This window comes from Ambystoma mexicanum, chromosome 13, assembly GCF_040938575.1.
Source record: "Ambystoma mexicanum isolate Mex_15411 chromosome 13, UKY_AmexF1_1, whole genome shotgun sequence".
NCBI lineage: Eukaryota > Metazoa > Chordata > Amphibia > Caudata > Ambystomatidae > Ambystoma > Ambystoma mexicanum.
In genome coordinates this window covers 233,199,997-233,272,085 of record NC_090938.1, presented here as the reverse complement: position 1 = coordinate 233,272,085, position 72,089 = coordinate 233,199,997, and the positions used below count along the sequence as shown (strand labels likewise).

The 72,089-nt window shown below is 46.8% G+C and overlaps 1 protein-coding gene across 1 annotated transcript; it reads right to left on the bottom strand.

Moving 5' to 3' along the window:
• Positions 1 to 23,768: 23,768 nt before the first annotated feature.
• Positions 23,769 to 59,635, bottom strand: RABIF (RAB interacting factor). Its single transcript, XM_069633690.1, has 2 exons — positions 59,456 to 59,635; positions 23,769 to 24,154 (listed from the first exon to the last, which is right to left on the bottom strand). The coding sequence occupies exons 1-2, from the start codon at positions 59,564 to 59,566 to the stop codon at positions 23,909 to 23,911; spliced, it is 357 nt and encodes a 118-aa protein (XP_069489791.1). The 5' UTR covers positions 59,567 to 59,635; the 3' UTR covers positions 23,769 to 23,908.
• Positions 59,636 to 72,089: the final 12,454 nt, after the last annotated feature.

Sequence of the window (72,089 nt, the reverse complement as noted above, 5' to 3'; positions counted from 1 at the left end):
TTTATCTCACTCCCAGAACTATCGGAGGCCCTCGGAATAGGCACACTATCTACCTTCCAATATATACAAATAAAGGGTGTTCTGACGAGACCGATGTGGAAGCCCAAACTGATGAGATCTCACGCCCTTTGAGAAGATACTAGACTCAAGAACAGAAATGAAAGGCCTGATATCAGCTATGTATAAAGAACTAATAGGAGGAGGAGGAGGAACCACAGAATCATTGAAAGGCAAATGGGAAAAAGATTTTGGTCAACAGATCACCCCGGACCTATGGGCAACGATATGCCAAGCTGCTACACAAACATCCATTTCAAACCAATATAAACTTGGCAATATGATCCTGACAGATTATCCAAAATGTTACAAACAAGCAGCCCGAAATGTTGCCGAGGATGTGGGGAAAATGCTGATTACTGGCATATGTGGTGGGGGTGTAGCCGAATAAAAGTTTTCTGGAACGAAGTCCTGGGCTGGAGCAAAGAGATTGATGGCATCAGAGTAGCTGACCCTCACCTCATATTGTTTGGCCTCGAGAAAGATGAGGACGAATGGATCAGAGTAAGAGTACTGGCCCCACAACTATTACTAGCAGCTCGAGAAACACTCGTTATGAAATGGAAATCTGCGTCAGTCCCCACCAAACGTGAATGGATCAATGTTGCCACTAATATATGTATAATGGAGCACATAACAGCGTCATTACATGGCAGATCATCACAGGCTGAGGCCCTATGGATGGACTTTAAGAACAAATACCTCTCCAGTGTACTCTTTCGTGGCACAACCAACACTCACGTAGACGACGAGCAGGAATCGACTTGAACAATGTGCCTTGGTTTTATCCTCATGTACGCTTGCTCTAGAAGTGACCCCTAAGACACACATAGTCTGTGATCTTCAGTCAATATACGCTGCAAGGACTAAGCTAAGAACTGCATGACCGACAGGGGGGAGGGAGTGAGGGGTGGGAAAGTCATGTTCTCCTACATGACCCAACTCAGAACATTGCATCTTGAAATATATGTATCGAACATACTGAATCGTTGGGGCTTGTTTGTAACCCTAAGTGTTGAAATATTTTTTGTAGCATGACTCAAATTTGTAAACTTAATAAAAACAAATTTACAAAAAAAAAAGTCTTTTATTTCAGGATAATATTTCATTTGACTGGCTTGCACTGCATCTACATACAAATACACTCCAACAGGCTCCCTCCTTCCTAGTAACCTATAACATCTCCTTAATATAAATTAGTGCAAATTGGTCCAGATAAAATAACTTGAAAACGGTTTTGGAAAATGCTCTTCTGCAATGAGGTGTGTGTGCGCAAGTAGGAACTGTGTGGCTTCATGCAACAATGTTTTTCAAATGTGCAGCATAGCAGCAGTTTGAGGCAAGCTGCAAAATATGAAATATGCGCTGCTAAAGAACACCTTTGATTTTGGCAGGAAGAAGAGGTTACATTTATAGTTTAGCTCAAGGGGAAAAATACTGGGCAGGACGGACGAAGTGGTATGATCTAGTCGAGGGGAAGGATTCCTTTTCAGTGGAAGTCATAAAAGGAACTGTGAGCGAGTGTGTTGGCAAACGTGCAGGAACCTGTTTGTAGACAGACAAAGAGCTTTCCGAAAGCTGAGCTGAGACGGGCTGAGGCAAGCTGAGGTCCTATCCAAAAGGACGGTGATTTGCAGCAAGCTGGCAGGCTGACAGAAACTTGAGTGGAGGGCTGCTCACTGGGTTATCTGCGTGAACCCGGATTCCTTCCCAAGTTGGACCAGAAGTATCACCTTCTGATCTAGGTAATATACACTAAACTTGAGATGCGAGCAGAAGGTTTGGCCAGGAGTAAGCGGATTGTTTTCATGTGTAATGTTTATTAATGTGTGAAGCAAACACGATTTCAAATGTTCATGAAGGAGGTTTCATTGCTGTTGTGACTTTTTTAAAAAAATCTTCATATCTCATTTTTATCAGTGGTCTGATCGCTCTTTATTTTTTCATGATTTTTATCGTCTTTTGAAAAATTATACTTTAGTTTTATTTTGTTTTAAGACCACCTTTTTTTAAAGAGGTCTTTATCTTTTTTTATCTGACCACCATCTTTGATTATGTAGATTTTTAAACATTTGTTTTACTGGTGATCCAATTATATATATATTTTTAAAGCATAATTAAATCATCAACATTTTCAGACATTTAACACATCTGCGTCATTTAATCAAATGTAAAATCAATTAAAATGAACATAAATAAAAATAAAAACTGCTTGTGATGAAATAAGATTTTATGTAAATATGTCCCGTAGCAAAGTATCCTGTGGTAGCAGTAATATAATAGTCTATGCATGTTACGCTCACCTGGTCTCCGTGGGGGCGTTGGGGCACGGTTGGAGCCCTCCCTTGACCTGGCTCCTCGAAATCACCTTCCCCTTCAGAGAGTGGTTGGACCTGCGGATCAGGAGATGGGTGTTGCCCCTGCGTGAAGAGGAGAGGCAATGAGAATGGAGTGGGGATATGGTGACTTCCCACAGCCCTTTCGTGCCAGAATACGGTTTGCAAGCACTTTCCCATAGACGCTCACCTGTAGTTTTGTGATGTTGAGCTATCCGTCATGCTTTACCTAGCAGTGGCGCGTAGAGCGGACCAAGTTACTTCACTGGCCCGTGGGAGTTTTGATCCAGACCAGCTGTGACCAACCACGTATAAGGTAAGTCTTTAGTATGATTATAGTTCCATTAGAATGTTTGTATTCCGTCTAATAGTATTTCTTGTAATGTCTCATTCCATTTCCTTAGGTACGGGGAAGAGAATCTGGATCGAAGAGAGCCCGGAAGACCTTAGAGGCTGATGGAGTTTCAAATTGACAGGTAAGTTGGTCTTTATAAGGGAGCTTTAGTCTCTTGTATAATGCGGCCGAGTGAATGCTTATGAGTTCTAACCTGTTTGTTCTTATTTTCCTCGTAGGTGCAGGCCGACGATGAAGAATGGTGTTCGGGTCCTCGATGAAGATCCGCGGTTGCAGGAGGGCGTCTCCGACTCCGACCGTGATGGAATGCCGGTTAGAAAGAAGACTCCGCTACGACCGTAATGGAATGGAGGTAAGAAGAAGAGTCTGGTACAGGCCGCAACGACTTGCAGGTAAGAGCCGCGCTCAGCGATGTAGCGGCTGGAGCGCTCAGCGATGTAGCAGCTGGCAACAGGTAAGATGCGCACTCAGTGATGTAGAGGCTGGTAGCAGGTAGGATCCGCGTCCAGAGATGGAGCGGCTGACAGCAGGTAAGACGCGTCCGCAGCGATGGAGTGAAGACGCTTGCGGTGATGGGGTAGAAGACTGCAGGTAAGAAGCATTCTCAGGAGTATCTCCAAGATGAGGCTGTGAAATCCAGTGAGGCACAGGTAAGTACAGCGGAGAGCGTTATGCTGCTTGGAAGGAAGCAGAATAACGCGAAGCAATGGCACGTGGATGGGCTGGCCTTATATAGGCTGTTTCAGGCCCCTCCCATTAGCTCCGCCTACAAACTCCACTTTGCCCTTCTTTGGGCCTGTAGCACGTGCCTTGCAGTTCTGTTCCATGGCCACGCCCAGCTGGACACACCCTACACCTAGAGTGTGCAGAGCACACTTAATAAAATGAGCCTGGCACCAGAGGCGCCAGGACTGGGTCCAAAGGGACCCTGGGGATGAGGAAGGACTGGCCCCTTGACAAGTGGCCATGACAATGCATCAGGCATATCTTGTTGATGAATGTTTGTGGTACCATCACACAAAGCACCGTTGTTAGCAGAACATCTCCAGCCTAGGACTCCATGGGACCTTCTCCGAGGGCGTCCTCTCCATGGTGTTTCGGGCTCCTTATCTTCATGCCTTCTTCGGGTCCTGGGGGCTTTCCCGTGGTCGCCGATCCTGTGGTATCCTCCAGGGGCCCAGCACTCCAAGGATCTGACGCCAACGAGGAAATCAATTCATTTTCTAGACACATTAAGTACCAAGCACAATACATTTTTAATTCCCTCTTCCACTGGAGCATCTGAAATTAAGTTTATCATCATTATTTAATGCAAGTTATAGACAACATGCCATGCTGGAGCACCTGAAATTAAATCTATTGTTATTAATATGCAAATCAGAGACGTAATATGCCAACCAACCACAACAATTTCAAAAATACATCCCCATCCCCACATTGTACCTTCAGACAACAAAGATCTCTAGGCACTGTCCATGTACTAGTAATTTTTACATTTGCCCACTTGTTAGGGCAACCTTCCATATTTTTAAAAAAAAATATTTAACTAGCCTCAACTTGCTCAAGCCTCTTCACCTCATGTTTCTGGTGGAAAGGTTGGATTAGATTAACATGGACAAACTGCTCCACTGTCAACTCACTCTCCTTCTTAGCAATCCTATATACTACGGGCGAGTTCTTGTATGTAATTTTATATGGCCCTTGCCACGCTGCAAGAAACTGATATGTCTTGCTTTTCCACTTATACACCCGATCTACCTCATACTCTTTTGAAGATGCCTTCCTATAATAAGTTTTTGCACCGTCAGCAGCCTTTTCCAAATTCTGCTGCACAAATGCAAACGCATGTTGTAAGTGCTTCCTCAATTCTTCCACATAATCATGAATTGTGGATGCATTTACAAGGACTTTCTCATTGGTCTTGTAAAGTAAATATTGTGGCAGCACCATTTTTCTTCCTGTCAATATTTCATGAGGGCTGAGATTTGTTGATTTAGCGGTAGTCAACCTAATAGCCATTAATGCTGAAGGACACAACTAGAACCTGCTTCAGCCACATATTTCTTTTACATATCCACTATTGACCTGTTACACTGTTCCACTCCCCCTGAAGACGAAAGCTGGTAGGAAATGTGTAGTTTTCTCTTCACACCCAAATTCTGCCATATCTTTGTCATCATTGCACAAGTGAAATGATTTCCCCGGTCCGACTCCATCCTTTGAGGTAAACCAAATCTTGAAAACATGTGATTTACAAGTAATGTGGCCGCTGTTTGTGCACTGCAATCCGGAGCTGCAATGCACTCCACCCATTTGGACATTAAACAAACCACTGTTAACATATACCGATGTCCTCTTGCTGATCTTTTTATAGGCCTGACAGTCGATTTGCAAATCAGACCATGGGAGGGTCAAACCCCTTTTCATTAATGGTGCTCTATGAGTAGGTGAAGCAGGCTGAAATTGTGCACATACTAGACACCCTCTGGTGTTAGTTCAACATCTTGGGACACGTGTGGCCAATGAGCATAATCTTTCAAAATGTCCAAAGTTTTCTGTGAACCTGTGTCCTGCAGTTGTAGCATCAAGCACTGAGATGACAAGGGCACCAGCCATTGTACTTGACCCATCACAGACTCTCTAATCATCAGTCCATCTCGTAACCTAATTCTTTTTGTTTTTTAGCAACATCCTCAATTCATCTTTCCCTTTATAATATTCTTCAGTCAGAAGATGTTGTTCTGCATCTAACAGATGATTATAGAATAGGCCTAAAAATCAGGTCTTCCGTTAGTGCTTTGATCAGGTCCTGATCGGGAGTGTCAAAACACCATTGCACCACAGGCTGCTCAACTGCTTTTGGAGTGTGTTATCGCATCTACCTGTATTTCACCAAGCAGGTGTTCAATAGGAAACAACTCTCCCATCACAGCTCCAATTTTGGCTAACTGTACTGCCTAGTCATTCCCCTCTTTGTCCTCACCTGGCTTCCTCAAATGGCCACAGATTTTTATCCAATGTTTCTGACACAAGTTTGTTTATGGCTTGAATCATCTTGCCATGTTTAATTGGTTTTTTGTTATAGTTAAGCATGCCTTTTACCTTCCAGTTAGGTACATATTCTACAAAAAGAGTTCATGCATAATCAGAATCAGTTACTAGTACTTTTTGAGTTTGCTTTCTACTGCTGTAGAGGCTGCTTTGTAAATAGTGGACAATTCTGCTACCCGACTACTTCTAGGCCCAATAATCATGCTTGCTCTTGGAATATTGTCACATTTAAACCATATATTTTCTATACCTGCCACAAGCTCTTTTTCGGTGTTATTTTCTGCATGGTCTGCACAACCATCTACATGCACAGTTGGTAAATCCCTACATACCTCTTCATTGAACTCTGTGTGGGGATTGTTCAAATTCATTCAAACTTGATTCTTTTTCTGTGGCCTCAGATGCACATTCTGCTGCACAATCATGCACATCTGCTAGCCCTTGGGCAACCGGGCTCTTCTTATTTTGTCCATATCTCACTTCTACGGAAAACCCTTAAGTGCTAACGTCCAGCAAGTAATTCTGGACTGGGCCAAACCTGATCTAATTCTCTTACTTTGGAGAAACTGCATAGGTGGCTGATTTGTTTCAATAATTACTCTTTCCCCTTGAATTATAGGAAGGAAATGTTGTAACACCCAGACCGTCGTCAGGAGTGCTTTTTCACATTCACTGAACTTAGTTTCTACCTGTGACAAGGCTTTGCTAGCATATGCAATAGTTTTGTTATTCACATCATGCTTTTGATATAACACTGCTTACATGCATTGATGAGTGAATCCTACCTCTAAAAAGAAATCCTGGTTCTTTATGGGACATTTCAAAAAAGGTAGCAGGCGCTCCTCTCCCGAAAGAACATGGCATGATAACCTGCTCTGAAATGAGAGTTTGCAGCACGCGCTTTTTGCTCACTGTACCTTTCACAGATGGGTACCGGTCGTCAGGAGTGCTTTTTCACATTCACTGAACTTAGTTTCTACCTGTGACAAGGCCTTGCTGGCATATGCAATAGTTTTGTTATTCACATCATGCTTTTGATATAACACTGCTTACATGCATTGATGAGTGAATCCTACCTCTACAAAGAAATCCTGGTTCTTTATGGGATATGCCAGACATGGCGCCTTCATAAGACATTCTTTTAGCCTGGCCACTACTTCACATTGTTCCTTTTCCCATTTCCGGGGTACACCCTGCTTTAGCAATCTCGTTAACGGTTGGTAATCTCTGCATAATTCTCAATACATTTCCTGTTGTAACCTGTCATCCCTAACAAACTTTTTAACCCTTTCAGATTGATAGGATCTTTCAATTTACGTATCGCCTCCACTTTCTTCTTTTGTGGGTTTAATCCATTCTCAGTCACCTCATGACCCAAGAAGCTCACTTTCTTTTTACACCATTGTGCTTTCTGTAAAGATGCTTTTGCTCCAGCCTTCTGTACCTGGCTAAGTACATGTCTAATCTCATTGCAATGACTTTTCAGATTCTCATTCTTAATCAGCACATCATCCACATAAACTATTGTCCCCCTTTCTGCTGCATCTGGGAGTGCCTTTTTTGATTGATTGATTGATATTTTATTTCTATCGCGCTCATACACAAGTGTTTCAGAGCGCGACAAGGCAAGGGAGGGGAACAGGGGAGAACAAAACAACAATCTTACTAGGCCCAGTGACATTGAGAACGCGCAAGTGCATGGGGGAGGGGAAAAGTGCATGAAGGGGGAGAGTTGGAAAGTGCAAAGCAGAGGAGAAACAGATAATAAAGGCAACAAACAGTGGTAATGAGGCTAGCAATTTGCAAGTGATAGGTTTAAGGCAGCAGACAGGGTAGGTCTGATAAGTGCAGGAAGAAAAAGGGGGGCTGTATGGGTACTGATACAGACCCCAGTGCAACGGGTGGCCCGGAGGCAGTGCGGGAGGGTGGCAGGATGAGCAGGTACCTGGGCCCAAAAGACAGAGGGTGGCCAGGTGCACGGTGCCAAGAGAGAACAGATCAGCAGGGGAGAGGGGGAGCGAAGGCAGAAGAAAAGAGGAAGGTCTTCAGGTGCTTCCGGAACCAGAGATGGTTCTCCTCAAGTTTTAGAGTGGCAGGGAGGCTGTTACAGAGGGAGGCCCCAGCCGAAGACAGATCTACCCCCAGCTCGTTTCTTAGAAAAACAACTGACCCTGAGTGAGTTGGAGGTAGAGGAGTGAAGAGCTAGAGAGGGGAGGTATTTGCAGAGGGATAGCTGAAGGTATTTTGGCCCCATGCCCCAGAAAGCCTTGTGGACAATGCAGAGGGTTTTTAATTTAATCCTTGCATCCACTGGGAGCCAGTGGAGAGATTTCAGAGCTGGAGAGATACGATCCCAGGGCTTGAGGTCAAGGACATGTCTCCCAGTCCTGTTCTGGATTAGTTGCAGAGGGCGGTGAGTAGAGGCAGGTAGATTTAGATAGAGGCTGTTACAATAGTCCAAGCTAGAGAGAACCAGAGCTTGAGATACCATGAGCTTCTGGGGGAAGGGAGAGGAAAGGCAGAGTACCTCTGAGGAGGTGCAGTCGGAAATTTGACTTTTTAGAGACCTCAGAGATGTGGGCGGAGAAGGAAAGGGTGGAGTCAAAGATGACCCTGAGGTTCTTGGCCTCGCAGGTGAGGGTAGGAGGAATATCCCAAATTCACTCCCACTATTGACATATCCAAAAGGTGTTTGGGACCAAACATATTGGGATTTGTCAAAAGAAAATACAAAGCATTTTTGGATATCTTCAGACAGTGGTACACACCAGTATCCAGCTGTAAGATCTAACGTGGTAAACACCTTTGACGCGTGAATCTGTGCAAGACCCTGATCAATAAATGGAAGTGGCCACCTTTAAACAGGTACCCTTTTATTCAATTCACGTAGATCTGCGCACAAACACCTAATATGAGAATGTTTGATGTGCTATGAATGGGCCTAATGATTCCTCTTGATTCTAAATGTGTATTTACTTCAGCTAGTGATTCCAAACATGCCTGGGGCAACCTATATTGTCGCACAAATACTGTTTCCCTACCATGTCCTTCTGGTTACCATGTCCTTCTGGTAATGTGGCAACATGCAAATCTGTTAATCCACAATCATATGAGTCTTTGGCAAAAACCTCTTTGAACTCCATAAATATTTTTCTCAATTGGTCTTTTTCTTCTTCATTGGTGCACGCATCTGCAGCCTAAATTTGCTCTTCTACCATTTTAGAGAACTCCAGGAAGTCTGTACTTCCCCCCCCCCCCCAACCGCGTGGCTGTATCACTTTGGAGAGCCAACACTTTTAAATATTTTGGAAAATTGACTTCCATTTCAATATGATGCTTTTCAGTTTTAGCCTCATTTAATTCAAATAGGATGCAATCATCTTCATGACTGCACACCATTTCACTTGACTCATAAGGAGACACAGATTGAACTCCAAGGATTCTTGCATCGTATAATTTCCGTATTTGGTTGCCTACCCTGCTGCCAGAACCCTGCTGCCGATTGGCTGCCATCAGCATCATTGCCCTATCGTGATTCGCCGGCAGGTGAAGCCGGCCTCTCCCACAAAGGCCCCGACCACCAAGGCCTTGTGACCTGTCTGATCCGGTCTAAGCCTGGAGAAGCGGAGAGAATAATCCCGATGTAAGGTAACCTTCGGTCTCCCATCTATATACCTTCCAACCCTGCCTAGCACGGCAACTACCATCCCGCTCCCAAAACACACGCCCACACACCGAGCATCCGAGCCGAGCTCTCCCGGACACTGACTCACCATCCCCAAGCACCTACAAAAACCCACAGAAGCAGCTCAGGTGTTGCTCCAGTTCCCATAAAGGCGTGTGCTGCCCTTCGATTTCCTCCTTTTTGACTGTGCACGCAGCAACACCTTGTGGGCTGTCTACCATACACCACAAGGAATTAGCCCAGAAGCCTCCGAACGTTCACTGTGCACACCACAGTACTTTCCTAAAACTGCTCACAATGAATTGCCCAGCAAGATCCTGTCTCAACTTATCCTGACCCAGTGTGTGTTTCAAGTGTCACTTTGCCATTGCGCTGTTACAATGTGCCTCCGACGCCCTATATTAGTACATGAAATGTTAGCATACTAAGTGTCCTAGAAAGCATTGACCCAGCCCAGGCTGGTAGCGGCTCACTCATATGTAGCATGTGCCTGAAATATTGTTCACCGATCTAACCTAGGATTGCATCTGCCAACCTCTATTTAGCACGTGCATGCAATAGCTCATATTGACTTAGCATAAGACCGTAACTAGCACGTGTCAGCAACATCTCACATTGACCTAGCCCATCTCTGCAACTGCCTATTGCTATATAACATGATAACTTGTAACTGCCTTTTTACCACTTAGCATGTTAGTTTGCAACTGCTTTTTACTATTTAGTATGTTAGACTGCAACTGCCTATTATTACCTAGCATGTGGCTGTAACATCCCATACTGATCTAGCCCATTTTTGCAACTGCCTATTACTATTTAACATGATAGCTTGCAAATGCCTATTACTATTTAGCATGCGCATGCCATTTTTCACCTCGATTTAGCACTCACCTGACCTAGCAGAGGCCCCCAAATAGCCCATTTAGGACCTAGCCTAGGAGCGCACTAGCCTACTCCTACCTAGCCTGTGTCACAACAGACATTACTGATCTTTGGTCCCTTTAGCACTTAGCAAAGTCACACACATGTAAAAACATTCTGCTAACCCACACCCAGCAGCCATACACCAGCCGCAATCACAGCCCAACTAGTGCACCTCTATAACACCACCAGCATCACCTCCATACGCGCCCCAATGCCAACCCACGCTTTACAGCATTCAGGTAAACACCAGTCTCTGACTTAAACTCCTCCATAACAGCATAGACCACACCCCTGCGAGAGCCCCAACCCCCCCCCCCGCCCGAGCTACACCATCCTGGCCATCCTCAGCCCTCTTATCTTCCTCTTATACAGAGCGATACCACATCAAAACATGCCTTTTAACACCATCACCGCCAAACCCGCCATCAACCTCTTGAGTCTCCAAACAAATGACTGCCTCGTTAACACAACCTGCTCTAATGGAGCATTCATACACTATAAGACTGGCCTGGCACATATTTTCTGCTCTAGACACCATCCTCTGCCTTGCCCCACACCTTTCCTCCCCAACCAACCAACCAGCCAGCATTTACGATTACACCACAACCCCATGCCAAAACCGGCCCTATACTAGGAAGCACTCATCACACACGCCTCTCATCTGGAACTACATACGCCACTACAACTATGATCACCGCTGTCACTAAAAGAAACTCCAGACTCTCAGCACGCACCCATCTCCAACACCTCCCAATCTATACCCAACACCCCCCACTGCCATCTCAACACTACCTCATCACCCATAATTGCCAAAACAACGCAATCGCCAGACACCAGCAGACAACCATTCCTACCATACTCCCCCCCCCCCCCCTCTTAACACCAAAGCTATCATCAGTCCCACCCATCCCACCCACTTCTCCCAATACCAGACAGCCACTCATAGGAGGCTTACTAAATGTCAGATCCCCTGGTGCACATGCAATCGAGACACACAATTGTATTCTAGAGTTTAAACTTGACTTCTTAGTGATCACTGAAACCTGGTTATATTCTGCCTCGGGTCCACAGATCACTTTGGCCATCCCCACCGAATACACCCTGCTCAGAACAGATCGCCCTGACGCCATAGGTGGAGGAGTGGCCATCATCCACAAAACATGGTTACTGGTTAGGGAATGTAAAACAAACACTTAGTGGATACGAAACCCTCTCCCTTAAACTAGCCATCAACCATCATGAAACGATCAACTTTCTAATAGTTTACAGAACGCCGAGCGCCCCTAGCAAACCAGACATAGACCTACCACTTTTAATTATACACATACTAAAACAAAAAATATCCTACTAGGGGATCTCAATTTAGGCTACAATGACCCCGCAGACACTAAATCAGCAGCATGCCAAAAGGCATTTCAGGAAATTCAATTCTCCCAAATAGTGAACACCCCCACCCACGCCAAAGGCAGAATCCTCGACTGGATACTCAACCTTAAACACCACAGTATCCATAACAGATGTCCTTAATTTGTACTGGTCCAACCATTGCCTTATTAACTTCAAAATAAACTTAGATACAGACCACGCTACCAAAACCTGTAATCCTCCACCCATCCAGGTCAGAAATGCGCGCAAGCTCACCCTAATGACCGTATAGCAGCCGCAGCCTCCAACACTAAAGAGCTATTCACTATTATTAGAGAACTAGAATCCCCTACCTTTCCCACCAGCACCATAATCCCGAGCAAAGAAAAAATCAGGACGCTCTATCCTCCAAAGTGACCATACTCCAAAACAAAATAGCTGTGCAAAAAAAAACAACTAGAGCTTTACTCTACACCCCCCCCCCCCACATCAGGATTACTAGCTCGGATGCACCAGAATTCCACTTTACACAAGTAACCCCTGAGCAAGTCCTCAAAACTATAGCATCACTTAAGCCCTCCAGTTGTAAAGGTTACAGTACTCCAGCCAAAGTAATTAAATACTGCGCCTCCATGCTAGCCCCCACCATCACTAGCTTTGTAAATGAGTCCTTTAATTCCACTGAAATACCAGCATCCATCAAAGTAGCTTGGGTCACACCCTTACTCAAAAAACCATTGCTAGACCCAACCATCCCCACTAACTACAGGCCAATAACAGTGCCATTTCTCCTCAAAATCATCGATAAAATAGCCTATACCCAAGTACAATCACATCTTGAACAAAACCACTTACTAGGAGAAAGACAATCAGGCTTCCGCCCCAACCACAGTATTGAAACCGCCCTCCTGGATCTAAAAAAACAGATGGACACTCTCAGGGACTCCAGTAAATAATGCATCCTATACTACTAGACCTCTCAGCGGTGTGACTTGGTTGAAAATGACAAACTATGTCAACCACTCTCCACCAATTTCCACTTCTCCCAGAAGGCCACGGACTGGATAAAATCCTTCCTCTCCGACCGCACCGCAAGAGTCACCCTAAGAGAAGTGGCAGCAACCCTATCGCTGTACCACTAGGGGTACCACAAGGCTCCGGTCTCTCCCCACCCTATACAACCCCTACACCAAATTACTCTTTGCCGCACTAGATGCCATGAGAGTAATTTACAAAAACTTTGCCGACGACACACAGATCCTCATCCCCTTAACGGGCAACCTGGAACAGGACACGGTCACCATCAACACCATCTATTCCATTATCCAAAATTGGATGGCGAATTACCGCCTTTGCCTTAATGGAGAAAAAAACAGCTCCTCATAATTGGTCCCCCGACCAGACTCAGCAAACTCCACCCAGACTACACCTTCATCTCCCACAAAGTCAAAACATTAGGAGTACACCTGGACTCCAACCTCACCATGAACACTGACATCAGCGCGCTCGCCTCCTCAACAGCCTATAACGCCAAACTCATTACTCTAAGTAGGCTTCTCCTATCTACGGGCAACTGCCTAACTCTTGCTAGAGCCCTCATCCTAACAAAAATAGACTACTGCAACATCTTACTGCTAGGTACCTCAAAAAATAACCTAACCAAACTCCAACTCCTACAAAACAAAGCACTCAGAGCAGCACTGGGCATCAAGAGAAGAGAACACATCACACAACATAGAAGAGCTGCACACTGGCTCCCAGTGCACGCACAAATCCTCCACAAAACTCTTACCACCACCCAACAATGCCTACTTGATGATGCCCCCATTTACCTCAATAGCTGCATCACACAAAGAACCTCGCCCAGAACACTCAGATCCAATGACAATACCCAGCTACTCATCCAACGCTTCACCACCACAAGAGCGGGCAACACCAGCTTCCCCATTGCAACACCCCACATCTGGAATTTACTCCTGCCTCACCTGTCCAATGAAGTTTCCTTACCAAAGTTAAAAAAACAACTCAAAACATATCCAGCTCTTCAGGTCACCCTCTCAGTATCTTAAGACAACTGCAAAGAATAATGATATATATCCAAGCTGTATATATGACTGTGCCAAATACATGTATGTAACTTTGCAAAACAATTTGTATGCAACCCTGACATGAAAACGAAGATATATGTAACTTACGGTGTGATACCGTAGGGTTTGGGCGTGTAATCAAACGGAATAAATAAATACATTCTGGCAACTCACCCTGCGCAGTCACATACCTTTCAGGGATGTTCCCAATTACTGCATTACTGAAGTCTGCATTAAAATAAGATTTCTGTATTGCCATTCCGATCGCCGAATTCTCTTCTAAATGAATATCCTGCCATTCTTTGTCTACCAAAATTTTAATGGGCCCAACCCCAATCTTTATCAGTGATATGATATGAAAGGTTATTTATAACACACTTAATACCCAGAGGTTTCTAAGCGCAGACCCGGGGATCGAGCCTGTGGTGCTCTGTGTTGTCTTGCTTCCAAGGTGAGTAGCTGCCCGAGGTGTATATTCGCATTCTAGCCCTTGCTACCTCATGGATTCATCTAGACCTACAAATGCATCACATAATTGTTGTCCCTTTCTGTATTTTAACGCTATTGTAACTTGCCTGGTGAATGCAGGAAAGGTAACTTCCTTTCTCAACTGCAATTCAAGTTCATATGGTGCCATCTGCGCGCAATGAAAGCTTGTCTTTTGTCCTCAAATTCAGGTGCAGCAGCACCTCATCTGGACCACACCTTCTGATTTAGAAAGTCTACACCATATACATTCTGTGCATGTCATTTCCAAAGTAAAATGTATTTTGTGTCCCGCTCACGATCCACGCATTGCGATGGATACTCTTAGGACCAACTGTGATCTTTAACATGCATCTTGCTACAACCATTTGCCCTGACTCCGGATCATCCAAACCAATTATGTGTTGATTCTTTATTCTGAATTTTGGGATCTCCTCCCTGTCAATTATCTGCTCGAGTACTTTCTCATTAATGAAACTTCTTTCATGTTCGAGTGCTACGGTGGCTTCTATCATTTCAGAATGCCCATATACATGTATAGGGGTTCATGGGTGCCCATCTCCCATGTGTATTTCAGAAAGTATTGAAATGTGTTTTTCTGTGTTTATCTCTGGAGTGACATTTGGCTTGCATTTCTCTTCCTTTAGATAAAAGCGCAATGTGTCTTCATCTATTTCTGTTTGCAATTTTTCTTGGGGTCCAAATAAATCTCCAGACACTGCTTTTCTTTTTCACCCCGCATTTCACCCAGACACACCAGAATGGTAGTGACACTTGGCACACAGCCATTCTGAAGGTATACTTCCACTGCACTTTCTGACTTGGCCACAGTATGGCATTCTCTTACATTGTGGTTTTGCGTGATGATTTTCTTAGGCCTCTATGGTTTTTTGGCTAGGGACCATAATACCCCATTTACCCCATCCATGAGGGGCGACAACATCTTCAGGAAATTCACCCCTATGAGAAAGGGCATTTCGCTGATGGATGTGATAAATACTTCCTGTCTCTTCCGTTGCTTCCCTATCTTTATGTCAATCTCCATGACACCTTCGATAGGTATTTGTTCATCATTGAAGTTGTGCACCAGGCCTTCGTTTTGTATTTATTTGCATTTATAAAGCGCACAACAGACTTTTAACGGGAGTGCAAGCAATATATAAGAACCCCAGAGGCAGAGTAGTGGTGAACAACAGCCTATCACAGGAATTCCCCCTATCCAGGGGTACCAGGCAGGGCTGCCCCCTGTCTCCACTCCTCTATGCCCTTTCAATTGAACCGCTTGGCAATATAATAAGGAGTAACCCTGCCATAAAGGGCATTGCGGTGGGCAACACAGAGCACAAACTAGCCATGTTCCCCGAGGCTATCATGCTCTTCCTGGCTCATCCTAACACATCAATACCAGAATTACTGCATACGCTGAAAGAGTTTGGAAAGTGGGCAGGGCTGAAGGTGAATGAGGAAAAATCTTCCCTTTTTACATACAAAGCCACAGTAAACCCGGGAGCCGGACACACAACTAAAATGCGGAATACCCAGCACACAGCAAAGTCTAAAATATTTGTGGATCAAAATTACCCAAGGTTTTGAGGACCTTTATAAAGCAAATCTGCCTCCATTACTGCTCGACCTGACCTGAATAGATGGGGCAAACTCACAATATCATGGTACCAATACCACATGCTGCCCATCGCTGTCCCCCCCAATCACACTTTGCCGAATTGAAAACTATATTTATGTAGTTCCTGTGGCAAGGCAAGAAACAATGAATCACATATGACACCCTGATCCAGCCAAAGGAGAAGGGAGGAACCGGGCTGCTGGACCCCTACACATACCATCGAGCAGCCCAATTCCGAGCTATTATCCCACATCTGAGAAGAGACGAACAGAAGCAATGGGTGGCCATCTAAAATCATCTACTTAGACCCGTAACACTGGGCGAATGGCTCTTGGCCCCCAAAAAAGTATTCCCGAACAGCATAAAAAGTCACTTTGCAATGGGTCCACTCCTGACCACGTGGTGAAATAAGAAGAAAATGGAATGGCCTTCCCCATGAGCTGTATCTGGGCTCCCCCAATCAGAGACAGAATCCAAGATCCCAGACGCTAACAAGGATGGTATGAAGCAGGCCTCGAGAGAGTTGGACAGTTTGTAAAGCGAGAGGGATGCATACCAATCCAGGATTTAGACACAGGCTGCCAGCTGGACCCTCTCCGGACGTTCATGTACCTGCAACTGAAAGGGGTGCTCACAGCACCAACATGGAAATCATATTTTCAAATAGATCTCACTAATTTCGAAAGGATACCTCTCGAGTAAAGGCCGTACCTCGCGCTTGTATGGAACCCCGATTACGGAGCAAAAAAGCAACCTTGAAAAGCCTCAGGAAATAAATCGGAGAAAGACATGGGCCCATTAATGTCAGAACAGTTGTGGTCAAAGATGTGTGGAACAGCCTACAAAAACCTCAATTTAGGTGCAGTACAAGCTACATGGTCTTAAACTATTGCATAGATGGCAATATGACCCCATGAGACTTTCCAAAATGTTCAGTCAGACTAGCCCGCTGTGCTGGAGGGGGGGGGGGCGATCAGCAGCTGACTACTGGCACATGTGGTGGTCATGCCCCGTGTCGCAAACGTTTTGGAGGGAAGTGCTGGCATGGATAAGGAACATAGAAAGGATACCAAGGGACATGGACCCCAAACTAGTCTTGTTCAGACTTGAAGACCAAGAAGAGAGATGGATTTAAGTCCCCCAAATGACCCACTTCCTTCTACTTGCGGCGAGGATCTGTATTACAATCAGCTGGAAAGCCGAGACTCTCCCGTCCGAAACAATTTAGGCATGAAAAGCCAGAGAACTCTTCGACATGGAAACCACCACAGGAGCGATCCACGAACTATCCCCGAGCAGGGAAATGGAGTGGGCTCAGTTTCATGAGGTCTACAAAAGACTGGAACCCAGCAGCAGAACCAAAAACCATGTTGTTCTAAATGCCTTTGACTAGATGAATACTGCCTGAAACCCTTTGTCTCTCTAGAGGGAAGGGGGTGGGGGGGGGGAGGGGAAGGGGTGGGGGATAGGGGAGTTTAATTTGTTTAATTTGTTAAAAAGTTGGACAAAATATGCCTGTTCATTTTCTTTTGCGATCTAAATGGTCGCTGGCATTCTGTTTGATATCATGCACATGCAAAAGATTAATAAAATTAATTTTGGAAAAAAAAAATAGTTACTGTCTCTAGGAGTGGGAATGATAATTGTTCAAACCTTTGGGGCGGGGGGAGGGGTGTATGTACATACCTTTCTGATGCCTGGATTTCAATCTATACAATATCTATTTTCAGGTATGGGTAATTTAATTGGGATCAGCACATTCATTTGAAAGCATTTGATGTTTTTCCTGCAGTAATTTCCGCTGGATCCTGGCAGTAAAAAGAAAAAAAAAGAAAAAGGATGGAATATGTAGAAATAGATGTGTTAGAGGGGTCTATTATCTTAGCATGCACATGTAGTGTTAGTGGGCTTATGAAGAGACAGGGAATAGAAACACAGCAAGCAATGGCAATTGCAGGTGGCGCACGCACCAGGTGGAAATGCACACATCCTCACAGAGAGTACTTGTTTAAAAGTGTTTTATTTCAGGATATTTCATTTAACTGGCTTGCACTACAGCTAAATACTAACAAACTAAAAGGCTAACCCCCTTCCCAGTAACCTATAACATGTCCTTAATATAAATTAATGCAAATTGGTCCTGATGAAATAACTTGAAAAACGGTTTTGCAAAGTGCACTTCTGCAATGAGGTTTGAGTGCAAGAAGGAGCTGTGTGGCTTCATGCAATGAGGTTTTTCAAACGTGCAACATAGCAGCAGTTTGTGGCAAGCTGCGAAATATGAAATATGCGCTGCTAATGAACACCATTGTGTTTGACAGGAAGAAGATCTTACATTTGTAGTTTAGCTCAATGGGAACAATACTGGGCAGGACGGATGAAGTGGTATGATCTAGTAGAGGGGAAGGATTCCTTTAGAGTGGCAGCGGGAGGTCATAAAAGGAACTGCGAGTGGGTGTGCTGACAGACATGCAGGAACCTCTTGGGAGGCAAAGCTTTACGAGAGCTAGGCTGAGATCCTATATAAAGGGACAGCGATTTGCAGCAAGCTGGCAGGCTGACAGAATCTCAAGTGGAGGGGCTGCTCACTGGGTTATCTGCGTGACCCCCGGATTCCTTGCCAAGTTGGACCAGAAGTATCGCCTTCTGATCTAGGTAATTACAGTAAATTTGAGGTGCTAGCAGAATGTTTGGCCAGGAATAAGACCGGGTTAGCAGAATGTTTTCATGTGCAATGTGTATTAATGTGTGAAGCAAATACTATTTCAAATGTTAATGAATGAAGTTGCGTTGCTGTTGTGATTTTTTTCTCCCTCTCTCAAACTGCATCTCCTGCCAATTTCCTCGTGTACAAGGATTTGGAAGATAATGCTCAGTGAAGTCCATTAATGTGTGTGAATATTTTGATGTAAAATATTTCACATTCTTATGTACACATGGCTTGTATCGCACAATGTATTTTATCTGAACACTTTTGAATCTCATTAGTATATCAAATTAGAAACTTAAAACAAGTGATTTCAGTTTTCATTCCATGACTGTGCTCATTAGCACAGAGACAGAGATTTCACATGGACTAGGCCTATTTTACCATAGGTGGTAAAATCTGAAGTAGGCTTTTGCTTTTCCTAGTAAGTGAGCTTAGGGGTGTACGATGTGTGCGTATAAAATTACTTGTTTATATGATAGGTTTTACACTTTGGCTGCTAGAGCATACCATCAACATCATAAATAAGGTGTTGAGAGGTGGGGTACCATCCCAAATGAAGTGTAATTACATCCAGTATTTGGTATTGTGAAGAACGCTGGGATAAAAAGGGCAAGTGTTAGACTATATTCTGACAAGAGTTTACCACTATAAAGGGAATCCACCAATGCATCACTATAATAATGAACCACAAGACAGGTGTAACTCCTCTAGAAAATATATCTAACAGCCCCATGTTTTAGTTATTCTCAGCACCTCTTTGCTGCTTCGTCTCATGCTGGGGCCCACACTTCTTCGGGATTCAGTTTTCTTCCGTCCTATTAGCACCTACAGTTTTTAAAAGAAAAGTTACATCCAGTCAAACTCTACTTAGCTTTTTCTTCTCCCATCCACACCTCCGAATTGTGCTCTTGGAATATCTAAACCACATTTAACAATTTTCTTGTTTCTCACTTAGCAGTGTCATCCCACTGTACTAATTAGAAGTTTGTGCCAGAATCTGTAATTTTGATTTTACTTCCGTTTTATGGGTCAACGTGCTGGACGACTGAGAAATTATTTTATTCTATTGCTGATAGCGTGAACCCAGTGCTTTCTAACAGCAGGGTGCCAGAACGGGGCTTGGCATTTTATACAGTAGCGTAGTATTGTTGGTGGAAGGAGAGAGGAATTTGTATTCGTCGAGGAGGTATTGCTGAAAGGGCCATGTTTTTAACATTTTGCTGAATTGCAGGCTGGTGGGGGCATTTCGATACTCTACCTGGATGGAGTTCCAGATGGTCGGCCATGACAGAAGGAATGCGGGCAAATCTATTTTCAGGCTAGGTTTGACTCCAACATTTTGATTGTTTTGCTATGTGAGGTGTGAGAGCCTTTGGAGTTTAATCACCAAGTATTTTGGTGTTCCATTTGAGACTGCTTTGTAAGCGGTACATGCAGTTTTGAATATGAGGGGGAGCCAGTGCATGGAATGAGTCGAATTGGCGGACAACTCTAATGGGGGAGAAATGGGTGCAGTTTTGTGCCCACTAAGGAGGGCATTTCCCACAACAATGTACTAGATAACGAGGGCTTGGACCCGAATACAAAATTAATTTGGGAGGGAATTAAGGGTTTTATTTGGCCTAGTGTGTGGATCTGTATCCATGCAGTTTGTGCTTTCTTGGCTATGGAGGAAAGGTTACTGTCAACAATGAAGCCCAGGGACTGGCAGAGTTTGACAGCTGAGGGGGTGAATCCTTCCATGCACATCACCCAGCCATAAGAACAACTCCAACATGAAATATTTCCTCGGTCCTCATTGTGAAGGGATTTGCAACCTGCAACTCTCCAGCTAGAGCTTTTTTTTTTATTTGTATTTATTTTACACCAAGTTGGCTCTTCTTTTCTATGCATAGTTAGAATTGTTAGAACCATAAATGGCAACCATCCAACTCATTTGGTTCTCTTTGCTCATCAGTGCCGCTGAGCTAGGCTTTTAGTGTGCTAGAACAACGGCCAACTCCTTTTCCTGTCTGTGTATTCTCCTTTGTTCTCCTTCAACTGTTTGATTAAATTTGCAGCTCCTCTAAACCTGCGTTCAGCATGTGCCCTTGGAGTTTCATTCTGGACGCTCTCCTTTTGTGACCTTTTCAGTATCTGAGGTGCTGCAGGAACAGCATTTTTCACTTTCTTCCAAGCCAACAGCAACCTTTTGCACTGCAAGCTTGTTTGTGAGTCTGATTGATTTTTTTTTTTGCATTGACTCAGCTTCTCAGAGGTTCTCTTGTGGACTGGTTAACTGTGCCAGATTGCTTTCCATAAGTGGGTCAGCAGCATAGTAGTCTCTTGGCACCTTAGCTGTGTGTGTTATACTTGCTGTCTCGGCCACTTCACTTGCTCCAACACATACTCCCCAACATTCTCCAGCTTGACTTCCTGCGTGTGCGCCACTTTAATTACTCTCTTCACAACAACCAAACTCTTCTCTGGTCATCTTCCATTTCTTGGCTCCACTCGTAGGTTCTCATCTTCAGGATCATTGAAAAAATACACATTTTCTATGGCTCTTCATGTGGTAAAGAGTGCCACTTTAGTATGGCTTATGTATCTGACAAAAAAGTAATTGTCAGTGAGCCATTAATTATCAAAATCTAGCATCCCTTTCATATGTTCAGCAGCCAGAACGAGTGACTAGAAGTTAGTGGCCATGCATCTTCCACCTACAGGGAAGCAACCTGTACATGGCCACCGTTGGACCAAATGTAGTCAAACAAGGAGCTTTTCCTGCAGCGAATGAACCCTCCAAATCCATTGCATAGCTAAATGTTTATATCCGCTCCCTTTTCACCCATCATTCCCTACAAAACCTAGCTTATATTTACACCCAGGAATAACTTCCCCTGTACGTACTGGCCCTCCAAAACAGTTCTTCATGGTTCTAAGAAGCTTGAATTCTTTCCTGGTTGCAGTAGCACTAAATAAAACGAAGAAATGATATGCAGCAAAATAATCAAATATTTAAATTAAATGCCATTGTTTTAATTTGTTTTCACCTAAAACATCAATTGACAGGTGTGGACATTCATGCTAATATGTCAGAATTCACCTAAAACATCTTTATCTAAAACTGAGGTTGGGCTGAGAGGATCGGAGGGTTCTAGGTTTGGAGGCTTCTTGAGAGGGAAGGTAGCACCATGTGTACAATCAAGATAAGATGATGGTAGGTTGCAAAAAGGAGCATCTGTGGTCTGGAGAGGTCTGCATGGAAATGGTTATTGAACACATGGCCCTCCAGATTTTTTGGGACTGAACCTCATGATCTTTCTCCAATAAATGTTTGTTAAGGCTGCTGGGAGTTGAAACTGAAAACATCTGAGTGCCACATGATGAGTTAAAGGGGCAGCGACCCTGGAACGCCATCCCATGCTTCCCTGGAACAAAAGAAAGTGACAGGAACTCTGAATGTAATTTGTACCTTGCAATGAACCACTCCTTTGTTTCCATTACAATTGCATATTAACATCTTCTGTTTTTTTTGCACGCAAATTACAGTAACACATTTTGAACACCTTCGCAATTACTGCAGACATTAAATCTCACAAAACAAATGACATGTTCCTTTGGGAATACAAATTTGTCAACATAAAAGGATAGACATGGATGTTTAACTAAACAAAGCGGCTAGTTAAAACCTTTATTCCAGTAGGTACAACTAAAACATTAACAGAGGCTGATGCTTAGCATAAATTGTGTTCTATTCTCACTAGCACAAAGGTTAATTCACAAAGATACCACCTTGGGTTAAGAACACAAACCAATTCAGAAAAATATACAACAATAGCATTTTGTTGTTACAGCAGAGATGTATATGGGAGGGGCGAGTTTCATTGCCATTTCATAAAAAGATTATTGCTTAATACAGCTCTTTCTGAAAGAGGTAAAACTGCAACCTAAAGTGCGGCCTTCTTAGAAGCAAAGAGATCAACTGAAGCCCCTTCTATGGGCACCATTATGCATGGGAGAACAGGAGCTTAGTAGTACAGCCTCTATAGGCATGTCGCCATCAGTCAGCAACTAACCCAGGCTTTCAGACTCCTATGACAAATACAGAAGATGCGTCAAAGGGGTTTCTCTGTTGGGTGTCTAAGGCAAAACTCTTATAATGTGGCCATTGGTTGCTAAAACTGGATTAAAAGAAAATTGGAGGAAAATAAGCACCAGTGTTTTAAACATTGAATCCCAAACGGCTAAGTACTTCTATATCTGAACAAGCTTTGCAGGACTCCAAACAACAATTTCCACTAGCAAGAAGCAAGTATGTTGTCATATGAAATCAGATGGAGGGGAGAAAGACCATGTTCTGGGTGCTTCGGATGAACGTTTTGATGTTGAAAAAAAAAAACCAGCAAATACTTTTAAAGACCAATCTTCATAGTCAGATCTGCCACCCTTACCCCCAAATAGCCTTCAGTTGAATCCTTTCCGTATGCCAGCGAGAAAGCATAGTCTCAACAGCAGGGATTAGTCACCCTTTCAACTTCAGCGCTCACAGAAATCCATCAACAAAAAGGTGAGACTGACAAGCACGTAATATGATCAACCAACTGACACATACTCATAATTTGTTCAGCCAAAGGCACAGACTGACGAATCAGATTACTGGTTGTCAATTCCTGCAATTGAGCAGTCTTGCCTCTGATGAAGCCACACTCGCCACAAAAAAAACCCTACTATTTCCCCCTCGCAACCACTCGTCGCTGTTGCATTATTCTCCCATCTCTTCTTAAGCGATAACAGTTTTGTCCTCTTTTATCCCCAGTCTCTTACCCTTCATTTCAATGACCCTTGTCAAATCATTCTTGTTTTACCTTCTACTGCGTAGACATCAGTGAAAACTATTTGGCATGATACATAAAACGCGTATCACATAATGCCAGCAGTAGTGTTCCCTAACTAAGAACATTAGGTCAATGCAATGTGGATACTGAAGTCCCACTGCCTATACACCAGGGCAGGTCTTGCAGAGCTCCAAACTAGTAATAGGAAAACGAACTTGTTGCATCACTTTTCTCAAGTCTTCAGGAACCAGTCAACATAAGGTGCATACAACAGCTGTACAAAAACTTTACATTGGGTGCTGAAGCAAACCTCTTATTGCAGGAAGGTTCCTTCCAAGTTAGTTATAGTAGAGACAATGATGCAGGTTAGCTCAATTGAAGGATGTCCATCCCTTCTCGTTTCCCTTAATCTTTTCATTCATGTTTCACACGGTCCAAGGCTACATAGAAGGTCTTCTTATCATCCAGACAATGCCACCCAATTGGCCCAATTTCACAGTCTGCACAGATTAGGAACTTTATCTTCCCAACATCCTTTGTGAAACCAACATTCTCGAAGGTGTACATGTCTTCCACCAGCCAGTGATCATGAAGAATGTCGCCATCTGGTGAGCTACCATCTCCTAGAGCAGTCTTCTTTCTCATGGATGGAAGAAAAAGCTGCAAAACAAACCTGGGAATGAAAATGCGTAGTCTTCCAAACATATAGACACTTCTTTACATAAATAGCTGTAACATCCGTTATCCTAGCCAACAATTACTTATATTGTCCATCTACTAAAAACGATTTGACAGGCTTGCTAGTTAGGAAAGGTGAAAGCATGGGACACTTGCAAAGGTGCACAGGTTCAGAACTAGGAGACCTGACAATTCTAAAGAAAGCAAATGTGTAACTGATGTGAGACTATACAAAAATATTCTAGGCATATGCGTCTGTAAATCAAACTATTACTACAGGTTACAATGGATTGGTTTCTTTCAAACATTGATTTTACTTTTTTGCTAGAATAAACAGACATCTTAAAATACTGCGCAGGTGTAAGGTTAGCTTCATGATCTAGGTTTTATAAATGTAATGCTTTTTTATATGCACAGCCCTTCACATAATTGGGGGTGGTCTCCAGCTTTGCATGAAATTGCTAGCAATCCCCTGCGGAAAGGACAAATGGGCAAACTTTCAAAGCACCTTTTTGGTCAGATAGAGGACAAACTGGATATATAGTTAACGCTTGCCGTCCCTGTAGGTAGGGCATGCATTTTCTGCTGCACAATGCATGTAAAGTGTCTCACCTTATTTCCCTTTTTAATCTAGACTACTTAAAGTCTACTTGTATAGTTCTCCCCCAGGCACCCGAAAACAAAATCTATACATGAATTGCAATTGGTCCAGAGTGCAGCAAAATTCTCAAAGTATTGGACAAAAATATTCAGTGACCTCAGAAAGCACAATTGTGTCTGACTGCAGGAAATCACTACATTGGCTCCTACAGAACAGTTGCTTTGAAAATTAAATGCTGCTTCCATAAACGTCTTTGTTATATGAGAACATTCAGTGGGCTACAACACACTGTCAAAAGGATCAATGTTTCCTACTCATAGCTAGATACAAAGTTAAGATAGGGGGGCGTGGAGGGGAAGCGTCAATGCATTCCCCTTAAAAAATGGAAATCAACTTTGTGACATGGGAAGTACCCTGGCCTGGTCAGGGGTTGATGGGGACCATTCTCTGCCTGGGGTGGGAGGCCTACCAGGGAGGAATCCAGAATCGGTTCTACCCCAAGGAGTACAGTGGCAGTTTGGAGTGTTGCCTCCCCATGTGCCAGTTTACATAACCCCATGCTACAACACTAAATGCTGGCAAGGTTTTCTCTTCACATTTCAGAAAAACAACAAATACGAGAGGAAGAGGGAGAGACCCAGTTTCTATATCAACAAACAGCGAAGCAGGGGGGAGAGCAGCAGAGATAGGCATTCTCTGAAGCCGCGCACAGCACCTCAGCCTCACAGGGCAAGGTAACATCCCCCTAGACCACCAGGTACTTGAAACAGTGTGGCAGCTGTTCCAACGATCCAACAAACTAGGTTTCCCTTACATGAATATGAACACTACACAGCGTGGGCCGCCAGTCACACAGCCCCACGCAGAGAAAAGGGGTGGGGCTTAACGCACATTCTGTAACGCTGTTCCGTCCCAAGCAGGGAAGACTGCACCAGATTCTCCAGAGTTAGAGAGCCAATCAGTGGACAGGGAGGGGTTAAGACAGGTTGGAGGATACAGGAAGGTGTATTCTTTTGGGTTAGGTCAGAGGAAGAGGTGGCAGACCAAGAGACCAGCAGGAGGAAGGATGGTGGAGCATGGAGGCAATTTCTGGAGCAGGTGAGGCAACAGTGACTGCAAGTGGTACTGTGTTGCGAGTATGCGTGAAAGAGTGGCAAGTTTATTTTGGAAAGGGAGTGTAGGGGGCGACTGTGAAAAACCTGCAGGAGTGAAAGGAGGGTGTTTTGAGTAGCAAGGGGTTGGAGAAGTAGGATTAGTGTGGTAGCGTGGAGAAGGGGGTAGCAACACTAAAGGAGGCAAGGCTTACAAGGAGTGCGACATTGGAGGGACAGAGGAAGACATGAGGAGTAGAAGAGGAGGTGGGCCTAGTTGGAAGGAGAGTGGTCATGGGCAATCTGCCCACAGCGAGTCATGGGTAATCTGCCCACAGTATAACTAAGTCACCAAAATTAGATCACTATTTTTTGTACCTACATTATGACACTTTTCTCAAAATAAAAACACGTCCACATTTGGAAAACCATGCTTTAAAAAGGTCCTTGCCAATGCTCCTTGCATGACTTTGCTGCAAATCCGTCCAGGTTTTATTTTTTGAAAACAGTCAAAATGTACGTACATAAAATGGTCATAACTTAGCTCGCACTTGACAACATTCATTAAGACTTTGCACAAACATTCAAGGTTGGGTCTAGAATCTTTCTAAAATCTTTTCTACACATTTGTCAAACGGTAGCAAAGTTATAAGTCATCCAAAAATATTTACCCCTCCCACACCCCTAATTTTGCCCCCTACAAAATCACACCTAACTTTTCAAATACATTCAAATCTGGGTCTTAAATCTTTTTGCAAACTTGTGTGCAGATTTGTGAAACAGCACCAAATGTATAAGCCTTTCAAATATTTTGGGAACCCACCTAATTTTATTCCCCTCTTGGCAAGACAGCGCCAAACTGTAGAACCATTCAAGGTCAGATCTAGAATATCACAAAATGTCATTCAGTTTTATTCAGTGACACCAAAGTTATAAGCCATCCAAAAACTGCTTTTCACCATCCCTTTAAGGCAAAAGTATGTATGGATGTCCCCGAACATCTGAGATGTTCACAAACATTACAGGGCTGTCCCAAACTTCTAAGGTGGAAAACCACCAATTTTTTGCCTTTTTATGGCCATGTCCCATCCCAAACCTCATCACCCCTCACCTCCCCAGAGATCGTTTCATTAGTATGACAAGCGCATGTGTTTTTTTCATATGTTTTTACTACGATGTCCGCGGACAACAGCAGCTGTCCACGAATCCAACATGACGACCGTTTCAAAATATCTGACGCAGCTCACGTTTTGCACCATCCAATCAGCAAGCACATCCGATGTCAGCAGAGATCACGCCAGGTCCCAATTCATCTAGGGAGGTATCCACGGGCCGAACCCGGATACAAGGTTCAAAATTGCCAGGAGCTGGGAGCCATTTAGCTCATGGTTATAGCCATGGGGAGCATGGTTAGATATAAACCAACACCTACCAAGAGCTACATTTGACTTCTGGGGCAAGAGGCGCCATACAAATCTAGCTATGTGATTTTAACTATGTATGTTTGGGAATGTATATAAAGGACGATAAAAAACACACTCAAGGGATATTTAGAGCATATTGGATAGCATGACATGGACAAAAGGTTAGAGTTTGCATCTTGCGCAAAGTTAGATTTGCTGTACACACTGTACTAGCTCCTGCCTAACTGGTCATGCCTGATACCCAAAAGATGCTTTTTTCTCCTGGGCAACAAATCCCAATTTGGATCCCTGCAGATATCACCATTTTTTTAACCTACATTTTGTCTGTTTGGGCTGTAGGCGTGAGCACATTTTTTCCCCCCATTGCGTCTGAGGAAGACCACACATTTTGGGACCTCACTATACCTTTGCCCCACTGGATGAAACCTCACTAAACTTTGCCAAATCAATCTGAGGCGGCCATATACTTTTTGTTTGCAAAGTTAGTGAGGATTCATCCGGGGGGGCGGGGGGGGCAAAGTTATAAGCTGCCCACAAAGGGATCTTCCCATCGGTTGAGCAACATAACTACAGGGCCGCTACCGCAGGCCGTGTAATATAATGGTTGGGTATGTTTCCATGCTCAGCTGAAGCAAGTTATCAGAGTTAGGTTGCTCTCTGCTGTCCAAATGGCAAAGTACACCTCTGTATGCCCTTCCACTTCAACAACAGCCATCATTGTTACTATGAGCACAGCTCTATGCGGTCACCCTCATCTTCTACTATCGCTAACATTCGGAATCATTTTAAATTACTTCTTTCCACCCACTGCTCTTCACACAGGGCACGGCGGTTCCAATGTCAATGAACAGTTAATGACATACTCAATCCTTCAGTCTCTAAAGAGCGAAACGCTGTACGACGAATGCCCCCGGACGAGTGAAAACTGAAAGTAGGTGCTGTAATTATGCTACTACACAATCTTATGCCATCAAGGGGATCTGCAATGGAATAAGGTTGACAATTACAGATCTACAAAGACACATTCTAGAGGCCTGTGTAATCGATGGAATTTGGATGCTGTTTTTATACCGTGCATACCTTTCATTCCATCTGATACAAATATGCCTTTCAAATTCAGAAGAAGACAGTTACTACGTTAAGCCTTTTCATGGACCATTAATAAGTCACTGGGACCTACGGCCCCTTCCTGGAAGCGATCAGAAGGGGGACAGAAGTGACCCTATGAATTACTGGTATTGACCTTTAAGATATGCTAGAACGGCATATGTTACGCCGGGAATAGCTAGTATCTTTGCAAAATGCAAGTGCCAAACATGCCCAACTGTGCAGGAAAGCAATATATAGTAAACATGATGACTAATCATGGCCACATGCCCCTCTAAAACATATTAGCATGGGCTGCAAGTGCAAAACATGCTCAACTATACAAAAGGGCCACAGTGTATACAGTTCATATACACCAGTGATAATAAGCCAATCTACAATACAAACCAGAATGTATGTAGCAAATAAAGAAACAGTATAAAACGTGTGTAACAAAACCAAGCTGTCAATACTGACATTACAGAGAAACATCGATAGCATTAATTCTGATATCTTGTGGGGTTTTTTTTAACACCGTTGAGCCCTTTGGATTCCAAAGTTTCTAAACAAAAAATGAACTTGGATTCCCATTTTCTTAATGTCAATTGTCTATTGCCTTGTCTCGGGTGTTCAGGAATTTGTGCTAATCCAACAAATGTCCTACATATAATATCTTTGTTGCGTTTCTCCAGAAAAGGTGTGGTCATAGGATAAGGTATGTCTGCATTTTTAATAGCACAATGGTGTTGTAAAATCCTTAATTTAAGGGGTCCTATTGTGGATCCTACATATCTAAGTCCACAAGCACATTGAAGGACCAGGAATTACCACCTTCGCTGCAATCACTGCTAACTAGAGGATGCAGGCTATTGGGAACAATTTTTCCAACATGGTAGGATTGATACAGAGGGACATCATAACTGAATCACTGGATGACACCACTCATAATGAGCACTTAAATCAATGCAGCTGCCTTAGATACAATTAACCGCCCTGATACAGAAAATGCAACTTCCCAAACGGAACACAGAAACCTCTCTCAAACTAGTGGACAAGTTTTAAGGCTGGATCACCCAATTACCCCTTCCCCTGCCTGACATTTTCAAAAATGTGCTCCATAAAGAAACCCTGCTCAATCTTTAAAAGTTGATTAACCGATCACTGTAAACAAAATAGTACAAAAGACTTTTAAAGCCGCTTGAAAAAAGAAACTTTCTTGAAGAATGCTGCAGGAAGAGCAAAGGGCTCCAACAGACATATCCAATTCGCCCCACCCAGCATAAATCTTGAGCTACATATACAAAGAAATCCTCAAACATGTGGAATGAAATGGAGAAATCGAACAATCTCCGGTAGGATTTATTCTGGCGATAAGACTACAAGAGTCCGGAATTCGCGACACCCGAGTGCAATGGATAAAACCCTTCCTCATAAACAGAAGTGAAAAATCATATCCAAATCTTTTCACCTCAAGAAGGAAACCCACATGAAATGCGGTGTCCTACAAGGAGCTTCTCTCACCACTCATTTTCAAAATATACATGAGCCCTCATGAAAAGCATCAACATAATACAACTATGCATATGGCACCCAAATAATTTTAAAGCGGACAATGAATATTGACGCAAACAACGATTGCACAAGGCGCTTTAGCAAGATAAATGCTTGGATGACATAACTTGAAACTAAACCCAAACCAAAATAAGAGGGTCGAAACACGCGTCGGCTGATTTTCTCTACAAGCAAAATAAATATCAAGTTCCTTTGAACTAACAGACTCATTGTGAATTTATATTCACGACAATATAACCCAGTCAATCAATCAACGTGGGATCTGCGCGTCAAATCTACTTTCATTTTATTGTTCACCCTATGTTTCCTGGTTCTCACTAGGGGGTACCATTAGAAGTGTTTTTGACACAGCACTTCCAACTAGTAGTATATCATTAGTATCTTTTACTAATCTGCACTTTTGTGGCAGCAACAATTAGCACACTACCCAGTACAAGGACCCCTAGGTTTCATCTATATTTCAAAATTAAAAGCATGGCTGCTCAGAATAGGCTGGCTCTGCTGGCCTGTAAAAATGGGAATGAGACCAGAAACCACAATGGTGATTTAAAATGTATTCTCACAACAGTGGGACAACACTAGAAGGACAAGTCAACACCATAGTATGGGGTAAAGAAGTCCACACCAACGTCAGGTCTTCGCCGAACAATTCATAGGCTGGCAGTAGAGGACTGCATCTTAAAATCGGTTGCATCATCTTTAAATGTATTAATAATCTAGCTCCTATGTACTTGGCGGAAAAGCAAAATCGACCAACACCGTCCTTAAGATTGAAGGGCAAGTATTTGCTGCCACAATGGGTGACTAGAGGAGACAGTCGATTTTCAGACCAACATTTTGAATAGCCTTGCCTTAGAGCCAAGAAAAGTGGAATCCTTGCTGTTATTTAGAAAACAATTAAAAAAACATATCTGTTTAAATAAGCTCGATTTACAGCATTTGGGGGTGGGCAATTCTCAATGATTCTATACAGAGCACCTGTCGCAAGTACTGTTTAAGTACTGCTTGGCTGCCACGGCTGCTCCGTCGGCTGCTCCTCCGCCGCTTTTGCCGCTCCCGCTGTTGGACCCTTTAAGGATGTGAACTGGATTCAAGCACAAGCACTTTGTGGACTTCTTTCTTCATTTACTGATACACTATTTTCCTTCTTTCTAGAGCTCCTCCCCCCATTCAAACGAGTTTGGGCTCCTCCTACTTAAGCCATTGTGCACACGCACCGCGCGCGCACCTGTCGCAAGTACTGTTTAAGTACTGCTTGGCTGCTTAGCTGCGCAGCCAGCGGCGACGATGCCCTATATTATATTTATCATTTTTTAAAAATGTATTGTACGTTTTATTTTCCTAATCGGTTTTGGGAGTATTGGAAATTGCATGTTAATCTGTGCCCGCTAAAAAGCCGGTTTGTTTTTTTGTACCAGTGTGTACTGTGTTGTGTCACTAATTATAACTTTCTTCACAGGCCAGTACACATGTTCTTTTGTGCTAGTACAAGCTTATGGTGTATTTGTTAACAACGGGTATGCCTTTAACATTACACCAGAAGGGGCTGACTATACCATTCGCACGCCTCTCGTGCTTATCTCGTAAGACCATCACTCTCTCTCCTGTAAATACGTTGTCAGCACCAAAAGTACAACGGTGCTAGCTAAGCCTGGGACAAATACTGAAGTTTTACCAGATGCACACACCTCTTTCCTTTATGAACCGATAGCGCAGGTTCAATCAAAGTTTGATGCAAATGTGGCTGCGCTCCCTTTATCAGATAATACTATGTTGCATACTCCTCTGCCGCGCTTCTTCACCAAAAAGAAAGGTTCTCGACAGTTGCCAAGGCCCCCAACTTCCTCCCCGTGTTCTTACCCTGATCTCTCAATTCATGCTAGCCACTGTGAGTCTCAAAACTCTTTGCTCACAGATCCACATGGTGTAATAGATCTTATTTCAGGCACTTCAGGCACGGAGTCCTCCCCTAGCCCTCCATCCATTTCCTTTGTTTACCCCACTCCCAGAAGAGTGCAGGTTCAAGACACACAAGAGTGTTCCTCTCGGAGTCCGGTGGAAGATTGCATCTCTCCAAACATGCCTATCTCCCTCTCCCCCTGCACATTAGATAGGTTCGTTGCGGCCTCTAATGCTGCCCCTCTCGTGTTAACAATTCCCCCTGCCCAAAGCCTGCAGATTGTGCCCCCCGCCTTCTACATTGGAAACTGTATTAGCAGTGGCTCCTGTCCCCTCTTCAGTGCTCGATGTCACCCTAGCCGCTAAGCAGCTAAATCTGCAAAGTCTGTTCAAACTATTTGAAGGAATAGATGCAAAAGTAACAGAACAATCGGCGCAAGCCTACCAAACCTTGTCTTTATTAAAAACCCTGGCTTGCCACCCCAAATCGAATCTGCATGGTACTCCGACTGCAGATAAAGCTTCAGGCGAAGAGGTCTCAATCATCACTATTGGCTCGCCCGGACTTCCACCTTCCATCCATTTGCCCATTTCAGCTCTTCCTGCATTTGCTGACATTATCACTCCAGAGGGTCGCGCGAGTGCTCCCATTGACCCTGCTCCTTCGAATAAGTCGTGGGCGAGCCTCCCGCTCTCCCCACGTGCTTCTGGGCCCCTTCCTACCCCAATTTCAGCGACTCTCACGAATCTCACCAAGGGAGGGAATAGCACACCTTGTTTACCGGTTATGAGAAAAAGAAAAAAGGCCTTGAAGGTGTCTCGCCCCGTAACCAAGAAAAACCCCAAACAACTCATACTGAGTGTTCCGAAACAACAAAGAAAACTTTCTTTCAAACTTTGAAACCAGTGTCGGTGACAACAGATGACGTGCAAGCCTCCCAGTCTTCAGTGCCTCTGCTAGTCCCTGCACTTCCGATGCCAATACTTGCCCCTGCGCTGCCATCCACTGCTAGCTTCGAGAAAACTGGCCCACTTGTGCAGGCGCTCACAGCACCATTGGTAGTCGACTCAGTGCTACCATTAAAAGAGAACCTGCCTGCTTCACCATTGAGACAGGGCCTTTTAGAGTCCCTTTCTAGGCCCTCTGCCCCAGTGGCACAGCCAGCGTCTAGTATCACCGCGGTTTCGTTTTATCCTCCCTTGGATGCGCTAATCCGCGAATTAGATTTGGCAGCTGCGCGAAAGCACCCCATCCCTGATAAAAGCTCCATGGGCCTGGCTGAGTGTGATAACATCATGACCCCTGTTACCAACTCGAGATCCAAAACTGCTTCTGAACTCTCAATCACTCAAATACGTGAGGCGGTGGATGCATTTTTAGCATCCTGTACCCAGCCCATTCCCTCTATTCCACCCTACAAGCCATGCAAAATAAATTCGAATTTGCACCAATGGCTCCTTCCAGGTCCCTTGCCAACGATAGCTGGCATTCCTCAGCATTCTATGCTATCTCTTAGTCTGCCCCAAGCCGCTCCACCCCAGGGCATGGAAATGCCTAGACCTCAACCTACCGATGCTCCTAAACCTGTTAATCTTCAGCCTCGAAATGACTCAGCATTGATAACCAAACCCCATGCCCTAGCTTCCCGGAAATGACAATTCCAATTTGATTTTAAAATGTCGGGGAGGGGTTTTTGGCACCTACGATCTCAATCGACGTAGCGTGACAAATATGTTTTCCGAACTAGTGGAACTCGAAGATATTTGTTCAAGTGACATCGAACAAAGTGAATTTATCTCCGAGAACACTTGTTTGGTTGTACGATTGTGGATACCTTCGGGAATTGTTCTAAACACTGTGTAGAAATCAAAAATGCAATTGTTTAACATGGGCTTTTTACTAGCTTTTTACTAGCACAAGATCCAGCACATATGAATGTGGGATCTGATGTAAAACAAATGGCTTCTTACACCAATTCGATTGAATCAACTGTAAATAGTATCCATGGTGCTCAGTCTCACATGTCATAACATCAGTGACATTGAAAGAATGCCTTATTACTGTTGCTAGTTGGAACACCCGAGGCCACTCACATTTGCAAACTTCCATTGCTGGTTTTCCAACTGTATTTGATATAATAACACTTCAAGAAACTTGGCTTTTGCAAACCCCAGCATGGAATAACTACGAGATAGTTCTACTTCCAGCCATGGCTGGCCAAAAGGGACGACTGTCATCAGGCCTACTAGTGGGAGTAAATATGTCTAGAGGCTTTCCTATCCAGGCCTGGGCCTCGGTATCGGTTTTTATTCAGCTTGTAAAAATCTCATGCCCATTGCATTAACATTTATTGTAACCCTCTTGGGCTAACTGATATTGCGTTCTACGCGGGCCTGACTAGACTTCTGGATTTGGTACTTCTCTCTTCAGACATTACGGACATCCTTATTGTGGGAGATCTCAATTTAGATTGTCTCCATCCTAAAGGGAAAACCACCATTGATAAGGTTAAGCAGTGGTCTTCCTTTATGATGGAACACAATTTCCACATGACCAATGGTGTAATACAAGGTGATATCCAAGCCCAGCCAACGTGGCAAGAGGGTCGATACACACTACAATAGATTATATGTATACTCCCACCAACCTAACAGGGCAGATTAAAACTTTCCAAATTATCCCTCAGGTACATAGTGATCACCATTTGTTGGTTCTCACAATAAATTGGAATTATGTAGCTCCTCACAAGTCTTACTATTCGTCCGAACTGGTGGTCAACAATGCTAAAACGCGTTTTCGTTGGTCAGTTAATAACTTATCAGCCTTATCCCATTTGGTCATTTCGAACAATAACTCAGATAATCCAAAACAGTACACTAATCTTCTAATCACATTCTGGCATTTAGCGAAACATGGCAATCAAATAGAGACCCCCCCAAACACTCTTTCAATCCTCTAGTCAAAGCTAGAAAGACTGAATTCCATCGTGAAAAAAGGTAATCTGTAAATTAAATCAGGCTAATTGTTTTCAGCAATTGAGAGCAGCCAAATGCAGATACCGCAATTGGATGCGTCAACATTGAGCACATATACTGGAAAGGGATAGTGAGCATATGCTCAGACTAATGGCGAACAAAAATACAGCTGAAACCTGGGTTATCTTCAACCAATGTGCCCACAAGAGCCAGAGTGGTTTACAGGTTCTTAGTGTATCTGAGGCCCAGTGGATCGAGCACTATACCAATCTATATCCAGATCCGTCCTTTGTGCATCAGGCCCAGTTACCCGATAGCCCTCAGAGTTGGTCTCTTGATTGCTGCCCGCGTATTCTTGAGAGCTACATTAAATATATTAGCTCTTCTAGAGCCAAAAGGCCCTGATGGCCTTAGCAACTTTGTTTAAATCGAATCCTTCAATGTGGGCTAAAATCTTGAACAATCTTTTTCAAAACATTATTTTCTTTCGTAACATTCCACACTCATGGAAAACCTCCATCATCGTACCAATCCACAAGAAGGGAGATCATACCCTTCCCTGCAACTATAGGCCCATTGCCCTTTTAGATGCTCCAGGCAAGTTGTTCTCCAAACTTATCCTTCGGGATTTTAACATATGGACTAAAGCTGCCCATACAAGAGACCCCTTTCAGACAGGCTTTCATGCTGGCTTAGGTACAAACATCAACTTGCTTTGTCTTAATGCTATTAAATCCCAGGCACAAAGTTCCAAACAAGCACTATATTTTGCCTTTGTGGATCTTCATACGGCTTTTGACACCATTTCTCGTCCCATTCTTTTTGCCAAACTAAATCTAGAAGGTCTACTATCTAAGGCCATTCCAACCGCCCGCGGCCTAAAGCAAGGCTGCCTCTTGTCGTCCGCGACCTTTAATTATTTCATGTATGATGTGCGTCAGGTTTTCGAGGCAATATCATCGGACTCACCCAAAATAAACAACCATATAAATCAGACTCTTATGTATGCTGACGATTTGGTGCTAATTTCCAAAACCCCATGTGGCCTTCAAAAACTTTTTGATGGTTTTAACAGGTATATCGTGGCTAATGAACTGCGGGTTAACACTGCTAAAACCCAAATTGTAATTTATAGACCACATAACACGGCTAGATCTACATCTTGCTGGTCCATTAACCAAATAAAATTGGCTACGGTATCGAGTTATGTTTATCTGGGTATGATCTTTGATGGTAGTGCCTCATTTGTTGCTCACTTGGATGTTATGAAGTGTAAACTTGATTCGGCCATCTCACAGACTAAAATCATAATGCACCGCTATGGTGCTTTTACTATGAAACCGGCAGTACTCTATTGGAAACAAAAAGCGACTCCATGTATTTTATATGGGCTTGAGTCACAATCACCCTGGCAGTCAGGAGTCTTCGATAGGCTAGAAGGTAAATTTTGGAAAACAATTCTTCAACTTCCACAATGCATCCCAATAGTTTGGGTGCGTTATGAATTGGGCCTAACCTCCCTGAATGCACAATACCAGTGGAGAACTTGTGCCCTCCTTCGGAAATGTCTGATGCCTAATCGGCAATATAATGTTTTGCAATTTCTGTCGAATTATATTTTTCACACTACACATTTTGTCAAGCAGTGGTTACGTGCCATCTATCACATTTTAGTGGAAGCGGATGCATCTCTTAATATGCTTTTGACAAATCCCGACAAAGTAAAACAGCTAATTTATCGTAATGATTGGATCAAGACTCGATCCAAATGTTTTCAATAAAAATCTGCAATACCCGAAAAATGTAGGCACAAAAGGTTGGGATATATAGAACCATATCTTCTAAAGTTCCCTTGTAAAAAAACTACGATCAGGTATTTTGAGAATGCATCTGAATTTATGACATACTCGCGAACTACTTGCTCAATGCAAGAGTTGCAAGGGGTTGTAACTTTCTGCAGATACTGCCTAAACATTAAGATCACAGAAACTCTGGAACACATTTGATCGTCATGCCCAGCTCTATATCAGGAACGCCTGAAATATTTCTCTGGTCATTGTGGCTACTTGGGGAATTTAGATCCAGTACAAAGATGGTCCACTTTACTGTGCATGACAAAGGTCTCTTTACAAATTGCAATTGTCAACTTTCTCTATGCAGTGAAATTGACTTGTTGAAGAATTGTGTGTTTACTTACTGGTACCTTTTACTCGTGTGTATCTCGTCAACTTTTAATTTGTTTGGTGTTTTATATTAATTGAATAATTCTTTCTTCCTTTTTTGTCTTTAATGATTGCTAAATGTGTAGTATTTATATTATGAAAAGTGTGTTAATTTTTACCTATCATTGTATGTAAAGTCTTATATTGAAAAGTTGATTTATTTCAACGATATAAAAAAAAAACAGTTATTGTTGCTATATTAACAAGCCTGCCTTCATACGATTCAGTTCATGCCACATGCGCTATACAGATGCCTCAAGCCACATGCGCTATACAGATGCCTCAATCAATCAATCATAGTATGGAAATGCTTCCAAGTACTTTTGGTTAGATTTAGCCTGCCATCTGTCCGTTTTCCACACAGGACTGGTCATAACTTCATATATGCGATCAAGAATACACTATGCAACTATGATAAGTAATGTTCGGCACCTATCTGCTATTTTGACATAAACCAATAAAAATAATTTCTTTTAAAAAAAAGAATACACTATGCAAGCAGCATATAACTAGGTTTGCCAGACTACCTCACAAAGCAACAAGACTTCTACAAAGACTAAACAGAATGGCAACATAACCTCAGCCAGAGGCCTCCACTGGCTACCTGTGCAGTGAAGGAACCATTTTAAAGCACTCTGCATCACACAGCACTGCATGTTCAAGGAGGAGAATTGCTTAAATCGGAAATCACCCTCTATCAACCACAAAGGATTTTTGATCAAGTAAATGACATACATACTTATCGCCAAAAAGGAAGAATAAAGAGAAAAAAAAACACAATTTTTGGCACATCCTGGGAACCACAGACAAAGTTGGAACAATCGCTGGGCTCTTTCTGAGCAGTGGGGGTTGGAGGGAAAAATTCACAAAGGACCCCTTCACAAGCCTGGCATCGATGAGCTATGCATATTAGGAGCCTACCAAGCACCAACAAGGAGACCAGTGAAGGAAGGGAGAAGCACAACAAGCACGATGACCCAGAAATATGAGGTAGGACTTGAAAAGCTGAAGGAACATTTTGGCAAGATAACTAATGCCCACATTGCTTGTGCAGTCGAACAGCCCTTTCTGAAACCAAACTGCAGAGGTCCTAGGAGCCTTTTTTCCATGGCCCAGCAAGTCAGTTTTCGCAAGAGGATTTTGGCAAAAACATTGCTACTTGAGTCCAACATAGACAAAAGCCGATAGTTTTATCAGCCTTGCCAGGGTCTCCTTTCTTGTAGACTGGTATCAGTGTTCAGTTACACCAGCTTCTAGATACAGTTCTTAGCCAGAAAACAAAGGAAAGCGTGCACAATTGCCTAGCTGCACTGGAAGGCCTAATCGCTACCTGGGAATTGACTGGCGCAGGGGATGAATAGTTGAGGGATCAGCTTGTCATACACCCCTCAGACCCAGCCATACAGCAAAAACTGTGGCAGGCAAAGAGCCCCATATTGCAGAGTATCTCAGTTACATGAACCTAGGTTCAGAAAATCAAGCTAAATTAAAAGCTGAACAGCAGTGCTGCGCAACGGAAAGATTGAGCGTACAGAGCAATATTACAGATGCAAAATGGGGACCTTGAAAGGAACAATCAGTTTGTGTAGAAACAGGAGGGAAAAGGAAAAGGGTGGAAGGAAGCGCAACATTATTAGGAGTTTGTGCTAAACAGAACGCTGTTCAAAGGTAGCAAAGGCACAAAGTAGGTGCTGGAAGTTTCTGCCAATTTAATTGAAAAACATATTCCAGTGGACTTGATTTAATTTTATTACCAACCATGGAAGGCGCCTTTGACCCGTCCATGAACAATGACTGACCCATGTCAAGTGGGGGAGGTGTGGGGGGCCGTTGGTGGCATGTGTCATGGCCCAGAGGAAACCTGAAACCATGCAAGAATTCACAATCAGTTCCATTTAGTAGATTCAAAGAAGGGATTAGGTTTTGATGGAGCCCCAGAGATGGGCTCAGATTTAACACAGTTATCTGGCTTTCTTAGTGATGGCCAATGTCATCAGGGTCACCTGCTGGTGATTCTGGACATCACCATCAAGCACACCCACCGGGTAAACTTAGGTCTGCAGATGGTGGTTAGGCATCAGGCAATTGTGCAGCTGGTTGAAACGCAGGGTACTATCAGCTTTGCCCCCATGGTTGTTGAGCAATCTCCATCTCAAGTGGGTATAGGCTTAGGATCTTTTGTTCATATTTAGGCATTTTTACTGGCCCCTCCTTCACCGGTTCACAAACACCAATGTTTGCCCAGGTGCAGAAGGGCTTGACCAACTTGGTCTTCCTCCCTAGGTTCACTTCCTCCCCCTCTCCCGTTTCCACTTCCCTCCAGATCTTGGTATAGTCCATCTCTGCCTGCTCATACCTCGTCCAATTCTTTCTCTGCCATTTCTCTGGTGCTTAATCTCCTCCTTTCCTCTATCTTTCCCTGACTGTTCCTCTTCCTCCAGGTCCTTTTCTTCCTCTGCCCATGCTGTGCTCATCTGATGGTCTGTGTCCACCTCCACTCCGTTGTCTGGTCTTCTCCTCTCCCCTTGAGCGTTTCACTCTAGGAAAGTGAGAAATGCTCTCTTCCACCTCCAGTCTACTTCACCTTGTCCCTCCTTTTTGCTCCCTCATCTTCTCTTCTGTTCTCTCATCTCTCACAACCTTCTCTACATCCCCAGAACGCTAGCACCACACTCTACTTTGTACTTGACTCTCCTACATCTCCATACTCTTCTTTTTAACACCCATACCCCACCTTGGCTATGCTTCCCTTAAATGGGCGCAAAAAGGCTGGAGTAAATCCTTGTAACTGTGATCAGTGTAAGCTATGTAAGAGGTGCGCTCTTGTCTGTTCATTATGTAAAACTCAGGTGAACTACCTTTTCTTCAGGTGGCTTGTGTTGCATAGCAGTCCGCACTGTGTCTGCTCGCCAAGCAGCTGTCTGCCATCTTGGAATTAGGTTAATCAGCAATAACCAGGGGTGTTGCTAGGTCTGGAATAGATCAGGGGCTAAGCTCATGTCAGGATTGGCAGGATTTGGGGCTAGCTATAGCCTTTTGGTTGTAGTCCCTGAGCTTCTATCCGGGGCTACAACCAAAAGACCCGGGGCTATAGCCCCTCCCCACCCCCTCAGCAACCCCTCTGGCAATACTCTCGAAAATCTGTTAGACTATCCCTTTGGAATATTTCCCAGTTATGGTTTCTCCCTCTCCTTCCTGACACGTGTGGGTCTCCTCGCCAATTAAAGTGGGCTAGTAGATTTTACGAGTCCTGTGAAAGCGAATAGGTTCCCATCAGTAAGTGCTGCATGTCACCTCACAACCCCGTGACCTTCGAGGAAAATACCCCCCGCACCCCCATCCCATGTCGTCAGCTCAGGTCCATCATTTTCTGCACGGCAGGTCTGTCTGGGGCCTACCAAATACAATTTATCACTTCTTTTTTTTTTTTTGCACAGCATTTAAAGTGGAAGTGTTCCATAAGTGATAGTTCATTTAAGTAGCATTGTTTTGGACAAGTTGTTCGACGTTTTGGTTGAAAGAACTGAAAAAGGTGCAATTTAATTCTGAAACCACACCAGTTAGACACCTAAATCACTGCATTTGTCCAATACAATTAAAGTATGCCAGGCAGTTTTTAAAATATATCTCCCTAATATTCATGTGTTCGTATTTGACACACCAAAAAGCATATTTCTTTTGTTTAAAGTCACATTTTTCTCTCATCCTTTAGGAAGCATGCCTTTTTCAAACAATGAACAACCAGGTTACCCATTCGCACATTGTTGTTCGGACTATAAGTCTTGAAAGTTCATTCACAAAAACTACAGGATATTTTATAGCCTCACGCTTGTGATGCTGGAAATGCATCGGAGGGACAGGGCGTATCCTTGTCCTTTATTTTTTTAATAACATTTTATTGATTTTGAAAATAAAACAATACTTAATACATTCAAGACATACAGGCATACAGACAATCTCACTGCACGGCTCTCGGTTACGTTTGCAGGGTAGTTCTACATATTTAGTCTGTGTGTTATCGCCATGCATATAGTTCAGGTGAGTCATAGCAGTTCGGCAGTTCCGATGCTTAGTTGTTTGGCATCTCTAGTTGTCTTCCCACCTTTGCCAGATCTTGCGCGCTTTCCCATGGCACCCTCTGGCAGTATATCCTCTTGTTTCCATTGCCACACACACGTCCACATCTGATATCCATTGTTCATATTTTGGGGCGGGGGGGAGCCTGAGTCCCACAGCTGGGCCAGGTTCCTTTTTGCAAGGCCGTTGGTCACTGCAAGCATGAGTTTCTCAAAGCGGGATATCTCCATATCGTCATCTATTCCCAATATTAGCAGTTTGGGGTCCATTGGTACCACTCGGCTGATGACCGTCGGCAACCTGTCGCAGCATTTCTGCCAATAGCTCTGAATTCGTGGGCATTCCCATAAGATATGAAAAAAGGTTCCTCTCGTTTGATGACATCTTAGACAATTGGGGTCTCGCGAGTAGTATATCCTATGAATAATTTTAAGCTGGATCAGTCTGATTCTGGCCGATATGGCTGTTTCTCTGGGATACATGAGGGCTGTGGTCCAATCTTCTGGTTGTATTGGTCCCACATCTCTTTCCCACTTTGCCTTTAGGTCTGTGAGTTTGGTTGCGGCGAAGGAGGCAATTGCATTGTACATTGGGGAGGTTATTTTGCTGTCTATACGCTCTATCACAATTTTCCTCTCAATTGGTGTACATTCAGGCATATTAGGAAAGTCTACTGCACATGTGGTGAGCGCATGTAGCATCTGTCTGTAGTGGAAGTGTTTTGTAGAGGGTAGACTGTATTTATCTCTTAGGGTGTGGAAGGGTACTATTTTGCCATCTTGCAGCACATCTTCTAGCCTTAATATTCCAGCTGCTTCCCAGTTCGCCCATTTTGGAAGTTTGCTGAGTTCCGGTAGGTGCCTATTTCGCCACAGGGGCTGCACTGGTGTGACACCTTCCCCTCCCATCCTAAGTGTCTGTATGCGTCTATCCATATCTGTGTTCTATGGGCTATTATTGTGGGGGGGGGGGGGGGTCGGGCGTGCTATGTTTTGGTAGAGACTCTCCAAAGGGGAGGGCCCCTGTCCCGACTGTCTATCCGCTCGGATGTGTGGTAAATCAGGGTTGTTATGTAGGAGGTTGTTTAATATTGCCATCTGGGATGCCCAGTAATATGTTTAAAGGTGGGGAAGCCCAATACCTCCCTCCCATACAGAGCGTTGCAGGGTGTTCAGGGCAATTCGGGTGTGTCCTCCTCCCCATAGCAGTTTAAGTGTTCTGTCTATTTTAGGTATATATAGTGGAGCATTTTGCAGGATGTATAAGAATCGCGGTAACGTTAGCATCTTGAATAGGGCTGCTCTCTCCAGTAGGGTTATGGGGGGCGGGGGGGGGGGGGGGGGGAAGAGTCATCCAGTGTTTCACATCATTTGCAAACCTATTTGTGATTGGGTGCAAGTTTGTGGGTACATATTGTGTAAGATCGGTCGCGATTTGTACTCCGAGGTACCGGAACTGTTCATTTTCTATTCGGTATAGGCAGTTGTTTAGGGCTGTTGCATTGACTCCTTTGATCGGGAATAGTATGGATTTATTGCAGTTTACCCGTAGCCCACTGAAGGTTCCATATCTATTTAGTATGTGTGTGACTCTGGGACATACTTGCGACGGGTCACTTAAGTAGATCAATAGATCGTCAGCATATAGGGAAACTCAGCCGTAGGCCCAGTGGAATCCCTTCCATGACTGTGATTCCCTCAACATTATCGTGAGGGGTTCAATTGCCAGTGCAAATAACATTGCGGAGTGGGGGCAGCCCCGTCTAGTTCCCTTGCCCAGATTGATGCTACACGAGGTCCATCCGTTTACTCTGATCTCGGCTGTCGGGGCATTGTATAAAGTTTTACTCAACCCATACATTGGTCACCAAATCCCATTCTGGTCCACAGGGCCTCCCAGTGGATCGAGTCGAATGCCTTCTCAAAGTCTACGGGGAGGAGTGCTAGTGGTTCTTGTAGTGTTGGTGCCTTTTCAATGGCTACATAGAGATCCACCCGTATGAACATTCACAGGCTCCGAGGCATGAAGCTGCATTGGTCTGGGTGGATGAGGGAAGTTATTACTGTCTGCAGTCTGTTAGCTAGTATTTTCGCCAGTATTTTGGCCTCTATGTTTATGAGTGAGATCGGCCTGTAGGAGCTACATGCATCTGGTGGTTTGCCTTCCTTGTGCATCACCACTATGCTGGCCTTTCTTAGGTCCGGGGGAGAATTCCTTTTTCTTTTGAGTACAGGAACATTTTGAGCATGTGAGGTGCTATTTCCCCGCTGCCAATCTTTTGCCACGGTTCCGCTGGGAAGCCGTTGGGTCCTGGGGTTTTCCCATTTTGGAGTTGGGATAGAGCCTCTATCAGTTCTTCTTCTGTGATTTGTGTTTCTAAGTTCATTCTTTGTGTGTCATTTAAGGACAGGATGGTGACTTTGTCTAATATGCTGGTATCTATTGGGGTCGTCGGAGCAGCGTATAGTGCCTCATAGTAAGCTGCAAAGCTTTCTGCGATGCCCGAGTCGGTTGAGATCTGTTCGGAATTTGTGGTGTTTACGCAGCGTACCTGGAGGTGTCTATCCTCTCTCTTCTCCAACCATCCTTGTCCTTTATTGCTTTATCATGTATGCTCGACCTTGTTTTCCATGCAGGAGTTCACGTGGGACTCCTGGCGGTGCGTCTCGTCCTCTTTTTGGTTTGGTGAACAGACCCTTGGGATACCCTTATGGCACCCATAGGTGGGAGTACAACCGTGTACTCCTATAGTATGTTTTTAGGCACCTGTGTGTGGCCCACAGAGCAAGGTACGGGCTGGTGGCAGCTCCATGCTTAATTGACAGGTGCCCTGCACATCCTCTATTTTGGGATGCCCAGCACCTGTCATTGGAATCAGTGGGTCCCTGATAGGAAACAAGATGACCTCTTGCTTTCTATTGCATGTTGCCTTACTTTTCTCGAAGTGCCAGGAAGCCCTGACTCTGTCCCTCCCCCCTGACTGGCTGTTGGGTGGAAGTTCCAGATATGGTAGTGTGGGGAAGTCCAGGCCAGACCAGCTGGAGCCTTACCAATGACTGTATGTTGTGGGTATGCCCGTGGGGTGGGACCTGGGTGAATGGAGTGTGTAACGAATACGCATTTCATGTTATGGGTGTCTAGTATCTGGTGTTTGACACAATGACTGAGACAGCCCTGCCCGAAACTGGTATGAATGCAGCGTGGAGTCCTGATTGGCAGAGTGCTTGTCCAAATCCACATTCCATGTTCTGAGTGTCTGGATGGAGAAGAATGGCCTGAATGCACTGCGAGTCTGATTGGCTGCCTGACTGCCCTTCTGATTGAAGACTCTCCAAAGAAGACCTGGCTGAGACGAGTGTACCCCCAGATGCCCCACAACGCTTCCAAACACTGTAAAAGTGTTAAAAATGGAAACGTTTGCGCACTCGGCGCTGCAGCTCCCTTCCTCCTTCCACCCCCCTTCCCCAGCCCAATCCCGCCTCCCAACCCTCCCCCTGCACCACGATTGGTGTCCTGGCCCATATCATGAACCCTCCCAGGGCAGCCCTCTGCCCGGCAGCCCCCGCGGTGAAGGGCCCCCAAGGCCAAGGGCGGCTCCAAGATGTGTTTGCAGGTGTCCGCAGGGAACGCCAAGGAAGCCAACAGACACCAACAAAAAAAACGTGTGTGGCATGGGTGGGGAGTAGAGCAATCACTCTACTCCAGAAAACCCGGCCACTATATCCTACCTACCAATAACAGAGTGCCATAATACCAGCATGTCCACCCTTAGATAGAATTGTGAATGTTAGCATGTCCACTCTTAGATAGAAGCGCCAAATCTAGACAGAAATGGGATTGTTAGCATATACCACACTTAGATGAAATTTCTCAAGCATAGTTTGTGCCGATTCTGGGCAGAGGTGCGATTGTTGGCATGTGCCACACTTGGACCGGATTCTCGGGCTTGACCTGCGTTGCATCTTGATGGAAATGTGGTTGTTGGCGAGTGCCACACCTGGATGGAATCTCAGAAATGTGATTCTTAGCATGCACCACACTTAGAATTATGAACCTAGCTTGCGCGGCATCTAGATAGAAATGTGACTGTTAGCATGTACCGGACCTAGGTGGAATCCCACAATTTCAAGGAAAAGCAATGCCAACTAACCAACCAACTAACAATTCCATCCCTCTGCATACACCTCTCAAAACTATAACCAAACAAAACCACAAGCCTTTAACGCAGCAATCCGCAAAAACTTCACAACAATGCAACAACAAAACAAACCACACATAGACTTGCACAACAGCACACGACGACTACGGACCATAAAACACCCTAAGCCCAGCCGATGGACCCACCGGGCTGAGGCTGCCAACAGCACATCACTGCTCTCTTGCACTTTTCCAGCTTATTCCCACTAACCCATCCTCTCTCCTCCCCCTTTTCAGAGCCGCCAGAGCGCCGGGGGACCACTCCGATGGTGATAGTGCGCGGTACAAATGTCCTTTAACATTGATTGGTTGCCCGAGTGTGAACCAGCAGAATGAATGAGAGACCAAACAGTATATCTGGGGGCCTCTCACTGCTAGAAATCGTTCAGAAGCTGAAGTCGAAACTGATGCGGCTGTCCTTCGCTAATCTGAAAGCTGTTGTGCGTTCAAGGGACTGATCCAAGAGAGGACCTGGCTAGGAGACCTCTTCCTGAGCTACAAGGGACCATCGTGCACCAGCTGATCTTTGCCAAAGCTCCCTGGACGCCAGACCCTCGAAAGGATGCCGACAGGAGACGGGAACCGCAGCGGAATCACGAAGAGAAGCGCACAGACATTAAAGTCCATCACCATCGACGACCGTCGCCGACCGCAGCCGCAGTGCTCCTTTGCCTAAGAACATTGAAACAAAGACTCCCTTGCTAATCGTCGACGACCACTTTCATCCTGCTGGAGAAAGTCGAGGCTGCCGACGACCGAGGAGATTCCGCCGTTGGGTTTCCTGCCACCCGAAGACCGCAGAGACGCAGACGACTCGACGCCCTTGCTGGGCCAAAGTTCTTCATTGACTCCTTGCGGCAACGAACACTCGTCGTCGAGGTGCACCGCACGCCTCAGCTTGCAGGATGTTTTCGACTGATCTTCAACGAGCTCCGCAAGAACCGAAGCTGCTGCCGCAACGACAGCGTTCACCTTTTTTCCTCGTGGGATCTCGACGATCCGTGGTTCCTACCTTAAAAGGAGCCGCTCAAAAAGGATCCGTCGACGACCCGACGTCGAACTCTGCTATTCCAGGTACATTGGGTTCGTAGAACCTTTTCTAAGGGTAAATAACACTTAATCAACAATATATGCACTGGGCTTGTCAATATCTTTATTTACAGGTGGCCCAGGTGGGGGGGATCCTCATACAGAATTGTGCCTGGGGATAGGTGCCCAGTATTCTGCCTATTGTTTTAACCAACCTGCTTTCCTCCTATGTCTATTGTTGGTTCACATTATTAAAAGTTGATGCATTTTAAAGGAATCAAAGTATAATCGTGGTACCACATAGCAACTGTATAATGTTGCATTGTAGATTAACTTGAGCACAAAGTGTGTTATTGTGTTTGTTTATACAACCTTGAACCTTATTTATATAAAGACTTATCACTAAAATAGGGTGTGGACATTCCTTTGTGGGTGCTTGGGGACTACACTGTACTTAAGAACCAGCCCACACCACCTCCTGAGAGCTTATAGCTTGATTGCTCGTCCTAGTTTACCAAATAGAGAATCTTGGCTGGGGTCCTCTGTGCCTCTCATCTACCATATAGAGAGCAGGAGTACAGATAACGCCCAACCAGTCTTTATACTGTTGAATCCCATTCTGGTATCTAACCCCACAATCATTGCTGCTGAACACATTTCTTTAAATATTTATTTATTAAACCTCCCCCCTCTTCCCCCCCCACCCCCCAAGTACTTTATTATAATTGGGTATTTTTCAAGTTACCTTTATAAAATAGAGAATTGTTGAAAGCCAAACATGGGGTTGAGGTGGGAAAAGGAGGAAGGCGCATGTCAGTCATGATCATTAGCTAGGGATGTCGGAAGAGAGATTGCTGGCCTGGATGGTGGAGAGGTTGTTTTCCGTTGACCCGGCCCCATGGTAATTTTTCAAGGTACAAGTCAAGACTACACATCAGAGGACAGCTTCTGCCCACTTTTTCCAGACGGCATAAGCCATCCCTCTTGGATTATATTGCGGTTGCAGGGTTCGAAATTGAGCTGAGCTGGGAGCTATTTAGCTCCTATATATAGCCGAGAAGATCCTCATTAGCTTCACAACAAGTACTTTTGGCTACCCCGGCCAACTGATGGCGAGCAAACATTCCTATATAAATATAACTCTCTGCATATGGTGCCTTAGATAAATATTAAGCCACATCTATACTGCATAAGAGGTCATAAATAATGGATGTACTGATAATTTTGCATCTGAGGTCAAAGTTAGATTTGCAGAACGCTATGTACCAACTACTCGACCCCCAGTGGTAGCTCCTGGTCAAAAGTTAATGCTCCGATTACTTACCGGTAATCTTCATTACTCCTAGTCCTACTTACCTCATGAGGCCCCTGCCTCCGACACAGGTCCTTCTTGTTTATATATATCCAAGCCGGAGCATGGGACCTTCCCCACAGAGGGGGAGAGGAGTGTCGTCTGTACTGTGACGAGGAAGAGTAGGACTAGGAGTAATTAAGATTACCGTTAAGGGGGGCGTGGCCAGGCAGCCATGTAACAAGACATGCTTCTCACTGTGCTCCCGGGGATCCTGCAATGATCCTTCTCGTTACCTGATACAAAGAGACACTGGACGTACAAAAAGAAGCAGCAGAGGCTTGCACCAGGCTAGAGCACAACCAGTGGTACAGCTGACTACGGTGGATCGGGACAAAATTACACTAGAAGGCTCACGGCAGACCCTAGGTTGTAATCCTAAAAATGGCAGCTGCAAAACAAAGGGTTCGTCCGAAAAAAAAAGTTTGACCAGCAGAGGAGTTTGGGTGTGCTTATACAAGCACTGACAACGAAGCACTGTGGAAGCGCCACCGAGAAGTCAGATGCAGAGGCGCTGGGTATGCCGGAGCAGCAATAAGCGGTGAAGGCACAACGAACACTACCGTAATACACGGTCACCAAGGACACGCAGGAGTTAGGAAGCTTAGTGACCGGTACATTAAGATATGCCCCGACCGGAACAACGACTGATCGTATGCTGCTTTAATCGGAAGGCGGATGATACCAGGAACAAACGGAACCTGGAACAACGGAATACGCTGCTTGCGGACAGGGTCAGCTGTGTACAGCACGCCCCATGGAAGGTAGGAGGCATACTCTGTGCACACTGAATATGCTGATGCACGGTGGCTCCCCACCCCCTTCCCCCAGGTCCCCATCTAAAGGAGAGGCTCCCGCCCGGGGAAGCCTCCTCCAACTGCCGAACCGGACCACCATCTCCAGGGGAGTGAGCCGCTATCGCGGAGTCCAACGAGGAGCAGGCAGAGACACAGGGTGCATCATCCAGTGACAGTGATAACACCTGGCAGCCGGCACATGAAACGGATCCAGTGACTAAGGGCTCTTGCGGAAATAACGCAGCTAGGCCCTTAGCATCCCCAAGCGAGTTAGATAGCCGCTACCCGCAGCAAGGCTTATAACTTCAGGCATCCACCGGGAAGAAGGAGGCTGAATGTGGAACTCCATTACAGAGCAAACAGGGAACTAGTGCAAGGGGGAAAAGTGAAACCAGTTACTGGAACAAATCAGCGGGGGCAATAACACTGAACTAATCAACAAAGAGCCAAGCAATTATTGGGACAGGCTGCAATACGAAGGTTGGACAGTGCATCCAAAACGGCGTCCGGCCAATGTCCAGACATAGGGGTGCGGACATAACGCCCCCCAGGGAAGATTCGCCCTCTGAGGGGGGAGTACTTACCTCATGAGGTATACCAAAGCAGCAACGGGGAAAAGGTCCCACTGAGACACAGAGCCAAAACAGTGCAGAAAAACACACACCTTTAATAACTCCAAATTCCCATAACCTCAGACAAAACTCCAACCCCGAAGGAACCAACCCCCCAAATGGGAGACATTCAACCTATAGTGGTTTATGAAAGTTCTATGATCAGCCCAGGTGGCAGCCCTACAAATCTCCTGCAGAGAAACCCCCTTGCATTGGCCCAGGAAGCCGCCAAACCCCTGGTGGACAGACCCTGAACTTGCGCAGGTACAGGTAGGCCAGAAGCCACATAGGCCATGGAGAACACAACACGGACCCACCGGCTAATGGAAACCACAGAGGCCTTACGCCCAGCACCAGTCGGGCCAAAAGTAATCAGAAGACTGATTTGGCAGAAAAGGGGCAGTCCTACCCAAATACTGCAATACTGCCCATCCGCACATAAATGTTATGCCAAGCCACCGCCTCTGGCATTTGCGGATCCTGAAAAAAGGCAGGGCGAACCAGATCCTGAAAAGTGGGAAACCGAGAAACAACTTTAGGGAGAAACTTTGGGTCACACCTCAGCACCACCGAGTCCGGCAGCACCCTCAGGAAAGGGGGGTGACATAACAGAGCCCCAATCTCCCCAAGCCTATGGGCATAAGTGATGGCAATAAGAAAGGCAGTCTTCAGCGTAAGATGTTTGATATCAATCTCAGAAATGGGATCAAAGGGAGGCCCTTGAAGGAACCGTAAAACAAGAGGGAGAACCCAAGGGGGAAGCCCTTTATAAGTACAAGGACGGGAAGAAGAAAGACCCCGCCAACACCTCCCCATCCAGGTGACCATCAGAGTCCCCCAAAAGGAATTTAATGGAGGCCCACTGAGAGCGAAGCGTGTAAAGCGCCAGGCCCCTTTCAAAGCCCTCCTGTAGGAATTGAAGGATGGTGGTGAGGCCAGACCGCAGGGGAGGGATGCCAGAACGCCCGCACCAGTCCCGGAAATGGCCCTAATGCCTGCCATACATCTTAAGAGTAGAAGGTCGAAGAGCATTCATGATAGACCGACCACAGGACCAGAAAATCCCTGCGACATCAACCTAGCCCGTCCAATAGCCACACTGCCCATTGAATCCGAGACTCCCAACCTCGGATTCCCCTGAAGGGGACAGGGCCACTTCGGAATCAGCCATGGGTACCAGGACCGAAGCTCTAACAGAGAGGGAAACTAATTCCTGCGGGGCCAGAACAGAGCTACCAACAACACAGACACCCTGGATACACTGATGCGCTGAACCACCCGGGGCAGAAGAGGAGGAAAAGCATAAAGGAGACCCCGAGGGCACTGCACCGAGAGGGTGTCCACCCCCCAAGCCCCCTTGGCCGGAAACCGAGAGCAGAAGAGGGGAACCTTAGCCGACGCAAATAGATCTAGAATAGGGGTCCCGAATCCGACACATATCTCTGCAAAGAAGCTGTCCGACAGAACCAGTTCCAGAGGAGGGAAACCGGCAGCTGAGAAGATCTGCTCGAACATTGTCCACCCCCCTGACATGCGAGGCCACCAGGGACACCAGATGCGATTTCCCCCAGGTAACAATCTGAGCCACTAGAGCATTCAAGGAGCAGCCGGAACCCCCCCCCTGGCGGTTGACATATGTCAAGGCCGTTGCGTTGTCCGTCCGGGTAAAACCGTCCGGCCTTCCTGAAACACCTTGAAGTACCCCAGAGCCTGGAGGATGGCACACAACTCTCGCCAATTGGATGATCAACAGCACTCCTCTGGATCCCACACAACCCCTGAGCTGAGAGGACCCCCAATGTTGCCCCCCAACCCCTTCCGCTGGCATCGGTAGTAAAAGTGGTCACAGGAGGAAGGACCAGGGACACCCCGGCTCTGAGATTCGGAACCTTCAACTATCACAGCAGGGAGTCCCCCAGCGTGGAGGACACCAGAATCAAAGCCTCATAAGCCTCAGACGTCGGGAGCCAGTGGGAGAAGATAAAACACCAGAGGACATAAATGAAGACGGGCCCAAAGAACCAGAAACACACAGGACACCATGTGCCCCTGCAACTTGAGCACTAGGCGAGCCGCGACATACTGCCTCCTGAGAACCCTGGCCAGAACAGCCACAAGCGATGGACCCTCTCCTGGGACAACACACTCCCCTTCCTGGTGCAAATCTGTGCCCTGATGAAAACCAGATCATGAGAAGGATCCAGCTGAGACTGCCAGTTTAGAAATCCCCAGTCCTGTAATGCCTGGCAGACCAATTGGAGATGAGTCAGGACAGTCTGCCGGCGGGACACCTTGATCAACCAAGCGTCCAGGTAGGGAAAAATCTGAATGCCCCTCATATGCAAATGCGTCACCAGGGGAGCCACCAGCTTGGTGAACACTCTGGGAACCGATTGCAGCCCGAATGGAAGCACTCTGAATTGAAAATGCCAGGATCCAACTACAAACCCGAAGAACTTCATGTGCCCAGGGCGGAGAGCCACGCGGTAATACACATCCTGGAGATCCAGAGATGCCATTCAATCCCCCCTGAACAACATTGGGAGAATGTTCTGCAAAGTCTCCATTTTGAAGTGTTCTTTCCCGATGAAACAGTTCAGTGCCTTGAGGTCCAGTATTAGGTGATACTTCTCTGAAGGTTTGGGAACCAGAAACACCCGCGAGTATAACCCCCCTGAAAAAGGTAGAGGAACAGGCATGATGGCCGCCTTCAACAACAATTCGGAGAGCGCAATTTCCATGGCCAACCTCTTGGCCCGAGAGCTTGGAACCACCATACAAACCATTCTCCCCTGTACAGGAGGAAACAGGAAAAACACTTGATAACCTCTCCGAACTGTGTCCAGAACCCAGCAATCGGACCACCACCGGTCCCATACTGGAAACAAGTGCCGGAGCCGCTCGCCTACCAGCATGTCCAAACAGTCAGGACTTCTGCACAGGACAGGACGTGGGGAGCGTGGAGGGCCCTGCCCCCCACTCCTCCCTGAGCTCCGAAAAACGAGATGAGGAGTTAGGGAAAACCTTGCCAGGCACAGCACCAGAGGAGGACTTCTTAGCCGTTGAAACAGGCTTGCACTGCAATTTGTCAGCATGTTTGTCTGCCCTAAACACTTTATACAGAATAGAATCTCCAAAACGTTTGGACCCATCAAAAGGAAGTTTCAGGACAGCCGCCTTCTGCGAACCTTCCGTCTTCCAATCCCGTAGATGCGCATGCCTCCGGGCAGACACACCAGCCCCCATGGCCATGACCCAGCCACGCACTCCATCAAAAGCCTTGTCGGACAACAGCTCAACCTCTCTGCATATCAGAAAGCAAGGGGGCACAATAAGCACCCCTATCGAGACCCTTTTTCAATTTTTTGAACCCATGGAGCACAGTTTCAGCCATGTAGGAACCATAGATATTCGCCCTAAGGGCCAGATGAGCCCCCGCATGAACCGTCTTATGGCAGGAATTAACCCTGTGGTCCACTGGGTCCCAGACCGCCACCTCCTCAGCTGACAGAGGAGCGACCCACCATGCTGGGGAGGATATCGTCAACCTCAACTGGATCAGACAGAAGTTTCACCTCCTTTCAATAGGTAAAGTCTGGACATAAAGCGGAGCATCGCAATCTTCTCAGGGTCTCGCCATTCCCAAAGGATTGCATCCCGGGTATCAGATACCAATGGCAATCCCCTCCTAGGGGTATGCTTATACTGGCGAATAGAAAGGTCAGCCCCCTCCACCGGTACCAGGGGCCCCGAAAACCCCATGCAGTCCAAAACCTGAGCAAGCACATCTTGTACTCCTTCCCTGTCCTGATATTTCCTCTGCATCAGCTGGTGAGGAACAGCAAGTACTCCGTGCCAGAAGAAGAGGAAGACAGATGCCGGCGCTTGCGTCCATGCATTTGGCTGTGACCCCCTCCATGATGTTTAAACAGCTTTTTTAACTCCTCCCTGGTCAGGGAAAAACGTTTTGCCTTCTTTCTACTCCTGTACAACTCAGAGGAAGATGAAGAATGGGACAGGACAAGATACCTGCGTTCAGCAGAATGTTTACCCATTGCGAGAATTCTGTCAAAAACGAAGACCAAAGGAAGCCTGTTACACCACTGCCGTCCTCCGCACTATGGGAACAAAGACTACAAACAAACATCCAACCACCATTTAACATGTGGCCAGAAGCCACAACCAGTAGAAAAACCCCCAACAATAGGTCTCCTAGGTAACCCACTCCTTACCACCGGGAGTGGAGCCCAGCCGCCACTGTGCAACGTCAGGCGAAAACTTCAAAGATCCGGAAGCTGCAAGGGACACAGCCCTACCAGCTGATAATCAGGAAACATTGCAAAATGCCATACCTTGAGGAACGCTGCTCCACTCAGTCGAGCAAGTGGGAAGCCCCCAGCTCCTTACCCGACCCCAGGCCCGTTGGCCCCAGGCTGTGATGCCCAGTGCCGGCCTAAGGCCCCGCCACAAGACCGGAGAAGGCAATCCAGCTCAACCGGGCCCGAGCCCTGCAGGGATCCCGTGAGCACTGCTGCACCTGCTGGAGCCGAAGGCCCCGGCATACAGCCCCATCAGGGGGGCCAGGAATCGTCATTCCGCGGCACCCTGCACAGGAAAAAGAAAAATTAAACTGGATGATGTGGTTGGAGGGGAGGGGTTATAGGGGATAGTACAAATAAAAGAAGGTCCTGTGTTGGAGGCAGGGGCCTCATGAGGTAAGTACTGTGACAAGGAAGAGGGGACGTGGAGATAATGCTGGATACGCAGGAGCTCCTTTTAGCTGCAGCTCATCTAATCTTAATTTCGATCCCTGCGGTTGGCATTATAAAAGAAGATGTGCTAGTGTTTTCGGCTGCTAGCATTTGATGTCATGTCCTCACATTCCCAGGGCAGACACCCAGAAGACCAAATGCAAGTGTCAGCAAAGTAGGTCTTATATTTGGGATTTTGCAATACAGATTGTTGGATTGTTTAAAAGGTGTGCACTTTTTTTTTGAAAGGCCAATGCTCATTTGTCCTTTGCACTTTATTTTATTAAAAAAGGACCAACTGAATAAAATGTGCATATTTAACTTGAAGAGGTGTTCTTTTACTGTATGTATATCAATGAGCCAGCCCTAACTTCCCCCAACCCATGATTTTTAGGTCTTGAGCCCTGTTGATGCTCTACTTACCGGTAATCATTATTCCTAGTCCTACTCTTCCTCGTCACAGTACTTACCTCATACAGCCCCTGCCTCCGACACAGGACCACCTATTTCTTTAAATCCCTATAACTCCTCCCCCACATCCACGTCACTCAGTTTCATATTACCAAGCGGGAGCATCGGACCTTCCCCGCAGGGAGGGTGAGGAGGATTGTCAGTACTGTGACGAGGAAGAGTAGGACTAGGAGTAATGAAGTTTACCAGTAAGTAATCAGAGCATTACCTCCACGTCCACTCTTCCTCGTCCCAGTACTTACCTCTTAATTCACAACCCCACAGACAAAACTCCAACCCTGAAGGAACCAACCCCAGAGTGGGAGAAACTCAACCCACAGCGGTTGATGAAAGTGCTTAGCCCAGCCCAGGCGGCAGCCATAAAAATCTCTTGCAGAGAAACCCTGCTTGCATCGGTCCAGGAAGCCGCCAAACCCCTGGTGGACCACCCCTGAACGTGCGCAGGCACAGGCAGGCCAGAAGCCACATAGGCCATGGAGACCACAACACGGACCCACCGGCAAACGGAAACCACAGATGCCTTACGCCCAGCCCCAGCCGGACCAAAAGCAATCAGAATACTATCAGATCGGTGGAAAAGAGCAAACCTAGCCAAACACTCCAACACTGCCCGCCGGACATCAATGTTATGCGAAGCCACCTCCTCGGGCGTTTTCACATGAAAGAAGGTAGGGAGAACCAGATCCTGAGAGGTGTGAAAACCGAGAACAACCTTAGGGAGAAACTTCGGACCACACCTTAGCACCACCGAGTATGGCAGCACCCTCAGGAAAAGAGGGTGACATAACAGCCCCAATCTCCCTAAGCCTGCGGGCAGAAGTGATGGCAATAAGAAAGGCCGATTTCAGTGTAAGATGTTCGATATCAATCTCGGAAATGGGCTCAAAAGGAGGGCCTTGAAGGAACCGTAAGACAAGAGGGAGATCCCAAGGGGGAAGCCCCTTATAAGTACAAGGACGGGAAGAAGAAAAACCCCAGAGCAGCTTCCCCACCAACACCTCCCCATCCAAGTGACCATCAGAGTCCCCCAAAAGGAATTTAATGGAGGCCCACTGAGAGTGAAGCGTGGAAAAACCGCCAGGCCCTTGTCAAAACCCCTCCTGGAGGAATTGAAGGATAGCAGGGAGGCCAGAACGCAGGTGAGGGATCCCAGACCGCCCATACCAGTCTCGGAAATCGCCCCAATGCTTGCCGTACGCCTTCAGAGTGGAAGGTCTAAGAGCATTCATTATGGATCCGACTACGGACCCGAGAACCCCTGAGAAATCAGCCTAGATCGTGCAATAGCCTCACTGCCCATTGCATCTGGCAGACTTCCAACCATAGATCCCCTTGAAAGGGACAAGGCCACTTCGGAACCAGCCAAGGTTCCTGGGACCGAAGCTCCACAGAGAGGGGAACCAACACCGGCAGGACCAGAACGGAGCCAACAATAACACAGTCACCCTGTACAAGGTGATGCGCCGAACCACCCGGGGCAGAAGGGGAATAGGCGGAAATGCATAAAGGAAACCCCAAGGCCACTGTACAGAGAGGGCGTCCACCCTCCAAACCCCCCCCCCCCTCGGCCTGAAACCGAGAGCAGAAGAGGGGAACTTTTGCTGAGGCCGGGGATGCAAACAGGTCTAGAACAGGGGTCCCGGATCTGACACAGAACTCAAAAGACCTGGGCCGACAGGACCAGTTCCGCAGAGAAGTGAAAACGGCATCTGAGAAGATCTGCTTGAATATTGTCCACCCCCTTGATATGTGAGGCCACCAGAGACACCAGATGCAATTCCCCCCCAGGTGCCTATCAGAGCTGCCAACGCATCCAAGGAGCGGCCGGAACCCCTTTTGCGGTTGACATATGCCAAGGCCGTTGCATTGTCAGTTCGGACCAAAATCGCCCGACCCTCCAGCAACCCCTCGAAGTACACCAGAGCTCGGAGAATGGCACACAACTCTCGCCAATTGGATGATCGACGGCTCTCTCCAGATCTCACAACCCTTGAGCTGAGAGGACCCCCAATGTAGACCGGCCAACCCATTCGAGCTGGCGTTGGTAGTAAGAGTGGCCACAGGAGGAAGGACCATAGACACCTTAGCCTGTAGATTTGGAACCCCCAGCCACCATAGCAGGGAGACCCGCAGCACTGGGGACACTGAAATCAAAGCTTTGAAAGCTGAGACGTCGGGAGCGAGGAAAAAGCACCAGGGGACGTAACTGAAGACAGGCCTAAGGAACTAGAAAACACGCAAGATGCCACGTGTCCCATAACTTCAGCAACAGGCGAGCCGAGACATACTGCTTTCTGAGAACCCTGCCCATAACAGTGAGCAAGCGACGGACCTTCTCTAGGGACAGGAACACCCTCTCCATCCCAGGGCAAACCAGTGTCCCAAGGAAAACTAGATCCTGAGAAGGCTTCAGCTGAGTCTTCTGCCAGTTCACTATCAAACCCCAGTCCCGCAATGCCTGGCAGACTAAAGGGACATGAGGCAGGACAGCCTGCCGACAGGACTCCTCGATCAACCAATCATCCAGGTAGGGAAAAAATCTGCACTCCCTGCAGATGCATATGCACCACCAGGGGAGTCACCAGCATGGAGAACACTCCAGGAGCCGATCGCACCCCAGACGGGAGCATTCAGAACTGAAAACGCTGTGATCTCATCCAATCCCCCCTGCACAACATCCAGAGTACTTTCTGCAAAGCCTTCGAAGCGTTCCGTCCGGATGAAGCAGTGCAGGGCCTCGAGACACATAAGCAGGTGACACATCCCAGAAGGCATAGGCACCAGGAACACCCGCGAATAGAAAACTTGACCTCGAACAGGGAGAGGAACGGGCAAGACGGTAACCCAGAACAACAATTCGGAGAGAACGGATCCCATGGCCAACTACTTGGTCCGTGACCTGGGTACCAAAGTCCTAACCATGCAAACCTGGACAGGAGAAGACAGCAATGGCAACTGATAACCCCCTCCGGAAGGAGCCCAGTACCCAGGATGCCGAACCCCACCGGTCCCATATACCTCAGAGAAGATAGAGACGAAGAGCCAGGGAAAACCACCAGTCACTGCATTTGCACCAGAGTAAAATCACAGGACGTTGAAGCAGGCCTGTGCCGCAATATAACAGCATGCTTGTCAGCCCCCAAAAAGATCGGACCTATCAAAAGGAAGATACAAGACAGTCCGGTAGTCCAGCAGACCATGGCCCCCTCAGCCGACAGAGGAGCCACCAGGCTGGCGTCAATGGGCAGAGTACTGTCACCAAGCGGTGCAATGCAAGCCATGTCGGCTAGCAGACACCAAAGGCAACCCCATACCTGGGGTATGCCTATAAAGGAAAACTCACAGAAGGAACAGCCCCCTCCACCTGGATCAGGGGCTCTGAGAACCCCTTTAAGCACAGACATGTGCCACAATCTGCCATATTACTTCCACATTTCTGAGAGGAGGCATGAAAGCAACACGTCGGCACCAGAGGACCTAATCCCTAAAAGAAGAGACACTGGTAACCCCTTGCATGGCCGTTACTTCCATGATGCATTAGCTGTTTCCATAATTCCATGCCAGACAAGGGAAAACAAATCCATCTCCTTTGTCCGTCCCCCGCTCCTTCGTCCGTCCCCCGCGCAGTTCAGAGGAAGAGGACAGGACAAGGTGCCTGCGTCCATGGCTAGCACAAACATCACTGACTCGCCACCTGTATACACAGCACAGGACAAAGAGGTGGCTTCAGCCCTGCATCATGTAGCTGGCAGCACCATTCTCCACTTGTCAAGCCAATGGGTACCCCTCCAGAAGGTACCAACCAACCAAGAGGGAAAACCCAAATAAAACAATCTCCTAGGCAACGCTGCATCAAACAGGAGGCATATCGTTGCACGGCCCCAACGGCAGGAGAATCAGGGCACAAACATTCACAAAGCCCCCAACTCCTTACTGCAGGCCGGGCCCTTCAAGACCCGGGCTGTGTTCTTGCGCCGGCCTACAAACTTGCAAAACACAACCGGGCGAGGCACCTGCCTCCGTAAGGCACACCAAGGAGCCGGCATGAATGGGACACCAAGATGGCCATACCAACAAGAGAGGGGAAAAACAGCAAGCACAGAGCTCCCTCCTCTCTCCTTACCTTCCCCCGGGCCCAGCAGGACCCAGGACACAATGCCCACACTTCGGTCCAGAGCCCAGCAAAGAACCGAGCGAGGCAATCCCGCTGAGCTGAACAGGGACCCCAAGCCCCACAGGGGGACCAGGAGCAGAGCCACACCCGAGGGTGCCAAAGGCCCTGCCACACAGCCCCCCCCACCCTCAGGGGGACAGCAATCGGTGCTCCCGGTGCACTGCACCGGGAGGAAAAAGTCTAACCTGGGACAGGGTCCTCGTGAGGTAAGTACTTGGACGAGGAAGAGTGGACGTGGAGGTAATGTTATTAACACATGAAGAACTTTGAAGTCGCTTACTCTTACTGCCTCATAGCCGTTCTGGTAAATATGGTCTGCTTCGCTCACACTATACTTCGCCCTGTCCTCTCAAGCCCGATCCCTGCCCTGACATCATTGAAGACTGGGGTCACAGCCGTAGACATTCTGTATGTAGCTTAAAATAATAAAGGCACTGCTTGGTGATACATTCAAAATAATCCTCCTTTCTGTGCACTGTTAATGGGTTGTCCCTTGTAGTGTATCCTTTCCGGTCTATAGATATAATTCCCTAAAACTGTTTCTGTATTGGAGGCTGTGCATGTTCACACCGAGACCAGCCCCTCCCCATCTACAATTCTCCAGAAACAAGAAGCAAAAGAGCCCTTGTACCCCATGTGAGTAGCTGATGTTGCAGGCATTTTATACTCGCATCCAAAAACGTAAGCTATCCGAATGAGTATGTATGGTTCATGGTCCTTTTAACGTTAGAGTGAGTGTTGTGCACAGTGATGTTAGCAGTATTCTAGTCTTTCGCCATGGGCACCAAGTTGGCTAGAACCTGCCCCTGCCATACAGCCTATTTTTACCGTAACCTCGTCCAGCTCTTACCGTGAGCTTTCTGGAACACTGCTCTAACCTTTAACACCCCAGCGCCCATTCCTCAACATTACCAATTCCATTAATCTGCTTCACTGCCCTCATCATACCCTCACCTCACGCCTTGCGTACTGCGCAGCCCCGGGCAACAGTACCGTCGAATCGCACCGCTGGCACTGCACGGCCTTACTGTTTTTTCCATCTGGAGAAACCAACTCGGGGTCCATGTCAGAGACTGAATGAAAGAGACAGACAACCTCAACTGAACGGGAAAACAATCAAAAGTAAGCCCCGCCCACATAGTGACAATTTCCTTCAGGCAGGTAGCGTGATTACGTCCCAGCCACGTTCGAGCTTTTTATTGTAGGAGGTACGCGCAACTTTATGGGAAAATAAACGCAGAACAAGCCTCGCCCACAGAATGACAAAACTGTCTGAACGAGAAAAGATTTTTAGTTACGAAGTTTCAGTTAAAACCGCATAGGCGTTCTTATCAGAAGTACAACATTTACAAATATGTTTTTAAACAAAAGAAATAGTCGTTTGAACATCGAATACAATTACACATGTGCACACATAGTGTTTCATCAAACTGCATACTCATTGGTGCTGCCAGGTCAAAATACGCAGACTGAGGCTAAACTACAGGACTATGTGACATTGCAGAAGCTACACTTGCATAAACGAGAAGCATTTGTAGGTGTTAACTGTATGTCCTATAGTACAGACTTGTGACGTGCAGTCCCTAATGTCAGGTGACGACCCACGTGTGTTTAACAATAGAGGCCCCGCCCCGGCATAGGCAAGTCGTCCTTCTTACCAACGGCGTTAGTCTTCGTGGTGGTTTTGTGCTTCTCGAGCACTCCCAACACAGACCTGCCTTAAAAACCTAAAACCTTGAGATTTGCCACACCCAAAGTCATGCAAGACACCACCCATGTTGTGTCTGCACCCAAGGCACAGGTTCCAGGCACATAGTTGCCCGACATGCCCAGTTACCATACCTACCTACATTTGAAAATCAAAAACCCTGAGATTTATACCCGCCCATAGCCAAACAAGACTCCGCCCCGTTGCACACGGCTCCGCCCACATCTCAAAATTTGCAGTTTGCACTTTACAGTGGAATACATTTAATTAAACTGGCTATTCATAACCACCCAAATTGCATAGGACGTGTTAAGTGTGACCCTCCCATGTGTATTGCCCCTTTAAGGGGATGTGTCCCTCCCACGTGTGTTGCCCCTTTAAGATGGGCCATGACTGCGTCATGGCCCAAGATGAATAAAGGGAGCCCCTGCAGGCACGTGAGACAGAACGGCTGCAGACTCCGTGGAAGGTTGGTCTGAGTCCGTGTCTCATTGATGATGTAGGCCGCAGGCCTACATGTGGGAGGTACAGGCCTGCAGGCCCTGCTGCCATGGGACCCTCGTGCCGGGACAGTGGCCGAGGTCCGCATGGTCAGGACCCTGGCAGGCTGTGCCCCCACCCCGATGGCGCTGATGTCCCCTAGTGCCACGGGGCCTGCCGGATGGACATGGCAGGCCCCAAACTCCCACAGGCGCTGGGCCTGTTTGGTGCTGTGAGGAAGCAGCACCCCTGGGGCGCCTGCCGGATGGACATGGCAGGCGACCCCCAACAGGAAGAATGGCATACGCCTTACATAAATACACACACAAAACCAAGAGAGGATATTTTCTTCAAATAGTATTTTTGAAAACGTTAACATGTGTGCATGTTTTAACTCTAAGAACCAATACAAAGGTTTTCCCTGGAATTTACAGTATTGAAATTGGACATTTCACCTTAGTTGTTTGTCATAAGGTTATATAGTGCAGTGGTGACTGTGGCGCTGCCCCTTTAAGGGAAGCGCACGCGGCGGCGTGACGTTGCAAGCCGCCGCGTGCAGTATAAATAAAGGGGGCATTCCCAGCCGCGACAGTGCGACCGGGAAGCCCGAGCAGAACGGATGTCTCCGTGTCCTTGTGTGCGTGCTTGGGGGCTTACGGGGATCGCTAGTGGGAGCAGTGGAAACCTCCCAACAGTGGCGACGAGGTCGGGGTAATGCCTGGGCCCGGCGGTGACAGTAACTTTCAATTTTTTTTTCCCGAAGTGGAATTTTGATGAGTTTCGTTTCACGCCGGCGGCCATTTTAGATTTCGGCCGTGGATACTCGCCAAGCTCTAGTGCGAACGGTGAGAGGCATCCAGCTCACATTTTTGGAACTACTGCTAGCAGGCAGTCATACCTGCAATCTCATGCCTGAATTTTGGACTTTTCTTGATTTCTGAGCTTCCTACAGAGTGTAAGCGAGGTGAAGGGCTGAAATGGCTGGGCCTGCTTAGCCCATTATCTCCTTGGCTCAATTTTTGGGGCATCTGTACATGCACACATCACCAGTGCAGCTGAGGATTCATCTTTCTTCATCCATTTCATAATCATTCCAAGCTGCTGCAGCTGAGGACTTCTACATCTCATCATCCTCTTCATCATCATGTCTAGCTGCTGTGTCGGTGCATGGAGCATTCTGTGGGGGTGACAGCTCTACCATCATCATCACTGCCAGGTTGGACTGTGTATTGCCTGTGTGGGTGTCAAGACTGTGCTGGTGGGAGTGAGTTGCGGCCCCCAAGATCCACGCTGGGGGTGCCTGTGCGCTGTAACCCATGAACGGGCCTGGTGATCAGGACGGTGGGCAACCTGCAGACCAACAGCAGCATCCAGCCCAACCCCAACTTCCGGTGCAACCTCAGGCCCCAGCAGCACCTCAGGCTCCACTGCCTGAGGCTCCACCAGTGGCACAACTTGTTAAACCGCCGCCTCCTTTCATGGCCCAAGCACGGGCCCCAGCGGCTTTGCAGCCGATTCCAGAGTTCGATGTCTCAGGCCCATCATCCAGCCTGGGGCCCAGATGGAAGACGTGAGTGGACCACCTCGATATGTATTTTCAGGGCCACTATGGAGACGGACGATGACAGCAAGCTGGCCACCATGCTTTATTCGGCAGGACCTGCGGTCCAGGAAATCTTCGAGTCCTTACCACCGGGCGATGGTTCCTATGCGGCTGCGAAGACTGCCCTCATGCTAATTTTCTGCCCCTGGCCAATGCGGACTACGAAAGGTTCGTAATGTCCGCAAAGCAGAAGGAGGATGAGACTTTGGACACTTTTTTTATGGCTGCTTTAGGCGCCTGTCGTTGGCATGTGCATGGGGTGATGCGGATGACATGATCCGTACGATGCTCATACAGGCGTGCTCCTCAGGCAAACTAAGACGGCAGGTGCTGAGGGAGCCCGGTACCACGCTGGCCCGCATCCTTGAGCTAGGGCGCTGCCACAAAGTGTCCGAAGCCCGGGCGTCCAGGATGGAGGCTGGCACACGTCCAGTCAATACTGAGGAGGTGTGTGCCATGTGGCGAGGTGGAAGAGGCGCGAGAAGAACTGGATCTGGTCTCCGTGACAAGAGGTGGAAGAGCTGGGGAGTCGTGCCAGAAGTGTGGGTATGACCTACCCCACCCTGCCGAGTGTCCTGCGGCTGGTAAAACATGCGGCAGGTGTGGCCTGGCGGATCACTTCTCCCGGGTGTGCAAGGCAGCCCTGCCTGTGATGGTGCCCAGAGGCCCGGGTCGGTCTGGGTTCCTTCGCCAGCATTTCCCACCGAGTGTAGCTCAGGTTGGCCAAAGCGAAGAGTGTCCCCGGTGGAAGAAGAGGAGGAAGAAGACGAAGACAACACCTTCTTTGTATCGAGTGTGGGTGCCCTCCAATCAAAGGCCAGGTGGCAGCTGAGGTGTATGGTGAAGGTCAACAAATCACCGGTCCTAGTCCTCGTGGATACGGGTGCGTCGGTCAATGTGATGGCACGTGGACACTATGACGCAATGGACATGCCTCCCAAGCTGGTCAACCCGAAGGCCCGCATCTTTGTCTTCGGAGGTTTTGAACTTCTCCCGCTGGACGGTGCCTTTGTAGCAAAGGTAGAGCATGATGGCTCGCAGATCACCGCACGCTTCTATGTAACGCCGGTGAGCACAAACTCTCTCCTGAGTTGCGCTGCAGCAGAGGCCCCCGGCATCATCAGCTTTGCGTATTCTGTGTATCTGGAGGACATCAACGACCTCCTGGACAAGTACGCTGCTTTGTTCAACGGAATCAGACAGATGGCTGGTGACCCTGTGAGGCTTCATATAGATGAGCCTGTGCAGCCCATTGCCCTCAAACATCGAAGGGTGCCTTTTCATCTTCGGGAGCAGGTGGATAAGGAGTTGGACAATCTCGTGAACTTGGACATCATCGAGAAGGTGGAGTGTCCAACTCCGTGTGTCTCCCCAATTGTGGTGGCAAGAAAGCCGAAGCAACCTAATTCCGTCCACATTTGTGTCGAAATGAGGCTACCCAACAAGGCCATCAAAAGGGAGAGACACCTCACTCCAACGATTGACAACATCATTGCAGAGGTGCAGGGTGCTCGGTTTTTCTCCAAACTCGATCTCCGGGCCGGATACCATCGGGTATCCTACACCCGGAGTCAAGGTACATTACTACATTCACCACCCACCGGGGACTCTATCGCTATAAGAGACTCAGTTTTGGTGTATCATCAGCGGCGGAGGTATTTCAGAATATCATCCGGGGCGCCCTCGCTGATCTGGAGGGCGTCTTAAACATTAGTGATGATATCCTAGTGTTTGCCAGGACTGAGGTTGACCACCTGCACAGGCTGGCAAGGACATTTGAAAGACTACAGTCGCTTGGCCTCACCCTCCACAAGGAGAAATGTGGATTTCTGCGTCCGTCCATCGAGTTCTTTGGATTTGTTTTCAAGGAGGGGGGCGTGTCGCCGGATCCAAGGAAAGTCCCGGACATTAAGAAAGCTCAACCACCCGAATCCGTGTCCGATGTGAGGAGTTTTCTCGGCATGGTGACTTACTGTGGGCGTTTCATCCAAAACCTTGCCTCAAGATCGGAACCCCTGAGGGCCCTTACAACGAAGGACACGGGCTGGCATTCAGGCCCCCTTGAACAAGCGGCCTTTGATGATATCAGGAGTGCGCTGACGGCTGACGACACCATGGCTTTTTTCGATCCAGCTCTGCCGTCGGAGATCGTTGTGGACGCTAGTCCTTTTGGTCTGGGGGCTGTTCTAACACAAGTAGATTGGGACGGTGGCGGCCGTCCGGTGGCCTATGCCAGTAAGGCACTGTCCGACACGGAACAGCAGTACTCTCAAATTGAACGGGAGGCACTGGCGGTGTTGTGGGGCTGCAGGCATTTCAAGCTCTATGTCCTGGGCCGCCCGGTGACGGTCATGACGGACCAAAAACCTCAGCTTACAATCCTTGCAGGGTCATCATCCAAGCCACCAGCAAGGATAGAGAGGTGGATGTTGGCGCTCCTGGAATATGGGGTCACTCGGGTGTATCGGCCAGGGGTGAACAACGCGGCGGACTACCTGTCTAGGCACCCAAGTGTGCGTGGAGGGGAGGACCCGGACACGTGCCAAGGAAGCGGACGACCATGTTCGCTTGGTGGTGGAGGCGGCCACCCCAAATGCCATGCCCCTTGAAGATCTGGAGGCGGCAGCGGCGCAGGACGAATGTTTCCGGATCCTGAAACAGGCCATGCAGCAGGACTCATGGAAAACAGTGCTGGAATCCCTGGCCGGGCACACCCAGGAGGCTAAGATCGGACTGGAGCAACTCTGGAGGGTGAGGGAGGAGCTGTCATTTTCAGCTTCCAGCCTGCTGCTGAGAGGTGATCGAATTGTTGTGCCCAGTCGAAGATCAAATAAGTGATCTCCCTGGCCCACCATGGGCACCAGCGCGCTGCGAAAACCAAGGCCAGACTGCGGCTCAAGGTGTGGTTCCCCGAACTGGAACGCAGGGTTGATGACTTTGTGGCGGCACGTGTCTGGTGTAAGGCAGTCTCCCCTCTGCAAAGAGAGCTGGCTATAGAGGCGATGCCTCGGGGTAGGCGGCCCTGGGAAATGGTGCAAACGGACTGTGGGTCTACGACCCTTGGTACCCACTTCCTGGTGGTCGTGGATTAATACTCTCGATACCCGGAGGTGGAGTTTGTGGAGTCGGTGGTGTTCGAACATGTGGTGGTCGCCATCGAGAAGGTGTTTGCAGCCCACGGATTCCCCCACACATTGTGCTCTGACAACGGGGCGCCGTTCCAAAGCGAGCGGTTCTCGGAACTGATGGAAGGGTATGAGGTACAGCTGTCATGATCTCTGCTTCCAAAAGGTCAGGGTTTTCCCAACTCCCTTGGAAGCAGATCCATAACCCAGGTTCCGAGTGCCAACCAGTCCCAATTGGGACCTTTTGGACCCAGTCCTGGCTCCAGTGGCACCAGGCTCATAAATATGCCCAGTCCCAGCGCTGGAAGCGCCGGGCTCATAATGCTTGGGTGGACTTACCTGCAGCAGACCATGCTGCTTACTTGCCTGCCAGTTGAGCCTCTGATCCTCTTCTGTTTGGAACTACTTTTCCTGTTGGGTGGGGCAGGAGCCACTCCCTAGATTCAGAACACTGGAACTCTTCTGGAAAGCAGGAACTCTTTTCTTACCTAGGCGTGGCTGTGGAAGGAGACACCTAAGCACTACAGGAGGCTATTTAAACCACACCCGATGGATGAATCTTGCTTTGCGTTATTCTGCATCCTCTGCAGCAGAACGCTCATCGTGTCTTCTGCATCTGATCCTGGGCCTAAGGAAAAAGGCTTACCATCCTGAATCCAGTCTTCAGCAACACCTATAAAGACAAGAAAGAACAGGTTAGCATTACGGTCTTCAGTGCCAGCCGTGTGTTACACATCACCTTTGAAGATACGGTATACGCCCAGTCAAGACCGGCGCCTCTACGGGAATCAGGTGAGCGTTACAGAACGCAAAGCCTACCACAAAACTCCCGTCCAGGCGCTATGGAAACCTCGGATACCGACCAGCTAGCCCAGTTACTTGGGGAACTAAGGGCAGAAGTGCATGCAGCCCGTCAGGAAACGAACGCTCTAAGAAGGGAACTGATTATTTCCAAGGAGCGAACAGATGATCTCGCTAGACAATTGCTACAGTCACAAGCCGGACAGACCCCGTTACCCGCATCTGGGGGAAATCTTCCTTCTACATCCTCTATGAATCCAGTGCAGATCAACCTACCTGGGAATGTACCTCTGGCTCCGCCCGAACGATTTTCTGGTGACCCAAAGAGGTTTGCAGTATTTATCAATCAGTGCCGGTTGCATTTCTTATGCCGGCCAGCAGCCTTTCCAACTGATCAAGCTAAAGTAGCTTTCGTGCTTTCGTACCTTAGTGGCAATGCGGCAGACTGGTCGATCCCTCTAGTAAATCAAGATGATCCGGTCCTCCATGATTTTCAAGCTTTTCAGCTCAGTATGGAAAAACTGTTCGCAAGACATTCACAGGGGCAGGCCTTGGACAATGAGCTTCTTTTGTTGCAACAAGGTAATCAAGACCTTTTGGCTTATATTGCGTCTTTCAACAGACTGATAGTGGAAACTCAATGGCCTGAGGACAAAAGGATTACGCTGTTTTATAGAGGTCTACGTGGAGAGCTCAAAGATGTGTTAGCCCAAGTAGTGAATCCCCCACAAGATTGTTCGGACTATATAGACTTAGTCGTTCAAATAGATCACAGACTGCAGAACAGGAAGGCCGATCGTTCCAAGTTTGATGCTCGAGTATTTTCCAAACCGCCAACTCCTTCCAAAGGAGTAGACTCCGGGGAACCCATGCAAATAGGGGGTCTGAAAGGTCCTCTAACACAAAAGGAGCGGGAAAGGAGAAAACAGTTGCAATTATGCCTCTATTGCGGAAACTCAGGGCACTTTCTTCGAGACTGTCTGGTGAAACCTGCCAAGAAGGCAGTAGGAGCTGCAGTTACCAAAGTTACAAACTCTGAGCAGGGAAACGACCTCGCCCGACAAGAATAGAGGTCCTCTTGCCGAGCGTGAAAACCAGTTCCGTGACCTCGCATTTCGTGATACCTATGGTCCTCATTAGCCCTGATAATCCGGATCGATTACATGCAATTGAAGCTTACGTCGACAGCGGTGCCATCGGCAATTATGTGGATCATGAAATGGTTTTGAGGATGAATCTAACTCTTTGTCCCAAGGCTGTAAAGGACGTCATTACTACGGTGGATGGTACGGAGATAGCCTCCGGGCCAGTAACGCATACCACTCAAGAGGTGACGCTAGTAAGTCAAGATGGACACCATGAGAAGATCGTGTTCGATGTGATCAAGGCCCCTCAGTTTCAGATTATTCTAGGAATACCTTGGTTAGAGAAACACAATCCTCTGATCGATTGGTGAGCAAGAACGGTCCAGTTTCCAGAATGTGTCTCTACTTGTCACCCTCCACCTGGTGTTGCACTGGCAGCAATTTCTTCAGAGACTCCCCAGTTACCTCCCGAATACCTAGAATACCAAGATGTTTTCCGGAAGGATCAGGCTAACTCTCTACCTCCTCATAGGTCTTATGACTGCCAGATAGACCTGATACCTGGATCTACTCCTCCTTGTAGTAGAATTTATGCCCTCACCGAGCCTGAGAACCTTCACCTTCGACAATACCTGGATCAATACCTGGCAAATGGGTTTATTCATCCTTCCAAGTCCCCTGCTTCTTCAGCTTTGTTCTTCGTTCCAAAAAAGGAAGGAGACCTTAGAACTTGTATAGATTATCGCTCCCTGAACCAGATCACCGTTAAGAATAGATATCCGTTACCTTTGATCCCTGAACTCCTGGACCAAGTCAGAAAAGCATGCATATATACAAAGCTGGATCTTAGAGGAGCTTACCACTTGGTACGAGTAAAAGAGGGCGATGAATGGAAGACGGCCTTACGCACCAAGTATGGGCTATTTGAATATCAGGTCATGCCCTTCGGACTTTGCAATGCCCCGGCCGCCTTTCAATATTTTATGAACGATGTCCTCAGAGAGCTCATAGATGTGTGTGTTGTTGTTTACATTGACGACATCCTCGTTTATTCTTCATCGGAATCTGAACATCGGAAACACGTGAAAATGGTCCTCGAAAGATTGCGTCAACACAAACTTTTCGCTAAGTTGGAAAAATGTGTTTTCAACGTGACTGAAGTTGAATTCTTGGGATTCATATTATCACCTGGCGGAGTGCGTATGGATTCAAAAAAGGTCGATGCAGTTCTCAAATGGCCATCACCATCCTCCGTAAAAGGTGTGCAAAGCATGTTAGGCTTCGCTAACTTTTACCGCAGGTTTATCCCCGAATTCTCTCGAATAGTCCAGCCCATCACTGCCTTGTTAAAGAAAAACAAACGTTTTGAATGGTCTACCGAGGCGGAACAAGCTTTCCAGGATTTGAAGACTAAATTTATCTCTGCACCAATCTTAAAACACCCTCGCCCCGAACTCCCCTACATCGTGGAAACTGATGCTTCAAGCCTTGCCATGGGGGCAGTTCTATCACAAAAGGACCCGGTAACCAATCAGTTGCATCCCGTGGCATTTTGGTCCCGCAAATTCTCACCTCCTGAAATCAATTACACGATTACTGACAAGGAACTTCTGGCTATCAAGTCTGCCTTTAAGGCTTGGCGGCATTATCTGCTGGGGGCCCGACACACCGTTACTGTGATTACGGATCACCGAAACCTGCAATATTTGAAAACCGCAAAAGCCCAATCCTCTAGACAACTCCGTTGGGCATTATTCTTTGCCGAGTTTGACTTCATAATTACCTATCGACCTGGTACAAAGAACGGTAAAGCTGATGCCCTTTCTCGGATGGGAGTGGAAGGACACTTGATCAACCCTACACCTGTACCAATCATTCCCGAACAAAGAATTCTGGGTGTAATCGCCACAGAATCCATAGAGGAAGTTAAGGATAAAGCCAGGCAACTTGTAACTCCAGCAGACATACAGAATTGGCATCTGCAGGGAAAGGACTTTGCAGTAAAGGACAACTTATTGTATTTCCAAGAACGATTATACCTACCCAGCACAGATTTACAGAAAAAAGTAATCTCTTGTTATCACGATTCTTTAATGGAAGGACATCCCGGTATGGCCAAGACCTCAGAAAAGATCAAGCGCTACTTCTGGTGGCCGTCTTGGAAAAAAGATATCAGAGACTTTATAATGTCCTGTGGAGTATGCGCCCAAAACAAGAGTCAAAAGGAAAGACCAGCAGGCCTCTTACGCCCTATTGACATCCCACCTCGCCCTTGGCATACGCTTTCTATGGACTTCATCACCGATCTACCTCCATGCTCCGCATACAATACGATTCTAGTAATCGTGGACTTATTCTCCAAGATGGCGCATTTCATTCCGCTCAAAGGCTTGCCAACAGCAGCAACTCTGGCCCGAGAATTTCTCGAAAACATCGTCCGACTGCACGGTTTTCCTTCGGTTCTAATTTCGGATCGAGGTAGTCAATTTATTTCTCATTTTTGGCGAAGTTGCTGTCGGTCGGCTCAAATTGATGTGAGACTATCGACCAGTCACCACCCTCAGACCGACGGACAAACCGAGAGGACCAATCAAACTCTGGAACAGTATTTACGCTGCATGCTGCAACAAACTGAAAAAACTTGGAAAGACATCCTTTGGATAGCCGAATATGCCTACAATAACTCTGTCCATTCGGGAACTGGGAAAACCCTGTTTTTTCTTTTGTACGGCAGTCACCCTCGAACCTCGGAGTTGGGTCCCCTCCAAGATCTTGAAACACCAGCAGTAGACTACCTGCATTCTACAATCACCCAAGCCTTTAAGGAAGCTGTTTCTCACCTTCAAAGGGCTAAAGAACAATACAAGAAAGGAGCAGATCAACATCAGAAGGAAGCCCCTCAATATCAAGTAGGGGATCAAGTCTGGTTATCCACCAAATATCTACCTCTAAAGGGGCCACGCACATTCAACCCAAGATACCTTGGTCCCTATTCCATCACTACCATAGTAAACCCAGTAGCGGTCAAGTTGGACTTGCCCCCGCACATGAAGATACATCCGGTCTTCCACGTCTCTCTATTAAAACCCGTGCAACCTCAAACCCGACTAACTAAATCTCCAAAACCTATCCTAGTTGATGGAGAACTCGAGTTTGAAGTCAAAAGCATTCTGGACTCCAAGATCTCCAAATCTAAACTATTTTACCTAATTGACTGGAAAGGCTACGGCCCCCAGGAGAGATCCTGGGAACCTGCTGAATATGTCCACGCTCCTCGCCTAATCAAAAGATTTCACCGAACATTTCCTGACAAGCCAAAACCCCCGGAGAAGCCCGGTTTGGGAGGGGCCTTGAGGGGGGGTACTGTCATGATCTCTGCTTCCAAAAGGTCAGGGTTTTCCCATCTCCCTTGGAAGCAGATCCATAACCCAGGTTCCGAGTGCCAACCAGTCCCAATTGGGACCTTTTGGACCCAGTCCTGGCGCCAGTGGCACCAGGCTCATAAATATGCCCAGTCCCAGCGCTGGAAGCGCCGGGCTCATAATGCTTGGGTGGACTTACCTGCAGCAGACCATGCTGCTTACTTGCCTGCCAGTTGAGCCTCTGATCCTCTTCTGTTTGGAACTACTTTTCCTGTTGGGTGGGGCAGGAGCCACTCCCTAGATTCAGAACACTGGAACTCTTCTGGAAAGCAGGAACTCTTTTCTTACCTAGGCGTGGCTGTGGAAGGAGACACCTAAGCACTACAGGAGGCTATTTAAACCACACCCGATGGATGAATCTTGCTTTGCGTTATTCTGCATCCTCTGCAGCAGAACGCTCATCGTGTCTTCTGCATCGGATCCTGGGCCTAAGGAAAAAGGCTTACCATCCTGAATCCAGTCTTCAGCAACACCTATAAAGACAAGGAGGAACAGGTTAGCATTACGGTCTTCAGTGACAGCTCTTCACTTACCTGGTCCATCGGCTGTCACCAACGCCTCGCGCTGCATTCCGGCATCTGAAAGACAAAGGCTTACCTACTCTTCGTGCGCTCCGGAGGTCTTCACACTGCATTCCGGCATCTGAAAGACAAAAGCTTACCAACTCTTCGCACGCTCCGGAGGCCTTCGGCGCTGCATCCCACATCTGAAAGACAAAACAAGGTGCGTTTAAAGACATTGGGGAACTTTAATACTCACGTGCCATTACTCCTTTCCACATCTAACCCAGTGGGTATTCCGGCACCCTGCAGCCGCTCCGAACTTGTACCTGCAAAATAAAAAGACAGTTAGAGCGCATCGTGAAGCAGGCAACTAGCGCTTACTTACGTGCTTCCAGGCGCTTCTATTCATCACACGGGCTCCATCTTCAACTCACTTCAGCCCGTCATCCGCCATCGCCGGAACCCTGCAAAACAAGAAACATCATTACTAAAGACTTTAAAGACATTAGAATTACTCGAAACTTACCGTTCGTGCAGTAAACGACGGACAGCAGTCCTCTGAAGTCAAGAGGCCTGCTCCCTTATCCAGTGAAGAAACTGGTTACAGCACCCTGCCCCGAGGCAGATGGAGAGCACAGCGTTCACTTACCTAAGGTGAGAGCGTTAACCTTTGGGGTTCTACAGGAGAAGAGAAAGGGAAGAAGAGAGAGACATTCAATAACCCAGTTCCTTAATCCCATATTTTCTATCTGCAGACATCTTACCCTTCGAGTCAAACATACAGTGCACAGAGGTCCAGCCCAAAGAGCCAGCCGTGTGTTACACATCACCTTTGAAGATACGGTATACGCCCAGTCAAGA

Coding starts and splice junctions, on each gene's coding strand:
- RABIF (XM_069633690.1), bottom strand. CDS start 59,566: ATGGACCCCGAGTTGGTTTCTCCAGATGGAAAAAACAGTAAGGCCGTG. Junction 24,155..59,455: donor CGCAGTACGCAAGGCGTGAG/GTGAGGGTATGA, acceptor TTTGTTTTGCAG/CTTTTTCTTCCATCCATGAG.